This window comes from Lonchura striata, chromosome 12, assembly GCF_050655825.1.
Source record: "Lonchura striata isolate lonStrDom1 chromosome 12, ASM5065582v1, whole genome shotgun sequence".
In the NCBI taxonomy this organism is placed as follows: Eukaryota; Metazoa; Chordata; class Aves; order Passeriformes; family Estrildidae; genus Lonchura; species Lonchura striata.
In genome coordinates this window covers 5773578-5838138 of record NC_140714.1, presented here as the reverse complement: position 1 = coordinate 5838138, position 64561 = coordinate 5773578, and the positions used below count along the sequence as shown (strand labels likewise).

Genomic DNA, 64561 nt, shown 5'->3' with positions numbered 1-64561 from the left:
TGGAAAATACCTCAGCAGTGTTCTGCAGACAGGACCACATTGCATTTGTCCTCCAAAAACCCACGTGCTCAGCCAGGCATCCATGGGAGACCCTCTCAGATGCACATGTGGACACAGGATCCCAGAATGGGTCAGGCTGGAAGGGACCACAGTGGGTTGCTGGATCCAACCTCTCGGCTCAAGCAGAGCTGTCCCAGAGCACAGGGCACAGGATTGCACCCAGACAGTGCTGGAATATCTTCAGAGAAATTGCTCCATCACTCAGGGTCTACTGGCTGCTCCAGCTGCTCCCCTGGGGTGCTGGGTTTGTCCCAGGAGTGGCTCTGTCCAATGGCAGATTCCCATTTGGAGAGATGGAGAAAATGTCCTGGCCACGGCTCAGCCTCCCCAGCAGCGATGTTTTCCTTCTCATGGCTTTGAGCTTGCAAACTCCTCTGTCCTCCAGCAGGCTTTAATGTTTCACTTTATTGTATGGAAATGTTTGTGTTGCTCTGTGAAACATTGATGATTCTCTTATTTTTTTTTTTTTTTGTTAAACGTAGACAAAGCAACCCTGTTTTCCATGAGCTCATTCCACGAAACACGAGACTTATTTCAAATGTTTTCCCCCCAAGACTTAGACTGTAGCAGATGCTTGCTTGGAAAATTTAAGCCTTGATAGTGGAATTTTGGCAACAGCAACTGAAAAACCGGTGTCTTGTCACTGAAAGCATCTGACAACCATAACCATTGAAAAGTGCAACATAAAATAAATGCAGGGAAATCATTTAGTGTGCAGGAGAGGCTATGAAGATGAATGAATGGGGAAGGATATCTTCAGGCATGTGTTTTTCTCCTTGACTTTGGACTGTGTACAGTCTCCCACTGGCCAGTGGGGCTGGGCACCACTGGGACAAGCCCAGCTGCAACCAAGCCATGCTCTTGTTGTTCAGGGAAGGGTTAGCAGAGCTCTCAGTGACGCACAGCCCCGACCTTGGCTTGGCCAGCATCCCGTGGGCTCCATCTCTGCCGGGGCAGCAGCCCTCGCCTCTCCTCTTCTTCCTTCCAAACAGCATTTCCCACAGAACCAGCCAGGCTGCAGATGTGGAGTTGTCCATGAGCAGGGGCTGCAGCAAGGGCAGGCTGGGCACTGGCAGAGGCTGACCCCAGCCAGGGGACACCTTTGGGGTGTGGTCTGACACTGACCTGCCCTATTGAAACACATCTAGGAGAGATGCTCAGACTTCCCAGGGTCCTCTGGACCAGCACCAGGACCTCAAGGGAGACTGGCTGGACCTAATTTAAGTTTGTTTTTTTTTTTTTTCTATTACCCCAGCTTCACTGATGGCTTCCTTTGCTCGTCTCCCTGTTTTCTTTTTCTCCCCTTTCCTCATTGGTAAGAGTGTGGCTCCTTCCCAGGACATGTCTGCCTGGCTGGGAAGACTTGAAGTTCCATTACTAAGGTCCATCATGCGTTTGTCAGGTCCAGTACACAATTCTCGCCTTGTATACCCAAAGTGCTAAATTGCACTTATTATACTGGACATTAAGAGAAAATTGCCAAACCAGTTGATGGATAATTGTGTTTCTTCTATTTTCCCATTTTATCTCCTGTAGAAAAGATCTGTTTGGTGAAAGGACCTCTGCATTTTTATCCCACTGTGATGGAGCTATGCTCTCATTACTCATTCAGTTTTTATCTTTTATGGCAATGAATTTAGGGGTTTTTTTTGGCCATGAACTCATTTATTCTGTCTTTGCCCTGATTTGCTCACATTTTCTTTTCCTTTACTTCCTGAAAGAACATGTTTTCCTACAAAAAAAATTCATGCATTTATCTTTAAGGCATTGTTTGTAAACCTCCAGCAGGCCTTTGTACTTAATCCAAAGGAGAAATCCCCAGGATCTCCAGGAGATGTTTGCAATCTGACCACAAAACAGGATTCTGTATCTGGTGGGTGTTAGGACCCTTCTGTGGGTCAGACCTGCCCTTAGCCCTGCCTTGTATTTGGGACTATGGAGCAGATGCTGAGAGAAAAAGCCTAAGGACAAAGCAAAAAGGTCCTGATACCACCCTCAGCATTATTCTGATGCACAGCAATCGATGACTTGGGGACTTCCCACAGCAGAGGTTGCCTGTTGGTATTTAATGTCCATGTCTCTAATCCCAGTTAAACACTGTGTTTAGTAACATTTGTCTGTGTGGTGGCTCACAAAGCCTTCTGTAAGTGGCTTTTTTATTTTCGTTAGCAAAATACTTTTGGGTTCCATAAAACTTTTCCCTTAAAAAAACAAACAGAACAAATCTTGGTAATCTATCAAATTTAGGGCTGTAAAAATCACAGCCATTCCCAAGCCAACCTCATTGTCTTGGGCTCAGCTCAGACTCTCCGAGAGTTTTGCTGCAGGAGTTTTCCTGCAGGGATCTCTGGGGGAACCATGCATGCCCCAAAAATGTGACTTCTCCATGCAGGAGTGATTCCACATGTGCAAAAGCTCCATGGAGTGGAGTCATTTCCGCAGCGCTTTGCTGGAATTTTTCCAAGAAAACAGATTTTTCCAGGTGATCTTTGTACTGCCTTGAGTTGAAGGTGCTTTTTTTTTTGCAATATTGTGGGTGTTCCTCGGGTGACCGTGCTGTTCATGACCCTGCCCAGGGACTGATCTCCTCCAGGGTTTGTCTGTGGCACCCTCGCTGCATCCTGACGATCCCAACTTCTTGTGCTGAAGAGAGGAGGACAGTGTTGGGCACTCTGCCCCTCCTGGTGTCTCCAGGGATATTCTTAGAGGAAAACAAAACCTTTTTCTGGGTTTGCCCCAGGTTGCTCTTTATAGCATTATTTTCCAGACTGGGATTATTTTCTCCTTGATGCATCAAGTGGCTTTCCTCTCCCAAGCAAAATCATAGGATTATTTAGGTTGGAAAACACCTCCAAGATTGAGTCCAACCATTAGTCTAACACTTCCTTCTGGTTTTGCCTCTTCCCCCTGCATCTTTTTTTTGCCCTTCAAGCAGTTTAGTTTCCAGGGTGAATTTTTGGAGTGTCTTCTCTGCTGTTTTAATTTATTGACAGATAACATCAGATAAGCCTGACCTTTACCACAGCCAAAATCTCTGTACACGTCTTCTGCCTTCCCCTGTGGTTCTGCTCACTTGTCTCAGCTTTTCTCATGGCTGTTGGTCTCCAAATGAGTGACTCCTTGGGATTGTCCCATAGCTAGAAACCCAGCCCCAGCCTCAAAGGCTGCCCATGAACATCTGGGAATCAGGCAAGGATCAGGATGCAGTCCTACTCATCTGTCTGAGCCCCGTGGGATTTGAATGGCCTCTGCATCTGTCTGTCCATCCCAGCTCAAATGCAGTGTGCAGCCAAATCTCTGCTCAGAGCACTTGGGCAAGAGCCTCTTTGAGGAATTTGCCTGGGTGCCTTGGCAGTGGTGGTTGTTTTCCACCCCGAAGCAAGCCATCAGGGCAACAGATGATGTTTACTTCATGTGACATAATACTCAAGTCAAATATTATTTAGTAGCGCTTGCTTTCATGTCTTGACAACTCTGAAAGTGCCTCTGTATGACAAAAAGCTGTCAAGCAACATTCTGCAGATTTGTCTTGTTTTGTGTGTGGAGAGAATATTTGTCTTTTCTTTGGCCAAGTCAGACCAATCCCAGCAGAGCCACATCAGGTCAGACTGAAGACATTTGCCTTCAGTTTTACTGGTGCAAGTTTATCACGTCCCTCAAAAGAGATTGGAAAGGGCTCTGGTGGGTTTCAAACTGGATCTAAGGTCTCCTAGTTTCTTGGTGAAGTGGGAGGGGTGTCAGGAAGAAACCTCAGATTATGACCAAAAATGTGTCAGTGCTTCCCAGCTGTGTTCAGATGTTTGGGCTGAGGTTCCTGCTCCTCCTGATATCCTTCCCTGGGCACCACTGCCCTGGTGCCAGGTCAGGACTGCAAAAATATCTGGTGCAGATGAGCACTAAGAGACACCATCACTTTCTTGCAGCAGTGGCTGGTTTATTAACCTCTGGTAAACCAAATTTTCACAATGAAACAACACATTTTAAGGACATGACTTGGCATCTTGCAATATCACAAGATGACTGAATTTACAGAGCCTTTTCCCCTAAAGGTTTGTGGATCCAACAAACCAAACACCCTGGCAATGTGGTAGCTGTGATGTAATGGATGTACTATTTAATTTTTATGGTGTGCTTAAACATATTTTACTGTCATGTTCACTGCAGCAAGCAAACATTATCTGTCTTAATGAAGATGTTTCTCTGGAGATGATATTCCAGGTGGCTGAGGCTGCCAGAGAGAAGTGTGTTCTTCACCCACAGATTTTCTCAATCAACAAGGTTCCTATGAACAAGGAGGAAATATACAAAAGATTTTGTTAAAATTTTTGTTGATAAGGGAAAATATTACTGTTAGCATGCCTTCTAGCAGCACCCAGAGGACCTGGCTGAGCTCAGGCTCTCTGCTCTGTGCCAAATGTTCTCCAAATCTCTGTGAGAAAGGCAATGCCCCATTTGCTGTTTGGTGTTTAGCAGAGGAGTCAGTGCATCTGAATTTATTTGGAGAGGTTGGTGTTAGCCCTCTGTTTTGAGGCTGCAGGGGTAAAGCACATCAAGGATAACTGGGGGATACTGGGATTGAGGGTTGTGTTTAGGATGTTTACAGGCTGTGCTAAGTGTTGGAAAGTAAAGTTGTATTGGTCCTAATTTAGCAGTGAAGGCTTGATAACTCCTGTGTAAAGAGCAAAGCTTTTTCCCTTCCCCACAACTGGCTGTGATGCTGCTGGGAGAAGTCCAAAATGCTGTTGATGGTTGAATGCCACAAAAATGTCATGAATATTCATTGGGATTTTCACATTAATTTGCCTGTGATCACACCCTTTGCATCCACTTTTCACTGATACCAAATCCATCAGGTTTTACTGGCAGCAGCAGGCAAGCATAGAAACCAGGGTGTCATTGCTATAAGTATTTGTAGAAACTGGGCTTTACTTTCCCATGCAGGGAAAAAGAGAAAAAAAAATAATCAGGAAATATTCAAGATATTGCTGAATAACAACTGCCAGGAAAATTGGCCTCTCAGAGTTGAAGTTGACTTTGTGATGTCTTCTGGAGTGCCAAGTACAAAAAGGGTAACAGCCACCAAGTAATAGCTCAGTCTTTGCCAAGCAGCATCCCTGTGCTTGTTAGGGTAGGGTGTCTCTGTCTTTTAATTGCCCACATAAAGCTTTCCCTTGGACACCTTAAGCATAACCCTCTGTGCAACTTGTCAGAATCCAAAATATCCAGAAGCGTTGCAAGCTGTAATTCAGTTTTAAAGTTGCAAAAAAATATCTGCTTGCTCTGGAGTCTCATCAAGCCCTCTCTGTTTTCCTCAGTGCTAACTGTGTGTGGCAGTTCAGGAAAATAAACTCCAGGCCATTAAAGTAGCCTTTGCTAAAAATATTGGACTGACAGAACCCATTTTATTACAATAAAGTCACTCTTACAGCCGATGCAGATCTGAAGTCACTAATGCTGGTGTGTTTGGAAGAAAGATGTTTGCTCTGCTTTATGGGTTTTATTGTTTTAAGATGATTGATGTTGCAAAAGGCTTTATCATGCTGTCAGCAATAAATGGGGAAAGGACACAGCACATCCAGAACCATGGAGCTGGTAGCTCAGTCTGGGTCTCCTGACTTGCAGCTGGGTTTCTCCTCTGCTTGGCTACCCCAATCTTCTCCAAATGCTGGACTCTTGTCAAAGCTCTGCTGTCAAAGCTCAGCAGCGAGCCAAAAGCCCACAGGAAGGACAGGGATGTCTATCAGCAGCTCTGCTGGGCTCTGCTCAGAGAGCTTCAAACCTTGGGGGATTTTCAAAAGGAGCATTTTCAAATCCAGATAGTGTCCCAGGCTCCGTTCAGGGCTTCTGCAGACCCCTTGGAGCTGATTTGACTTCACATTCTGATTGGAGACAGGCACACAGTTTAATCCAGAAAAGATGGAGACAGAAGGTTTTTAAAACAGAGTTTATAGAGCTCCCTACTGCTTTAATGCCGGGAGGGGAATTTTAAGGGGACAGAAGGTTGGGCGTCTCTTCCTGCTCTTCCCTCCCATCCTCCACAGCAGGGTGGGAGATGGGCTGTGCACACAGTAGGGGCAGTGCCTGGTGTGCCATTCCCTGGAGCCTGGTGTGCCCTTTCCCTCTAGTCTGGTGTGCCATTCCCTGGAGCCTGGTGTGCCATTCCCTGGAGCCTGGTGTGCAGGACCATCTGTGGCACACAGACCCCAGTGACCAGCCAGCAATGAGGGGCACCTCTTGCTTTGCTTCTCCCTGCCTGCTTTTATAGGGCAGCATTTTTCTGCCACTTTGGCAGCAAGACAAGCTTTGTCTGAACAGGCAGGAGGCAGCCTTTGTTGGCAGCTCTCTGTCTCCTTTCTTGTTTCCCCTGGTGCTTTGGCTCTTTCTCCCCTCTCTGTTTATTCCCTCAGGAGCCCAGACACCAGCAGAGCTGTTGAGACTCCAGCAAGGGTGCAACAGTCACAAACATGCCATTACATTTCTCTCAGCAGAGATAGAAACAGAGCAGATGCTGCATGCAGGGAGCTGCCCTGGGTTTGGGGACACTGGTGCACGTGCAGAGTCAGACCAATGCTGGCACCATTTGACCCACAGCTCAGCTCATTTCGATGCCACCAACAGTGGAGATCACTGTGTCAGCTTCTCACAATGCCAACCAGGACAGGCCAGGCTGGTGGGATGAAGCTCAGGAACAAACTGCAGTCCTCTTCTCTGTTGGAAAACTGCAGGGCTACTGTGGGAGCAAATCTGCCCTGAAAAGGAACATTTGTAAAGTGCCTTTAAATTCCTTGCTGTCTCTTTCTGCCTTTCCTGTCAGGGATCCAGATTTTAGATGCTGAAAGGAGAACAGGGGGTCTGGATACTCACAGATTTGACTAATTCAAGCAGGGTTTTGACTCCTCTCCCAGATAACTGGAAGCTGGAGGTGCAGTGGCATATTTCTGCCTCCTTCCTGTCGTAGCAGGAGATGAGGATGTTTGCTTCCTCACTACTCACCTGTAGACCTTGAGACCGTTCTTTGGATGACACAAGATGCCCCAAGAGCAAGAACTCTTTGTTGGCTTATGCCAGTCTAGGAGCTGCCTGTCCCACCTTCTTTTTGAGCTTTTGATATATTTATTTTTCTCCTTAAATGGAAGGGGGATGCTGGTGGGCTGAGTTCTGCCTTCAGAAACCTTCTCTCCTACAAGCCTGGGACAAACAATGACAGCTAAATCCCTTTGGTTTTTCAAAATGAGTTTTTTTGGCTTTGAAAGAGATTTTATGCACTTTTTTTATTTTCTTTTTTGTGATGGCAGGAGACAGGATTTAGAGTTTTTTTTCTGGTTCTTCATCCTTGAAGACTGTAACTTAAGCATTAGTTTTACCCAGGAAGCTTGGTGTTCCCTGTTAAAAAGAAGCACAAAATCAGTACTGACAAGAGGCTTCTCATTTGGCATCACCTGAGGGAATAGAACTGATGTGATTGTTAGATATATCCCCTCCAAGGCACTGACACCATGGGGCCAGCAGCCCTCACAGAGCTCTTGGACACAATGATCTCAAGGGTCTTTTCCAACCCTACTGATAATGATAATGAAGGATGCAGAGGAATTACACGTGTTTCTCAGGGAATAATACCTGTTGGTTTGTTTGGGATTTTTTTGAACCTCTATCCCTGTCTTCCATGGGAAAAAGCAAGATGCTTCTGTACTCAAACCAACAAATTTTTGGTCCTCTTGGTGGCACCCCAGCAGGACAGATCAGAACCTAAGCCTCCCTGCCAGGCATGCTGGAGCTCACACCCAGCCCTGGTGGCTCTGCCATCCATGGATGCATCACAGGGATGATTTTGAACCTTGGCTTCATAAAGACCTCATAAATCAGGAAAGCTGGACAGGACAGAACGCCCATCCAACCAATATGATTAATGCAACGTTCTCCCCTTTACTGGTGAGAAGATGGCAGTTTTTATACACTTCTATATAGTTTACAGTTTACAAAGGCAAGCTAACATTGTTTATCTTTGCCTTAAGGTGGTCAGACTTTTCACACTGCAGCTCTACTCTAATTCATGCTCGGATAGCTGATTACTTTGTAGTTAACATAATTTCTAACTGCATCAAAGGCTTCCAGGCCCCACCAAGGCCGCTTATCAGGTCCTAGTCTGAGTGGGTAGCTCAGTTCTCACTCCAGACATAATCATGCCCTCTCTCTCTCTCAGAAATTCTGTAACAGCTTCATCTGATGGAGCTGCCTGGCTCAGACTCCTCTGTGCTCATCCATGGGGAGTATTTGGGGCTGAGTCGATGTCCCACCCCATGAAGGATGGGTGAGAGCAAGGAGGGCCAGCTCCCCTTCCCCGTGGCCCAGCGCCTGCGGGCACGGCCAGTGGGGAGTCTGTCCTCCCCACAAACCACCTCTGAGCGTTCCCTGCGCTGGTCTGGGCTGGAGGCTTTGAAGAGCAGGACCACACAGGCAGCCCGGCCATCCGAGGGACTCTGCTAATGATCCGTGTCTGCCCGGCTGTCTGCCTACTGCTTGGCAGGAGCCACCCCTCAGCAAGGTGGGCTCAAGCACACAGCCCAAGCAGGACATGGCAAGGGCAAGCGACTTGTGCTGTAAATTCCCCTATAAATAGCTGAGGAATTACCTTTCTCTTTCTCTCAGGAAGATGTGCTTGGCTAAACAGGGAGCAGCACCGAGGGCTTGCTTTGTTTGTTGACACAGTTGGTCTCCATGCAGTCCGCAGGCTCTGCCAGGTTGGAAACCCCAGCAATATTTTGGTGACATGGAGTTACTAAGCTACTGTCAAACCTCCCTGGGAGAGCGAGCAGAACACCTCCCTGGGCACAGCACGCTTGCTTAACCCACCTCTTGTAGTTCTGAACCTGTTTTTCTTTTATGGCAGCACAGTGCAGTGGCTTTGTCTGGTCCTCCCTAGCTTCAGAGGCTGTTGGAATCAAGGTGCTCTTCCCTTCCTCCTGAAGATGCCAAGCTATAATGTTCCTCCCTAAAATGCCCATGTTGGAAGGTGGGACTGGGAGCTGGAGAAGGCTTTTCTTTAGGAAAACTCATCCCAGCCCAGTCCAGCTCCCAACCTGGCTGTGGTCATCCCACTGGGGGGGCTTTGCATAAGTCAAGAGAGCCGGGCTTGGCTGAGGGATGTTTTGTTTGTTCTCCTCTCCATGCTTTGACTTGGAGCCTTGGCAATGCCTGCAAAAATGCCTTGGGGTTAGAAAAGTCTGAAAATATGTTTGTTTCAAATATTTGGCTGTTTTTTTTCTAGGCAAGGTTCCCAGCACAGGTGTGAACTTTTTTGGGCACCAGTCGTAATACAAACAGTGAAGGAAGTGCTCCCAGATGCTCCCTGGATTACATAACATTCCAGCTCACTTTGGGCTTTTTTTTTTTACTTGGGGCCTTTGGCAATGTTTGTTTTATTCCTTATTTATACATCTATTACTTAAAAACACTCTTCATTCCCACCCTGCCCCAGTCCTAAGCCACATTTGGGGAGGCAGGAGAGGCTGTGGTCCCTTGGTGGCTTTGTGCCCCTTCCCTGGGGCTCTCTCCCCCAGAGCTCTTTGGCTGAGTCTGGCCCTTGCAGAACTACCCATTCAAAAAGGAAACATTTCTTTTTCAGCTCTGCAAAAAGGGTGAAATTCAATGAATTCCCATGCCGGTGTTTTGCCTGAATCAGTGGTGGGTGTATGGGATGGATTTCTCTTTAAAAATAAGGCAAAATGTACCTGGTTTGCTTTGTTTGTTTCCCTTCCTCCTCCCAGTTTGATGTAACAATTGAAGAGCTTGTTGAAATATGACTTTAAAAGTCAGACAAGCTTTTTCTTGACACGGAAGGGGTCCATGATGCTCCTGTCAAAACACAGCTCAAGTGAAGGGATGTGGCACTCCAAGTTAACTTCCTGTTTCTTTAGAAAATAGTAATGTAAAAAAAAAAATCCAATATGAGTTTTGGCAGCAGAGCAAATGGACACAAACAAGCAGAAAATGAGAAGGTTTGTAATACTTAAATAATCAAGTCTGCTGGAATTGCTGCAGGAAAAGAATCCAAAGAGGGTCGAGGGTTTCAGGGGAGCTTGTGATGCATTTGGAAAGTGCCTTTGTGGAACACAGACTGGTGATATAGGGATATTTAAGGTGCTCGAGGAGCAGGAGCTCTTGCTTCTTTTGTCTCATTAATTAATGAGAACATTTCCATATTTCAATAAAGAGCAGCAGGGAGCCCCAAGTTTTTCCCAACCATAATTAGTGCTGCCATCTCCATTTCCTCTGTTGCTCCCTCAGCTCACAGTGGTAGAAGCAGCTGAGCAGACAGCACGGCCCAAGGAAATTGGGAACCTCCTTTCCCCTGCAGCTCCATTTACCCAGGAACCACTTCAGCCAAGCCAAGGTCTCATGAGCAGCTTCACTGCCTGGAGGAAAATTTTACTGGTTCAGGAGAAGTGATCCCGGACCTTAGGGTAGGAATTAAGTCTGGGCATTCTCCTGGGGTGGGGTGGGGGGGGGGGGGTTGGCTACATGAGGTTATAATTTTTGCCATAGAAATTAGTGAGGTTAAAGAAATCAGCAAAGCCAATCAAGCTACCTAAAAATTTTTAAATGGGAGAGGATAAAATTCAAAAGCTCCATATTTTCTCAAAATGTCAATATGTATTTCCCCTTATTTTTGCATCAATGAGGCCTCAGACAAGAGCCTGTGGGCAGAACTCTCCCTTTAAAAGAGTTGTATAAAAAAAGGTATATTTTCCTGGCAACATTTTCCTCCTCATTTTGCCCCAATTCATTTAGTTCAGTCTGAAAGACTGGAAGAAACCCCAAACCCTCAAAACATCCCGATGTCCTCTGAGCCCCACACCTCTAGCTGTTGGCTTTGTCTGCCTCTCTTGCTTTTCAAATGAGACCTATTTTTTAATGGCACTCATGGGCTAGAGAGGGTATGGTGGGTGGGGAGAGGGAGCTGCTAATCTGCTGGAAAGGAGATTTCCTGGAACATCTCTAATGCAATCAACTCGCCAGCACAATGCAAGGCAGGGACTGCAGTGGGAACAACACACTTCAATGGAAAAGTCGGGGGGAGAAATGCAAAATATCCCTGCTGTGGCAGCTCCCTTTGGCCTCACCCTGCTCTGCTAAGAGGCTGCGTGGCCCAGGGTCAGGTTCAAGGTGCTCCAGGCTCCTTTCAGTCCTCAAAGGTGGGCCATGCTTCACTCTCTGCAGTGGGGCATGGGTTTGGCTGTGCTTTCCAGTGTCTTGCTTTGATCCACCCTCAAGGCTGCTGGGAATACCCAACCATTTTACAGATTTCAGGAACTGAGGCAGCACCAGAAAAAGTGGGGAAAGCCAGGCCACAGTTTTCAACCCCTCCTCTCAATGCCTTCTGCTGCTCTTTGGAGATGAACCATAGGACTCTTTTCCTTCTCAAAGGGTTTTGAGATCTTACTAAATGCTCCTTTGAAAAAGAACCATTTATAGCTCTTAGCATCATTTCCTTGTTGAAGCGTGACCCAGAAGTTGTAAGTACTCACATTCTCTATCTGTACTTCATTTCAACTTCAATAATAATTCCTGCTTTTAATTTGATGCTGATTGATCGTGAAACTGCGTGGAAGCCACATGGCACAGTGTGCACAGTTTTACGCCATTCCCATTTTCTAGCAATCATGTAAAATTATTTATGTAGCTACAAACATGCTTAAGGGACAAAGAGTGGCATTTGTTTTGATTATCTTATTAATGCTTTATTAAATCAAGAGAAATCACAGTGAATGGGGGACAGACCAAATGTGTACAAACACGACTACCCAAATTCATGAGGGCCAGCAAGCAGGAAGGAAGGAGGGGCACCCGATAGGGCTCTACACATCTACTTTCCAAAAAAGTAGATATTATCTTTGCCAACAAGGCCTGAGAAACTCTTACTGAAGACAAAAGTCAATTTGCTTTGGCTTGCCCATTTCTGAATGCAGTGGGCACAGTTGGCAATGGTTTGGGCAGGTTGGTGCCCCATGGGCTGGAGAACATTTGGGGATGGGGTGGGCAAGGAGGAGCCCACAGGTGCTGCCCCATCAGCCTTCATCCAGCTGAAACTCAGAGCCTTCCTGACCCTGAGCCTGTGGCATTGTGCCAGATGGAGGTGCCAGGTGCCACCTGGGCTCTGCCTGTGCAGGGCTGCCCTGGGAGCTGCTGCCTGGTCCAGGCTGTGATTCCTGCCTGGCACAGAGCAGTGCTGCCAGCTGCCCCTGGCCTGGGGCACAGCTGCAGTTCCTGCTCTGGCAGTGCTGCACCCAAACCAGGCTGGAAGCTCACAAGGGGCACGGTGCCTTTTGGCCAGCTGCGCTCAAAATCAGGAATTCTGAGTTTCCTCAAAATCTGACAAAGGAGGGAGTCACCTCCTGCTGAAACAGATGGAAATAAATGACTGCTCCCATAGCAATGAGCTGGGGCTGCAACCCAGCCCCTCTGAAACAAAACCTGTCCTTTTTTCTCTCTGCACTATGAACGCAGAAGCCACAGGTGCTTAATATGCATGGCCCAGTTTAATCCTGTTCAAAGCGTAAAATAAAACGGCAAAAGAGGCAGTAAATCATGACAAATACCAATATTCATCGTAATCTCATTCCTGGCAGTGTCTGGAGCCTTTTACCATAGCCAGGCATCTCAGAAGAGCAATTCATATTTAAAAGATTAATTTCTTAAAGGTAAAATGTATATTCAAGACAAAAGGGGAGAAATCTGGGCTGGAAGCCTCATTCAGACTAGGGTCAAGGTATATAAATATGGTTTCAGTATGAGGTTTGCAAGGATGTTTTAGGGATATAGTGCTCAGTTCCTGTTTACTTCTAAAGCTGTTGATCACTCACATCCTGCAAGCAGCATTTTCCTTTTTGGATAAATGCTGCTCGATTTAGCTATTGAAACAAAGATAATTTTCTTCATGAAGGAGATTGAGTTGGTAAAAATGAGAATATATTCCTTTCTAATAACTGTAACACCAGTTAGTCAGTTTAAAATGCAGTAAACTTTAAATAACCCCACTATTAGTTTCATACTTTTTTCCAATAAGACCCCATACCTCCTTGCCAAGGATAATGATTAATCCAATAGTGAATTGGCAGTTGCAGGCATAAAGTGGGACAAGACAATTACAAGAGCCTGTCACTAGTAAAAGTGCTCCAATCTGCTACAGATATTAAAATTATCTCCTGCCCTACTGAGAAATTAATAGTTACTGACTGTTTTGCCCTGAGGAATGATTTTCTCAATGACACAGAATTTTTACCCAATCTCAAATATGAAATGGTGCACACACACACACACACACACACACACACACATATATATACATATTGCACATTTCTCATCATTACATCCACTGTTTTCTTCTAACATCTCAGATTTAAAAGAAAAAAATTAAAACAAAACACCAGCTTTGCCAGAAAAACCTTTTCAGTTGCACTTTGCCACCAGGGCAACTTTCAGCTGTGCAGCAGTAGGAAAGACTTTACCTGCAGGAGAAATTTATTACAGCCTTTCTAAGAGGCTTTTAAAGTCAAGAAAACTCCAGGAAGAGTAAGGAATTCTTAGTGGGATGAGCAGGATGCCCAGTGCACACCTGTGAGCACTGACTCGAGGCTATGGATGTCAGCTTAGGGGGCTTTATCTGCAACCAACAACTGCACTGGTATTGAAGCATTCCTTCATGCTGCTGTCAGCAGCCTGTTCTCCCTGGTCTTCTGTCACCAGGTCCAGCTTTTGCTGAAGGCAGCATTTGCCTGCCACTCTGTGCTTCATGCACAGGTGATTATTTACAATTCCAGGAGTGATTTCTCTCCTTGCAGAAGTGGGCAGGACACCTTCCCTGCCCCCTGCTATTTTTCCTTTAAGACAAAGCAAAAGCCCAAGCAGGGAATTCAGAGAATGTTTTTTCTTCCAACTAAGGAAATCTCAGGGGCTTCTTCTGAGCCTCTGGTGAGTGCCCTGGGCCTGGCTGCAATGTGCAGCGTTTCACACTGGCTCAGCCCTGTCACTGGAAAATGTGCCCCAACCTCTCAGGCAGCAGCTGGGGAGCAGCTGGGATGGGCCATGCTGGGCTGAGACTCAGAGCCAGAGCAAGATTTTCTATATTATATTATATTATTTTCTATATTATAAGTGGGGGATTTTTTTTTTTTTTTTGGATGCATATTGAAGGTGAACTTCCTGCTTGTGTGCTCCTTTTCCTGCAGGAAAACAACTCATGGGTAGAATTGTTGCTCCTACTCTCTGCACCCCTGAACAAAGAGGGTCTGGGCAGAAATCTAGCCCACAGTCAGTGTTGCAATGACACAAAGCATCACCCTGCCAGGTGTGATGGAAAAAACCCTTGTCATCCTGCTGGGCCGATGCTTTCCTGGTCCCCTGTCACTCAAAGTGCTCACTGGAAAAAAGCCATTTTTAGCCTGCATTTCCCACTGACATTTCCCTGCATTTCCCTCTGCTACAAGCTGGATGTTAGTTTGGTTTTCACATGCAGTGTTTAGGAATGGGTGTGTGATGTCTCCTGACTGTCACCACATCTCTGGCTCTCCCTGTGTGGCCCCGATGCTCCTCCTGCAGCTTTGTTCCTGGGGCAGCCTGAGTCACCCTGGGAGAGACACACAGAGACTCAGCCAAAATGGCCCAGAGCTGGTTCAGAACCTCTGACATGTCATATTTATTTATGGAAAAATAAATTTCTCCTCTTTCTGCAAGAAAATTCAGTGTTTCCACATGAAATTTAGATTGACTTTATGAGTACCTAAGCTGAAATCTCCCAACATAAACACAGTGAATTCTTCATATAAATCCACAGCAATTTATTTGACTTAAGCCACAGGAAAACTAGCAGAATTTAGCTTATATATAGATTTTTTTTACCATATCAGAGAGAGACAGAAATAGATTTTAATTATTTTTAAAAGAGAAATGGTTAATACCAGAATTGATTGAAGTATTTGCTTTCTGGTAGGAGCAAGGAGTCTTTTGAGGTCTCTTAGGCAAGCTTCAAAAACACCTAAAAGTTGCATGATCGAATTGTTTTCAATTATTCATTTGTTTTCAATATCTGAAGGTCATACAACAGGCTGTGATGGGGAATGCAGCTGTCATTAAAAATTTACTTACTTTTTGTACTCCAATTAAATTTACAGATAATAGCAGATAAAAACAACCATGTGATTGCTTTCCTGATGAGGGCACTGATTTATTGATACTGGACTTGGCTTCAGCGTGCTCACACCAGGGATGAGTTTGTCTGTGAGAGTTTGCTTCCATTTTAGGAAGAAAAAAATGGACAGCTATAAAAGCAGCAGGATGTGATGCTGTCCTTGGTGAGGATTCTCCAGGCAGCATGGCACACACCATGGCATGTCCCATGCCCTCTGAAGACATGGCCAGCCAGTGCTGGAATGTTAAATTAGGGATTCAGTCCCTTCTCATCCTTCTGCAGTCAGTGAAAGAGGAGGCACGTCTGGGTCTCTGATGGGAATGGAGGAGCTGCCTTCAGAGTCCAAACACTGAACATGGGGATTTTCCCACATTGAAAGGCAGATCTTCCCAAGAAATCACCCACCATTCAGTTTTCTAGACCTGGAGGTTGGTGTTTTAATAGTTCACTGAGTAGTCAGTAAGACAAAGTTATAGAAATTGTGCTTTTGGAAATCTAGCCGTGGAATTCTGGCATTTGCACAGAAGGAAGAGGAGATGCTGCAGTGAACTGATGCATCCTGCACATACCCAACAGACTGACTTACAGGCCAGTAGTACCCAGGAAAACTGCAGAAATAATTGGGATATGCAGCAATAATGCAACCTTTTGTCCTATGTGACCTAAACAAGAAATGAGACCCAGCCTTGTGGTCCAGCTTTTCCTACCTGAGCCAGGGCTGAATTTACAGAGGATGTGCTCAGCTACAGCCACCTGAGAGATTCTTTCACAGAAAACTGGACTGCTACACAAAGGCAAACTCTCTAGCAATGACTCATCTGATAAATCTGATTTATACTCAATATATGTGCATAGGTCTCTGGACAAATAGAGAGAAACCCAAATGCAAAAAACCCCAAAACAATAAAGATTGCATTTGGAAGCAACTGTAAAAGAAGAAAATGTCACAGTTTATGAAAAAAGATCAAGGGGAGGGAGCTTTGTCTAGAAATAAAACAAGGAATTCATTCTTGTGCCGATGTCTCCAGAGTCAGGATTTCCCAGAAAAACCAAGCAATTTTAAATGGAAGTGGATCAGACCAAAGATAGCTTCACTCTCATGCCTAAGGCTCTCTTCTTCTAAGTGGTTCTCCATCTCTTCTTGTGGTATAATTGGTTTTGTCTCTCTTAAAACAGTATTTCAGCTTACCAGTAATATTAGGGAGCGATTTGAAGCACTGGATCAAAGGGATCCTTTTACTGTGAGATTTCTTGTGTGCAGCAGTCTCCCCCCACCCACAGCCTCTGCTCTGAGAGGGAACTCAGCACCTGTGGGAGGTAAAGAAATCAGAAACAATAGGTAATTTGGTAAGTGTTCACTAAAAAGTGGTTGTCTAGTTTGGTTAAGAATTCCAGAACTGACGCAAATCTGCGTAGGATTGGTAACAGGACAGGCAAATGATGGCAGGATTTATACAGATAACAAGACCCCATTAATTCAGGAGGTTGGATCATTCTCACTGGCCTAAGCTTTCATCCCCTTTTTAAACTGCTACTGCAATGTGCTCTGTAGAAGCTTTGAATTTCATGAGACATCAAAGATGTTATCACCATGGTGCTCCCAGAAAGACTGATGGTACAGGCTCACTGTCATCACACTGTCATCCTCCCAAAGTGGCTGGATTGCAATAAATTACACTCTGGTCTGAGGAAAGGCTTCTATGGGCTCTTCTGAGGACAAACTCCTGCTGTAAGCCTGTAAAATGACTAAGATGGATGAGGAGGGCTTAGATTTGAACTCATCTTTAGGTCCTCCTCATGCCTGTAAGCCTGACTGATACAACTACGTGCAATGAGTGAGAACATTGGGTCTAAATTATAAAAACAGCTGCAGCAGAAGGTGGCTCTTAAATCTTCCCTGGATATCTGTGTACGTGTGCCTGCAGCAGTCAGCTCCATCTTCCTGCTCAGCATCCTTCCAGACAAAGCTTAGGGAACTATTTGCCTCAGATTTGAGTGGAATTTGATGAGTAATTTCAGCCAAGCTTTAGTGAATTTTGTAAGGATTTTAAGGGCCTGCTACTACATTTTTAAGCAAGAAACATCTTGTTATTTGCTATTTTTCATCAGTATGTGATGCACTGAGTGGAGCAATGGGCCATTTTGACTTTTTGGTATTTTTCATACATGGCAGTGCCCAAGTTAAATATACTCATCCCAAATTGTCATTATAGAATACCACAGTAAGTACTGTTGTAGCCATGAGGAAAACCTTCAGCTGGTAGGAATAAGGGTTAAAGAAATATGAGCACTGAACAAAGAAGAGATCCAGACCACAGCTGAGATGAAATCTGGGGTACTGTGGGTTTGGGATCTGTCCTTACCACGACAATTGGATGTCCTCATGGAGCTGAACAATGTCTGGGAAAGTCTATTGGGATTGTCTTTTCATTTCCATACGATTTTTTCTGCACCCTGTTTTCTGCATATCACTGCCTTGCAAACTCACAAAGTCCCTGTGCCCCACTGAACTCAGCTGACACAAAACCAGTGCAGCATCCTGAAGTTCAGTGCAAGATTTGCCTGGGAAGGAAAGTGCTCAACTTGGTTATTATACAGACATAAGCAAGAGAGGGTTAAGGATTCTCCCTCTGCAGATAGAATATTGCTATGGGCTTTCTGAAATGAAAATAACTTCTGGAATGCATTATTTCTCTTTTTTCTGCTGATAAGAATTGTAATACAGGGAATATTTTGTTATCCACAGAATGTTTAATTTCCCGTATAGACAGGATGTTGCATTTTTGCATTTTTTTCTTGGATATTCCCAGAAGCAGCCTGAGATCTAGATGCTTGCTAGTGTAAAAAAGAAAAAGAAAAGAAAAAAAAAAAAGCAGTTTTGTTTTTTCTCCACAGATTTTTTGTGAGGTGAAAAGTTAAAAACAGCCTTTAGGGAAAGGACAGTTGTAAAGAGGCCAGCCTACAAGCATAAGTGCTAGAAGCTAATTGAAAGGCACAATTACTTTTAAAATCCCCTTTATCTTACTGTAATGTTAACATTAGTATAATTTTTTTTCCCTTTCTGGGAGGCAATGTCATAGCAGGTTGATATTGGTGTGATTAGATAAATGTTACTCTTACATGTGCACCGCCTCAGAGGCTTGTGTGTGTACATTTTTAATGACTGAGGTCTCCTTCCTATTAGAAAATATCCTTTTACACCTTTAGCTAATGTAAAAGGGCACAGCAAAAGTATCCCATGCTGGGAAGTGCCGTTAAAAGTATTCAAAAAAGCTGGAATTTATCAAAATTTCAAAAAGCTGGAATGAGCATATCTAAATGGGGAGTGTAGTTGGTGCAAGGGAAAACCTTTTTGACAGAAAAATGGGAAAACCTTTTTCCCATTTCCATAGTAAAATGGAAAAACATTCTGCTGGACAAAAAATTCAGACTTGGTTTCAATTAGCGAACTGTAAAATTTCCCAGAATTTTTGGCTGGTGTCAGATTTCAATTTTTTGGCCTCAGTATTTTAAGTAGGTATGAATTTGTTCATGGAACAAATCTCCCTGAGTTCAGCAGCAGCAGCACATCTCCTGCAGATCCTTTCATGCATGGGAACAGTATCCAAAGGAACCAAATCCAAGCCACTTGTACACAGGTACAGGGCAGCACTAGGAGGTGAACACTGTTAAACCAAGCACCCAAATTTCTTCTTCCACATAATCCCTCCCTGTGCATCCAGAATAACTCTGTTCTCATGTGAAAGAGAACAGGAATCTATCTGGGAAGCTGATACTGAGTTTTCAAAATTTTTTTTTTTCCTGCTACTGCAGTTGTCCAGTTACTGTTTTAACAGGAAGGTGTTTAATCAACTCCAAAGGCACAGAAACGAGCTGGTGATTTCCAGAAGGAGAAAATGTCGGGCTGATTACAGTGTTTCTTTCTCAGGATGGAGTAGACAATGCAAAGCGTGTGATAACACGCTGGAGGCAGCAGCAGCAGCCCTGTGAATGAATGGCACATTTCCTATCACGGCTCTCGCAGTCCAGGCTGATAAGGAATGTCTGCTGCTGCAGAGCGTGTTTGTGCGAGATCCTTGGATACACCTTTGGAAAACCTCAGTCTCCTCCCAGGCCACAAGAACGTGAGGAGTTCATAGAAAGGGAGAAGTTCCCTCTGAATTTTTAGGCTTGTAAACTTGCCGGTCTATTTACTTTCATTTTTAATATTGGATAGCTGTGTTCTCCAGCTCAGACGATGGCAGGATGACAAGAAGAAAGAGGATATTTCCCTTAAGTTTTGACCCAGAGAAGTGAAATGTTTGGTCTCCAAGTGGGTACAATGTCTTTTTTGTGCTTTAAAATTTGATTGACACTGGCAAAAGGGACATATTATGCACACAGCATATGTAGCCCTTCATATCCTGTTAGATGTGTGACTTGAAGTTGTTAATCTCACGCATTTCCTATGCTCAGCACTGTGTGCCAAGATGATCAGAAATAGCCAGGGATTTGGGATGCCTCAGCTATTGGGTGTCCAGCTGAAGAAACTTCTAAAGGTCTTGGTTTTCAGAAAGCTTTGAATATCCATCCTCTGAAATTGGGCTTGTAAAATGTCTGGATCCCATCCTTGGAGGTCTTTTTGGAACAGACTCTTTCATTGTTGCAGGTTGTGTTTGGTGGAAGATCACTGGCATCCTCAGATGCTCTTCCAGAGTCATGCTCCATGAGGGGAGAGGGGCTGAGCTCCAAATATTACCTGGTGTACTGTGATGTACTGGAATTGTACTTGGCTGGAGTGTGAAAAGGGCAGAATTGCCCCTTGAGATAAAATCTGTGATCGTTAAATATAAAACAAGGAAAAAAGTACCTTCCTGAGATAGCCCAGCCTTATCTTCAATGGATTGTCAAAGCTGTGATTGACCTTCATGCTATGAGGTTTAGAGACAGAGGAGTGATGCCTCTGCTGTGCATTAAATTTGCAGACATCAAGTTTAATAGAAATGTTAAGTTTGTCTTTTTCTAGCTGGTGTTCTTCAACATCATCTCCTATCCTATCCTATCCTATCCTATCCTATCCTATCCTATCCTATCCTATCCTATCCTATCCTATCCTATCCTATCCTATCCTATCCTATCCTATCCCTGTCCTCTCTGCAGCCTCCCAGCAGCCTCTAGAAGTGCTGGTTTCATAGATGAACTCAAAGGTTAAAAACACCAGAGAACAAACAATAGGAGGAACAGAACCGGCGTGAACCAGCTTGTCTCAGCGGTACAAAGCTGAATAATACCTGGGTAAACACAGCAGAAATGGCTATTGACAAACCAGCCCCTCAAGAACAGTGACTGCTGAAATGCTGGGGCCTGCCAGAGTCCAGCAGTGCCAAATATGATGAGCCACATGTGTTTGAGAGTGAAGACGTGGGGAGAGATATCGATTACATCCCGGATGCTGCAGTGTCCCACAGTCACACCTCTGCTATCTGCAGTGCTGTGTGTATAGCACACAGTTACTCACACTTAATCTGGGGAACAAATATGTCAAGGGACAGCCAGTTTTCATCTCTCTGCTTCTAATGCTTCCTTCATTCTTTTAAAAAGACAATAATGCAAAATAATAACAATAAAATCTGCTCTTCAGGATGTTGGCAGGTTCAAAAGATAATCCTTCACACCTTTTGGCTTTAAATAAATCACCTTTTGTGTAGAGAAAAAGTCAGCCTAGCCTCTTTTTCTGCTTTGAGGAACCAACCCACTGCAGTACCTCCCAGATATGTAAATGCCCTGGCCACCCTGCAAACACATTTCTCAACTGGGCTGGGGGATAACACATTTCTTTCCACCTCAAGGACCAAGAGAATAAGGTTTGTTCATTCTGCATCACCTCAAGTAACCAAACCCTTAACGCTTTGCAAACCTTTTGTGAAGGCAGAGCAAGGATGCTTGTTCATGCCAGCAGCCACTGCTGGGTTTGCTTACAGAGTTGTGCAGTTTGCCTTCATGAGCTCATATAACATGGAAGCCTTGCATTTTTCCTTTCCATATTCTGTTTCCAGACTTTCCACTGTCCTCCTCCCCCTGAAAGCTGCCTTGCAGGTAGGGTTACTCACGGAAGTTAGGGGTGCTCATTACTTCAGGCTGGGGATGCACAGTTGGCAGCAATTGCTGCTGTGAATATTGAATGTGCAACATGAGTTGGGTCCTGAGCCCTGTGGAGAGCCTGGACTCCTCTCCCAGTTGGGGAAAAATCTGAAATGGAAAAATCTGGGGATTTTTCCCCACTGGGGGAAAAATCTGAAATGTTACAAGTCTCTGCAGGTATTTAAAAGAAGTGTGAACACTTCTTAAGGGACATCTTTAATGGTGAGCTTGTCTGTGTCAGGTTGGACTTGATGATCTCAAGGGTCTTTTCCAACCCCACTGATAATGATAATGAAAGATGCAGAGGAATTACATGCATTTATCAGGGAACAATACCTGTTGGTTTGTTTGGGATTTTTTTAAACCTCTATCCCTCTCTTCCATGGGAAAAAGCAAGATGCTTCTGTACTCAAACCAGCAAATTTTTGGTCCTGGGAAGATATGTTTCATGATGATGACAGTCACAGCTCTGAATAAGGGTCTTGGTAGGAGAAGCAGGAAAATGGGAGAAGGCTCTGTCTTAGTCCAGCTGGGGTTTCTGAAAGATGATTTCGTGACCACCCTTGTGCCAGAATCAGCCAAAAGAACAAGTCATGTTTATGCTTTATGCAGACCATATGCCACCAATTTTTTTCATTGAAACAGCCAAAATCCTGGCTAGATGGAAGTGTGTGGATAATGAATTTTACCATCACCAATGCTTCATGTCTACATGCCTTTGAAAGCAACTCCTCTAAAGATTTATTTAAACTTGCTCTTACTCCCTGCTTGAGTTTTGGCTCAGGTCTGCACTGAATTGCAATTGATTTTACTTTTAAACATAGTATCAGTTATTTTAAAAAACCCCCTTTGTCCTCCACCAAAATAAAAAAAAACAACTCTTCCTTGAAAAAATGAGATATTTATTCTCCTGCTCTTGTGCGAATTCGCGTCTGTTTCCTTCCAACTCCTCACTTCTGGCCAGCTGCAATTCACTTTCTCTGCTGGGATGGGGTGGAAGGGAGGCTCTTCAGTGGGACATTTTTAAGCAGTTGTTTGCAAGCCCACCGTTAAAAGCTCGTCTTCCTCCTGCTGCTGAGATTGTCCTGTGGAGCCGTGTCCCCTTTCAGGGCTCAGCCGTGGCTGCGTGGCTGCAAATCTCATCTTCTCGCCCGCCTGGGGGGTAAACCATTTGCCCTGTGACCTCCAACTGATCCAAAACCTCCATCAATCCTTCTGCAAAGTTTCACTGGAATCAGGGCTTCCAAATGACCCTTTGCATAGTTCCTAAAAGGAAAAGGAAAAAGACAATAACCCACTCAAAAAACCACCCCCAGCCCTGTGCTGTTTTCTGTTGTTTTAGCAGAAACCAAACATAAGTCATAAAAACACAGGCAAGAAAAATAGAGCACGCTGGCTGCCAGAAAAACAAATCGTAACAGAACATAGAGGGGCCTCTCACAGGGAGGAGGCAGGGAAGAAACACCTGTGATTTCCATTGAAAATCCCCTGATATCTGCATTCCCCCCATTCTGCTCCAATGAACGTTCTCCTTGCTCTATCTCTGACCCCGGAGCAAGGTCCTGATGCAGAGAGGTCCCTCCTTGCTGGGCTGCTCGGGCCAGTGAATCACAGCTGAGGAGCACAGAGAGTGCCTGCCAACTGTCCTCATGTCATTGCTATGGTTATCTCAAAGTGCTCTGCAGATGTTTGCCTGCTTAAAAACAAAAGGGGAGAAAGAAGGAGCAGAGAGAGAGGGAGATAAAAACAAAGCTTTAAATTTTTCCCTCCCAACAGTTACGCCACAACTGCTAAAAACCTTAGATGGAGGCAGAGCTGAAGTTGCTGATTTGGTTTTGGATGGTGATGGTCCCTCGAGGCTCTGGTGGAAGATACCCAGATGGCCCACGGGGACATGCTGAGCACAGCCAGTGACAAGTGAGCAGGGATGGTGTCCAGGACATGTGCAGAGCCCTTAGACAGGCTTGATTCTGCTTTGGCCCTTCCTGGAGAAGGGGAATATTCCCAGGAGCTGTGTTCAGCCCTGTGTCATCCTCTCCGTGACAGCTTATAGATCTCTTTGGATAGAATTTTCCTAAAACTTCTTTATTACAAGGTCAGCTTTGGGCATTGAAATCAGCCAGGCACAACTGAATTAGTCACTTCTGCTCACGCTGGGCACAAATCCTTCTAGAAACTGTCAAAAGTCAAGCTTTGGTTGTTAGAAAGTGTGGCAGTATCAGAACAGCTCCTCACTGGATAAAGAGCCAACACAGCTGCACTGCCTCCAGGACTCCTCCTAGGACTCTGTGCAGGGTAGACCTGGCCATGGGGTGATCACAGACTAGCTTTAGGGCACAAACATCCAGTTTTCACATAACCCCACCTGGGGATGGTGTTTGCAAACTCCATCTCTTCACTGCCTGTTACTGTCCCACTGTGTTCCTGACTACCTTCCCCAAATTCTCCTTAACCAACATGCACAGGGACAGTGGGACTTGGAGAAGAGATCCAAGACATTACAGAGACCTGAACATGGTGATTATACATTTTTTGTGGTTTAATAATTTTTCAGACTTGGTGCTTACAGGAGGCAGGGACATAACTGAGGTGCTGTGGGTGTGATTTGGATGAACAGGAGGACATCAAACAGGCTCTTAAGGATCTCCTTTTCTTTAGAACTTCTGTAGCACTTGCACTGCTATGTCCAAATGACACACAAGGATGTTTTAGGGGTATCCAGCTCTCCTGGAATCAACAGAAGAATTTTTCCATCAACTTACACGAGCCCTGGGTCATGCTAGAAATGAGTGTACATGCTCTCAGCAGCAGCAGCACCAGCCTGCTGGGCTCGGGTGTGTTACCACAGGACACAAACCACTGCATGGGGGAATGGCTGTCCCTAAACCACACTGAAAGAGAAACAGCCTGGGGAGAAAGTTCCCTCTGTTATTCCATGGGTGGTAGGTTCAAGCGCAGAGTGTTTTCAAGAATATTTTCTGAGGCTGGGGTGGCCAAATGTTGTTTCAAAATAGTGTAATTTCCTTTGCAAAATGGGGTGAAGAATCCTTATCAGGGAAGCAGAGCCCAACTCAGATCTGAATAGAAAATAGTCTTGCTATAAAAAGCATCATTGCCTCTCTGAAACATAAGCCCAGGCACATAAAGAGCTCAATTCAGCAATACATGTGACCTGGGGTCTCCAAGTTGTTTGCCTTGCTGTAGGACAGGAAAAGAGCCACGGCTTGAAACAATTTGACAAGCCCTTTCTTCGGAGCTGCCTGACTTACCTTCAGCAGGGCAAAAGAGGGAGCTCAAGTTAAAGGAGACAACTGAGCTGTGCAATAGATCATGGAACCACGGGAACCTTCAGGCTGGAAAAGTCCTCTAAGAGCATCGAGTCCAAGCATTGCCCCAGCACTGCCACGATCACCACTGAACCATCTCCCCCAGTGCCACATCTCCACGTCTCTTAAATCCAGGAATGGTGACCACCACTTCCCTGGGCAGCCTGTTCCAATGCTTTCCAAAACAGCCCTTTCTGTGAAGGTTTTCCTACCTCCTCACCTAAACCACCCCAGTGCAATCTGAGGCCATTTCTTCTTGTCCTATTGAAGATAAAGCTCTTTTCCCAGAACAAGGAACATCCCAAGAGTTCTGGCATGTAAATCTCCCCTGATGTCATCAGATCTGCCTGAGCATCTCCACAGCAGAGTGGGGGTTCCATTGAAACAAGTGTTAAGACCAAAGGCTGTGTGAAAAAATTGCCTATTTTATTAGAAGAGCTTGATTTGGGGTAGTCTTCAAAGTTTATGAACTCATTGAAGATGCTCACTAAGTGTTGTTACTTCCTCCTTTCCTTCTCTTATCCTTCTCTCCCTATGTGAAAAAGACCAGCAAACACAAACAACCCAGATGACGGGAAGAAGTGGGCTTCAGGCAAGACGAGAAATCAGGAAACATTTTGGAAAGCACTTCAGTAAATATTGGCTGAAACTCCGAGGAAGTGGATTTCTTCACGTCTTGGAGTGGAGAATACACTCTGATGTAGTCTGTTACATGATTTCCCGTTTCTTGCAGACACCATATCCTTCTCCCATTTTAGGAGAGGAGGTTATGGAGCACATATTTGGAGCTGTGGATTTGCAAACAGGGACTGGGCATGTGCTGGGCTGCTCCTTCACCCCTGATGTTTGCACATCCCTTGTGCAGCCTCTGCCCATTCTCCCTCCTGGGCATTGCTCAGGCTCAGCTGTGACAAGGTGATGTGCTGGGGGACCTCTCCTAGGTGGCATTGGGGCCAGTACACTGTCCCACACCAGGACACTGTCCCATTTGCAAATCCCCTTCCAACTTCATTTTGGGGGTCTTCTCAGTGCTACAGTGTTTGGCATCTTCATATCCAAGACAGACTAAAAATAAACCTACAGACTTAAGAGGAGGAAGAAAAAAAACCAACTTGAATCAACACCAAAGACTGCATGATCTGGTAATAATTTTTGGAAGATGATGTTTAAAGGAGAGCTGTCTCTGTGGTCAGTGCAATGCTTGTGCTCCCAGGGCCAGTCTGGAGCTTGCAGAGGTTTGGTTCATCCAGGGCTCCCAGCCTGTGGCTCTGCACTCAGGCTAATGTTACCCATAGCTGGCCACTTGGGGTTGGTTCTCCATCTGAGGAGATCACTGCCCAAAGAGGGATAAAGAGTTCCTTTCTTCTGGGTAACATCTGAAATCACAGCCTGAGCTCTGGTAACTGGATACTGGAGGCTTCAGTTCTGCCGATAAGGGGGATTGCTTCTTTTCCTTGTTGTTGTTAATCCTGGGACTGGAGATCAGTTGCAGTGCAGGTGTCTGATTTTCATTAAAATTGCAAATTGGACTGAATGCTTGATCAGATAACAAAGACATCATTGAAACCATGTGTCTTCCTTCAGCAGCAGAACAGGACAAGACAAAGAATTTCCCAGTGTGTGTCCACTTGTGCATATTTACTGCAGAGAGAGAGAGTCTTAATACTTTGGTCATGGGTGAATAAACAGCTTCTAAGAAATGCCAACTCTATCAAACTTGCTGCAGCTTTGGAACAGCTTTAGAGCTGAATAGAAGAACTACAGTATTAGCCCTTTGGGGAAAATACAGGCTGCCCTCAAAGGAAATCAATTAACTGCAGCATCTCTTTGGTCCCAATTAATCGGATCCTCCCTTTTTATCAAAGCTCTTAAGTGTTTTCTTAGCTTAATCATGAGCTTAAGTGCTTTGATGAACAAAGATGGACTTTCACACATGCTGCTGTCCTCTCCAGAATCAAGACCGTGTGTTTTTTACTATGGGAAAGAGAACAAGTTCAATAGAAAGGTTCAACCACTCGTTCTGCTTGGGAATCACATGCAACAAACTCATCTGGAGTAGGAAGGAGTGGGGGCTGATGGCATCTACACAACGTTTGGAAAGAAAGTTCCTCATGCAATGTCCCCCTGGCAGCTAAACAAAGTGATTTTGAAGTAAACAAACAGACAAACACTGTGTTTCCTACAACAACATTTCTTGACAAATGCCACTGTGTTTATGTCTTCATTATGTTGTTTCAGATCATTGTCCTCTCTTCTTCCCCTTTGTGGCAAATACCCTTGGACTTCCCTTAGCAATGATGAAGGGAGAAGCTAAGGAAAGGTTCATCCAAGCCAAATTATTAGCTAGCAGGTGTCTAAGATAATTCTTTAAACACTCCAGAAACCAGGATCAGTGAGAAAGGTGCTGAGCTGTGCCTACACATAGTCAAGCATTTGTTTAAAAGCTGTGAGACAGAGTTTCATCTGTGACCCATTTGGCTGGTGTTTGCAGAGCTTCTGAAGGGGTTGTATTGAAAATGGAATATGTTAAATGGGTACTTGGCATTAGAGGAACACTGAATGAGCTTCTCTTTGCTGTCAGTAGGGTTAGATACAGCCACAAGAGTTTAGGGGTGAAAGAAATTCTGTTCCTGGTGCAGGGGAGCTAATCTGGGCTAAAACCTTCTTATTTGGAGGTTCTTTACCAAGTCTGCCCTACTCCATGGTAATGTTGCAGGAGGAATTCCTCAAGGAGATTAGACAGATAAGGGAAAGTAATTCTTGACTTTTACACTGAGACAGTAATGAGGAGCTCCTCATGCTCTGCATGCACAGGGAGCAACTCAGCTTTGGAAACATAACCTGCTGTCCTGTCTCCAGCAAGTTCCATCTCATTTTTGGGGCAGTTTGCTTTGCTCTGGGTGAAGGACACGATGCAGACAACATTGTTCTGGCCATGGGGACAGCCATGCAGGGACACCTGGCTGTGCTGTGCCCAGGCAGCTGTGCCTCAGGACACTCTGGGTGCTGGTAAAATGGGCAAATTCAGATAAACTGCAACCCTGAGAAACAGCAGAACTCCCTACCCCCAAATGCTATGAAAAGCATATGAAGGCTGTGAAACAAATTGTTTTCTGAAGAGTGGGCATTATTTAAATTTTACAGAAACATGCAAGGAATTCTTTTGGGACTAGGACACACAATACAGACATACAAATGAATTGCTCTGAAGCTTCCCATGCAATGAGCACTCAGTATTTACTGTTCACTTTCATCTCTGGGTAAATGGGACATAATTTGAAAATATTTTCATTCCTCTCAGAGCATCACTTGGGATATCTGTAGAATCACTCAGCATCACGATTCCAAGAAATCTGACAGGGTTGTGTTCTGAAGTTTGCTTTGGATAGAAAAGGACTCAAAAGGCCGTAGATTATCCCAGGACATATCAAAACATGCATAAAAAATTTCCTTGTTCTTGAACTTGTGCTAGAAGTCAGCCCCATTCAGTCAGTTCTGTTCAAGTTTAAACTCAAGGGACTTTCTCTCTGCTTGCCAGTGTGGCAGTGCCTTGAAGGGAGGTGGAAACTGCTCACTGGACTCTGCCCTGTCCTGTCAGAGGAGAAGCAAGTGCTGGAACAGGCAGGGAAAGCATTTGGGCTACAAAGCGTGAGAAAGGGCTGGCCCGAAATAGGGCTGTGTCGAGTTACAGCATTAATTAGTGCAGAGGAGCAGCATTTCTAACCTTCTCCCATGGCAGTGGAAATGTGACAGGAAATTGCTGGGTGCGTGGCTGGCAGATGTGCCATGAGCCCAGCCCTGGGCTGTGCAGCAGCAGGTGGTTTTTAAGGACAGCAGCCATCCAGAAGCTTTGGGAAGCAGCTGCCGTTGTCACTATGGGGAAAATGCAGTTTGCTCCAGCTCTGCTTTGCTGTTGCCCCTAAAAGGATGAACATTGCAGGGAGCTGACATCCCCATCGTTGCCTTTTGCTTTAATTTAAAGGATTTCTAGTGCAGAAATCCCTTAAGTTAAAGCAAAACTCCTCCATGCGCAGAACATCACCAAAGGACACTGTTGTTTCCCCTGCTGTCACCTCCTTACTCCCTCTTGTACCAGCAACAACTTGTGCTGAGCCGTGAGGTGAAGGTGATGCAGGGTGGGACTCTGGCATGGACACAGTGGTACAACTCCTGTTGTACCAAGCTGGTGTCAGAGGATGCAGCACAGAAATGGAGGTCACAGCTGATCACTCATGGAATTGCACCAGCAAACCCTGCCCACGTCTGTTTGAGAGATAAGCTCTGCCCATCCATCTGTTTCAGACCTGTTACTAGATGACCATTTCTAATCACAGCAGAATGATGGCAAGAAGCAGCTGAAATCATCACTGGGCAGGAGGTTACAAGCAACAAGATCAGCAGGAGACCATTGGCCAAAACTAGCTCATAAAGAGAAGTGGGCAACATCAGTGACCCTGAGACTGTGTGAGGTTTTATCAGTTTAAATAATCTTATCTGTTCTACACAAAAGCTGGAGTTTCATGGCCATCCTCAATGCTTTTGCCTGTGCTACAGTGGCAAGTTGCATTTCGGGGTGTCAGTAATGGAAAACAGATGTTTAAATGTGCACAACAAGAAGCAAAAAAGGAAATACTGCAAGCACAGTCTGACGTGGGCAGGATGGTATCTCTGAGCTGACAAAATAAGACCCATGTTCATGGAACACAGGATTAAATAAGCTGCTATTTTCTAATTGTTGTGCAAAGCTGCTTTTGTGACAATAAAATTTCAGTCCTTGTAATATATCCGCATCAGAAATTTATTTTAGCAGAGCCCGCTCCTAGTTCATGCAGGGATAAACTTTTGTCCAAGTGGTGCTGCAGGAAAGGGCTACACTGCCAAAAAGACAATGCAAGATTCATTATTTGCCCAGTACACTGCTGCCAGGCTATGAAAAATGCTTCTAAGTATTCTTTTAATTAAGAAGAGATACTTCCACTGAATAATGAGGAGACCTACTTTCAAATCAGAGAGATTCCAGTGTTTCAAAATTAGTTTCCATTCCAAGTTGGATTTCTAAAATGTCTATTCAGAAAGTTTTTTTAGTAGTGTCAAAATATTATGCCAGTCAAAATACGTGTCTCCTACAATATTTAGGCCTTCAGTGAACATTTGTAAATTATTACCATGAAAAAGAATCCAGTTGAATAATGTTTCTTTTCCTTTAAACATCAAAACAGCCTCCTGAAGTACATTACTTTCGACATGCTTCATTTTTGCATAGAAAACAAATTATTTTATTTTTTACACCAACAGTAGCAGTATCGGTGAGTTTCAGTTTTATTTCTCTTCATCAAAGGCATGTGACGCAAAACATGAAAATAAATTATTTCATAAAACTGCTTTTATGGCATGCATTTAAGCATGCAGAACTACAGTGAGATGGTTCAAAAAAATCAGAACTGCTCTATTTAAAATGATAAAGATCATCTTGTCCCTTTTCAGCATGTCTCCCTGTTATTCTTGGATGACGAATAAACAGTCTCAGAGTAAATGTTGCATTGAAATCCATTGAGAAAAAAATTAAACTTTTATATTATTTTCTGGGAAAAATGATGATTCTGCGAGCTGACATGAAGGGACAGATTTTCAACATTATTCACCCATTGAAAATAGCTCCTATTGTTCCCAAGTTCAAAAGCCTCTCTGGTTATTGCAACTTTGTCCTAAATGTGTAGCTGAACAGTTGGGCTGGGACTCCTAAAATTCAGTTGCACACACATCACTTCCCGTGCAGTTTCTGCCCAGCCCATGCAGGGATGCTGTTCCCACCTCCAGCGGTGCCATAGACACTGAGTTTGTACCTCCATTTCACAGGAGTGTGGGTTTGGCTGCAGCAGGAGCTCAGAGAGGTTACAAGAACTTCTTTTCCTCACTCAAAGCAGGACTTTGGCATTTTACCATGTTTCTGATGAGTGCATGAAAAGAAATGTGGCTGTTTTGTCAGATCAGCCAGTGGTAGATGTAATTGTTGCTTTGGGCTCACCAGGAGATGAAAGGTCTCCCTTAGGTTGAGGGATGTTCTGTGGTTTGGACACTTGCTCTTCCTACTGGGTCTTTTTGGGGAGTCCCTTTCCCTCATCTCATCATCTCATGTCATCTCATGATCTCATCTCATCTCATCTCATCTCATCTCATCTCATCTCATCTCAATCTCATCTCATCATCTCATCACATCTTCTGCTCCATGTGCGCATTGATCAGGCAACAGGGTTTCACCACAGGAATGTTGCTCTGGGATTTCAGCCCTTATTGAGACAGGACAAGCTGTGATCAGCTGAGAGGCTGTGCCCCCAAGCAGGAGCAGAACCCACTCCCTATCTGGAGGGCTGGAAGAGCCCCCAGCCTGCCCAGAAGGATCCGTGCAAGGCAGCGAGCGCTGCGGTTGTGGCCAGCGATCCTCAGGCCCCACTAAAATTTCACACATGATTTCTCAGTGGAACTGCAGCAAGATAAACAAGATTTGGTATGAATTTAAACATAACACTGGTTATATTATTTGGGAACAAAGCAGTTGCATAACCCCGTAGAAAACAGCACAGCTGTTCGTGCCGGACAGCGCGCCAAGAGCCGCGCTCTGCTCCCTGCCGGAGGTGCGCCTTGCTTGGGCTTCCTTGCCCTCTCCTGCATGGTGACACTTGCTCCCAGTGACAGGGTCTGAGGCAAATCCACCTCCAGCCCCTCCTGTCTGGCTTCAGGAGACACCAAACGAGTGGATCTCCCGTGCTGCAGAGCCCGGCTGTGCCCCATGCGCTCCCTCGGCCCGTGTCGGTGTGCACAGCATGACAATTGGATTTGCTGTGAGATTAGGGCACTGTAATCTCATTAAGGATGACAAGCTCCACTGGGCTGTTCTGCAGCGTGCTGTGTGTCCCCCTCGCTCACACACACACAGGCAGGGCTTTGGTGAGCAGAGGTAATGGTCCTGCCAGCTCTGCAGCACCCTGAGGAGAGGCTCTGGATGGAGCTGGGCATCAGCACAATCCCAGAGAGGTCTACCCGTGTGTGCTGGGATGCTTGAGAAGATCCAGCTCCCAGTGAGTTGTCCTCATAAGTGGCAGAAGCCTCTGAAGGTCACTGGGAGGGGTTATCCCCGCTCTGAGTGATGCTTATGGTCCAAGCAGACCCTGGGCTGCATTCACCAGAGCTCCTCTGCAATGTGACAGCCTGCATGGGAAGATGGGTGCCTGGGGACTGTGCCAGTCCTAGACAGACACTGTCAAACCTCTCCTGCTCAATTATCTCAAAGGAGACTTCCAACCATTAATGCCTGAGCCTCTGTGTGAAACACTTTCCAAAATATCCCATATTATATGATAATATAACATAACATTGTTTATAATGCAATATATTCCTGTTATTTTCTTTGCCTTTTCTATTTTTATGTGCTAAAATTAAAATAGAAAAGGCTAACAGCTAATTTGCATATGCAAAATAGAAGTTAACATGCTAATGATTGCCTGCAAATAGTGCAGGCACTAATTCTTAAAGGAAAATGCTTGAGAAGGAAAACCAGGACCTAAACCACATGGCAAACATTAAAGCAAACAACTGTCTCAGTGACAACAAAAAGAGAAAACTAATCCTGCAACTTTTCTGGGAGTTCAGTATTATTCACATTCCCTCCCTGGGCATTAGATGGAAATCCTTCTTTAGTGAAAAACTCTGAGCTGGGCTGTGCATGGCTGTGTGCTGCCAAGCCCATCCTATTTCCATGAGACCCACTAATCTTACCTTGGGTACAAGCCTTGCTCAGTCATTTCGGGACACGTCGTGGATGCCCCCACACAGAAAAGAGAAAAAGCAAACAGGACAGCTTCTGTGTGCTGATGCTCTGACTTCTTTCTTCTCAGAAAAGTTGCTCAAATACTTCCCTGGGTTGCAAAATATTTTGGAAGCTAAAGATAGTCCAGGCAGAAAAGCAGACATCTAACTGACACTGAGCAAATAAATATAAGTTATGAATAATTCTTAGTGAAAATAAAACCCTTGAGGAATGGAGCTTGTAACAAAAAACATGGCAGGAGGCTGGGATGATGGCAGACTCTGCTGATAACCATTGGCTCCATCCACAGGATCCAAGCTGGGGCTGGAGAGTGTCCACACTTTGTGTTAATGCTACCAACACCCATGCTGCAGCTGAAGGGAACTGCAGTACTCTCAGATGGTGTGAGCAGTGCTGGTGGCTTCCAGAGAGCAGCGAGCGTGCTCCGGGTCTGCAGGAGTATCTGAACATCACTGGACATGAAGGCTGTGGATGTAAATGCAGTATTACAGAAGGCTGAAAAGGACTGAGAAAGACACTAAAGGCTGAGGAGTGGTTTTGCAGAGTGGGCATCCTCTCGTCTGCTGTTTCAGTTGTGAGGTAGTTTGGTCTCATGGGCTGAAGCCTTATTCTTTCATGGGATCAGTGCTTGGTTCCCCATCATTAGGCTGATTTCCGTGGCTCAAGGGGGTCAAAAGCACTGGCTGTTGTTGGCAGGGATATTTTTGTGGTAGTGCCAAGATAAAAGCCCATTGCCACCCATGGTGCACCCAAGGCACTTTCCTCTCCTCGATGCTGGGGCAGTGCTGAGCCCAGCTGCTCCCCTGGGACAGGCTCTGCCCAGCACACACAGCCTCTGTCCCAGGGAGGAAGGGCTCCTTTCCACAAAGAACTGATGAAATGATGTAAAAGACTGGCAAAAACAACAGAGGAGAAAAATTCTCAACTACTTAACACTTCCGATAGCTGCTGTTGTTTTTATTCCCTGGGGGTGAACCAGGGCTGTTTTGCAGAGTGGGAGTAAATCCCATATTGAAATACCACAATGAATATAAGCTATTAGTAATGCCTCGATAGAAACACAAGATACAGCCACAGTGATCAAGAGGGATATGTCAGAGATGATTTCACTGCTCCAGAAGCTAATGAGTTTGTTAGAGGAAGACACTATTATTAGCTGCTGCAGATCTTTGCAGCCTGCCTATTCAATAAGCTGCTGCTCGTGGGGTTTGGTTTGCAGCATGGTTTATTGCAGAGCATGAGCCCACGAAGTTTCCATCCTGTGACAGCATCCTGCAAAGGCACATGGGTGTCCCTGGGGATGTCAGCTGTGATATGAGCCATGCTGCAGGCTCCCCAGGCCCCTTCATGCACCTGCTTAATCTCCTTGGGCTTCATCCTTCTGCACCCTTCACCTGGAGGTGCTGGGGGTGTGTTCAGCTACTGCCATGGGAAGATGTTGAGAAAAACCTACTGCACTGGTTGAATTCCTGGGGCAACCCTGGGCTGCTGTTGAACTGGGCTGTGGCTGCAGCTTCAATCCAGCCTTGCAGACCCCACAGATTCCTCACTTTACACTGGGGTAAGCTGTGAGTGAGTCCCAGGTCATACCAGTCATGCTGGTGGTTTGCAGGTCGGGGAAGTCCATATGGGCCAGTACAGACTTACATAGTAATAAAAGCTGGAGAAGAACTCTCAGATTATTGAGTGCAATCATTAACCTAACACTGCCAAGCCCACCACTAAATCATGTCCTTAAGTATGACATCTACCTGCTTTTTGAACACTTCAGGGATGGTCATTTCACCACTTCCCCAGGCAGCCTGTTCCAATGCCTGACCACCCTTTCAGTGAATAAATACCTCCTAATATCCAGTCTAAACCTCTCCTGATGCAACTTCAGGCTGTTTCTTCCTGTTCTGTCACTTGTCACCTGGAAGAAAAGATTGACCCTCACTGTCTACAACCTCATCCAGGGAGCTGTAGGGCATTGCCATGTGAGGGACAAGCTCAGCTGACGGGCGCCGCTGTCACTGCTCCTTCAGCAATCTCTGACCATGTTTGATTTCAGGGGATGTGTATAATGGCTCAATTCAACTTGAAAGCTCTTGGATGTGATCCTTCTCCTTGTCTGGACAAGGCAGGTTGGCTTTTCTTAATGCTGCTGGGCAGGGCAGGCAGGGAAACGAGATCAAAGTTCAGCCGAAACCCTTCAAAGCTAAGCAGCAGAGTAACCTCGGACTGGGCTCTTAACTAAAGCTGCACAGCCACCCTTTGAAGGTGCCTGGACCCAGAATAAACCTTGCTTTATGCATGGGAAACACCCAGAGCAAATGCTTTTATCACCCAGAGCAATCAGGGCTGGTTATTAGCCGAACACAGCATTAAGAGGACAAAAAATTTGGCCTGTTGATGCTGCTGAGAGAGGTTATGAGGTGCAATGAGTTTTCCACTCAGAGAAACAAGACTGGAGCGGGAACATGGGCAGCCACCTCCATGGGCAGCAGAGGTGAAATGGGATCTCCAGGGAAGGCTGAGCTCACAGCCCATCAGGAGTGGCTCAGTTACCCCCAGCATTGTCAGGGCATGCACATCCTGAGGCTGCTGCTGCTGCCTCACCTCTGCAAGCAGCTTTGAGAGCAAATCTGTGGTGCCCACACCAGCCTGGCAGCCTCCCTTTGTGCATTAATATGGCCAATACAGCAAAGTCTGAGCACCCCTGTGTGTAACAGAGGACACTTCCAGCCTTTCCCAGGTCAAATAGTTTGTGTGAAGCTGTTTGGCAGCAAAGGGAGCTGCAGCAGCTCTCAAGGTTATGGGAACAAGGAGAGGAGCCTGAGATGTTGGGGGGAAAATCGTGGACCTCTGGAGGCTCTTCTTGGCCCTGCTACAGACTTTCTGCATTACATTAGCTCCACTTTTTTCTTTTTTTTGGTGAAAAAATGATTTTCATTTGCTAATGATGGGGTCCTTCATCTTTTCTGGTCTGGGTTCTCTCTTGGTAGATGGAAAATGCTTCCTTTTCTCCAAGGGGCTCTCAGGATGCACGTCTGTTCTCACTGCTGAGGTGCTTGCAGATTGAGGTGATGAGAAACCTATAAAAACATATCCAGCTCTGTCAGAACTGGAAACGAAATGGGAAACAAATGTTCACCCCATATTAGAATAAGCGCAGAGGGATTGCTTGTTCTGTGGAAAAAAAAAAGAAAAAGAAAAAAAAAAAAGAAGAGTAATTCTGCACATTTTGGTCTCCATTTGGTGTGGAACTGCGCAGCTGTGAGTACTCCAGGGTGAAATGACAACCCATCCCCGAGGTCGCTCCTAGGAATACTGGGGCCTTCAGAAAGAAGACAGTTTTAAACAATTTGTTCCTAATTGAAAGAGGTCACATGAGACTGACTTTACAAAGTTTACATAACAAAGAGTAATTCTGTTAAGTAAAATGATTAATTCCTGTCATTGCACATCAAACGGCGCAGTTACAAAACAGCATTGTCTATGCTCCCATTGCATTGAAAGCCATTTTCCCTCCAGTGTCCCTTCCCAGAGCTCAACCTTTTGACAAAGCCTTAACTCTTTGGTGTTATTCAGCGCAGGAATTTGTGAATGGGAAGCGAGTAGGCTGCCATGGATGTGTGAGATATGTTATGGTGGTGTGGTGGCAAGCAAAAGACAACAGCTCTTTAGAGTGGGTCCAGCTCAGCCAGGGTCCCAGAGCAGTGAGAAATGCTGGCCAGGACAATGCCTTGGTTGTCACCCTTCCTCTGCACAATCAGGCATTGAGGGAGACCCACAGCCCAAAATGGCACATTTGGACTTGGAAATTTTTCCATGGTGTGCTGCACAGACGTGTCAAGGACCCAGAGCAGCAAACAGCTGAGTAATTTGGTGTTGGGATATCCTCACACCCATCACAGTGAATGCTTGGGGTGTACACAAGGGCCTGGGGTCGAAGAGAAGCTGGCTGTTCTGAGAAACTGAAAACCTTGCAAAGCCCCTGGGTGATCTGTATTGTAAACGCAGGCGAGCCCAATGGGAAGAAATGATGATGTCTGACTCAATTCAGAAGGCTGAATGATTTCTTTATTGTAACTATGCTAAAATACATTAATATACTATATAAAGGAAGATACTAAAACTACATACTACTTTCTCTAACTCGAGACCCTCTCTCCAGAGTCCAGCCCCAGTGGGTTGGACAATCCTCACCAGAATCCAACCAAGCACTCACTCCAGGTAAACAATTCTCCCAACACATTCCACATGAGAAAAACAAGGAGCAGAATTATAAATTGTTTTCTCTTTCATTTCTCTCTGTGCACCTCAATGAAAAATCCAGAGAGAGGGAGAAATGTGCTGCCACAGACGTGTGGGAATCTGATAGAAGGAGAGGCTTTAGTTTTGGAGCAGCACCCTGGTACTGCTGCAGGGACAGATCTGGGTTTGGAGGGGAGGCTGTGTGTCCATGTGGCCGCAGGGACCCCAGGTGCAGCACCCTGCCAGTGGTATCAGAGGTCCTTTGGTGTCCTCAGGACAAACCTGTGTCTCTGGGCTGGATGCCACCTCCCTGGTGCACTGGGCAGTCTTTGCCCCTGCAGGCTGGGATGCACTGGGGTGCACACCTTTGTTGGGTGACTTTGCTTGAGGCCTGCACTGGCATTCAAACTCACTGCTGGATTTTAATATGATGTCTCCACAGCCCATAAAGTTTAGGGGCACTTATTTTCTTTCCTGCTTGTCTCTCTGCTCACATTTTTAGCCCCAAGACAGTCTCTTGCTTGGTAAGAGCCACAGAGAAAGAAGGTGCTCATAAGGGTACAGAAGACACAAATTTGTGCTTAATCAGGCTATAGTTCTGCAGCTTCTGAAATGCCTTGTTTGTTAAAAAAATTTGGGATTTTTTTAGTATGCAAATTTATCTTTCCCCAGCCTGTGAAGTAGAAGTGACGTAGAAGAAGCTATTCTTGCTTCCTTATTCAAATAGAGCATTTATTTGCTCTGTTCATGTTTTTTATCATTACAATCCCTTTCTCCAACCTTCCCTTGGGTCTCTCCTTCCTTGCCTGCATTTCAGTTCAAAGCCCTGTTGGAGTTTTCCATTCTCTTCTAGGGCTGAGTCACTGACTTTTGTCAGCCTCCCACCATGGATGGCAAGGGAGAGGAGGAAGAGAAAGAAGAAACAGACAGAAATTGCTTCAACACCAGCCAAAAGCTGCATAAAAAGGCCCAAATGTTATGGCCTCTGCAATAAAATCAAACACAAGCTAGCCCTGCCAAATCTCCCTTCAAATGCTGGGAATCTGGAAGTGCTCAGTGCAGCTGAAGAGCAGATTTCTAACCTAAATGCCACTGGAGGGGTTGGGGCACATGTCCTGCTGTGCAGGTGGGACCGTGGTGCCCTCGTCCCCTTGCAGGCACAGCCAGGCTCAGCATCCCTGCCCTGCTCTGGGGACATTTGCTCTGCAGGGAGCTGGTGCCACCCATGGCTCATGCTGCACTTTGGTGGCCTGGCAGCTCACCTGTGGCACTGTGAGTTAATCCCTGGATGAACACATATTAGAGCAATGCAAAGAATTGCTGAGGGAAGAAAGTATTGCTGCATCCCAATGCCATCTTCAGCCCTGGCCGTGCACAGACCAAGCTTTGGACCCTGACTTCCAACCAGTGCCCAGGCTGCACAGACAAGCAAGGCAAATATATCCCCTGTACAAATCACCCCGTGCCTCTTCCCCGCCTCATTTTCATGGCAACAGATCTCACTTGCAACGAGTGAGAAACCTGCCAAGCCTAATTAATCTGTCTGCAATGATGACAAGTTTCCCCTTGTTGAAATCAGACTCCTTGCTCAGCATGGCACCCAGGGTGCCAGAGCCCTGCTGCTGCTGTGGGCAGCTCTGAACCCCCTGAGCACCTTGTGGGTGCAAGCAGGGCTCAGACTTTGGATATTCCAGAGCATCCAAAACTCATGTGGCCAGGCCTCTGCTTTCCCTACTCAGGTAGAAATGATGGAGCAAACAATTCTGTGTCTGCAGGGAGAAGTTCCATCTCTCCCAGGTCTTTGCCTGGAGAGGGAAATGTTGAGAATTGCTCCACAAGGATATTTGAGCTGGATTTTTTCCCTGTCTTTGATTATCTTCTGGAAAAGCCCATTTTTCTCCATGGACTATATGAGTACTAATCTTCTCCCCATCATGCTTCCTATATTAAACACCAACCCCTCTCTTCACCCACCACCTTTTAATGGTTTTCCAAGCCCAGAACAGACCTTGCATGGTTTGCTTTCAAGGCACTTGGGTCCCAGAGCTCCCAGAGTAGGTGAAGGTTCATTTCAATGTAAGTCAAATAAAATCTACTTCTGCCATAAAAGGCTATCACTGGCAAGTCTCAGGCATTTTCTGCACCTCTTGCCATAAACCTAAGCAGTTTTAACTGCATTTACTTATTTATTTGTGTCACCAGCTAATCTGTTCTTTTGGGAAAGCAGATTTTGTATTGTTTGTCATTTCAGAGACATTTTTTCCATCTCTTTTATGTGCTAAATCACAAGTTCTCTACTGTTGCAATCCGGTTTTCTCCATAAAAGTGTTTAATTATGATAGATTAGATTGGCCTTTCTGACAGATTAGATAGGTTTTTAGGTTTGGCCTTTGAAATTACAAGGGAGAGCAGGAGACAAGTAGTAAAAAACGTCCTCATAGTGAAAGGTTTGGCTTCTTATCTTCATAGATTAGCACCCTGCTTCTGCAAACAGCTTCCAGAAAGCTTAATGAGTCTGTGGGGACTGACTGTTATCAGAAATAGTTGCTCTCTGGGGACTTGAAGGGCAAGGAGCAGGCACTTTGATTTAATGAGTAAAAATATACTGTGCTGCCCACTGCAAGGACCATTAACCAAAGGAGGCCATGGGCTTCCCCACTGCCCTTCTCTCTGTCTCCATGTACACCACTCCAGCACATTTTGGGAAATCCCAGCACAGCCAGTGGAATGGGATGGGTAAAGCTGGTGATTTAAATTCTCAGTCCTGTCCATGGCAAGGCCTGGATCTGGGATAAGACATGAGTGGGCAAGCCAATGTGGTTCCCAGCTAATAAAAAGAAGTCTGAGGATATCCTGCCCACCTGCACCTCTCTCATGACCTGTATTCATGGCAGAGCAACATGGTCTCCCTCTGCCTGCCTCCAGGAGCTGGGCAGGGATTTTAGGAACAGGGAGATGAACAGATCCAAGTGCATCTTCTGCTTCAGCCATGCCTGTGATGGGCTGTGCCCCTCAGCTGTCACTAGTGTGACAAGAGACTGGGCTGCAGAAGGACAAAAGATGGAAAGCAAAATCCTCAATTGCAAAAGGGTTGGAAGGTCCTTAGAGAAAAAGTTTCTGCAGAGAACAAGTGTTTCCAAGAGGAGAAGGGATGGATGGATCAAGCTTGCAGAAGCCGTGGGTGAGGCAGCATCCAGAACACTCACAGACTTAGAGAGGCTGCACGATGGGGAGTGTGTCAGAGAAGCAGCTGAAGCAGCTTGTTTAGTCTGGCAGAGATGAAGGGTGAGAGGGTGGTCTCTATAAATGGTCTCTATAAATACACATTTACAAAGCAGGGCCCCATATTTATTTGTATTTTAATTGAATCAGTTTAAAAATGGGAAACCTGGTTTTGTTATTTTGCTTCTGGTTGCTTTTTTTTTTTTTTTTTTTTTTTTTTGCTGTTGTTGTTGTTGGGGAGGTGGTTTTGTTTTTCTTGCTGAAGTAAATACAGTAGGGTTCACAGTCATTTCCACATATCAGTATCCTGAAATTGCTCCATCCTATAGAAATTTTCAAGTGTTCCCATTTACTTTTATCTTCTTTTCCAGCAGGCTGAGTTCACAGGTGGCAGGAAGTGGTGGAGGGAGTGGAGGAGTGGCTCCTGCCAAGAATGACCTGTACCTCCAGGAGCTGTGTGGGAACACACAGGATCTCCAGGTGCAGCCCATGTACCTTGTGCTGTGTTTGCTCCGTGGTGTGTCCCAAAATCCCTGAGGCAGCCTCAGCCCAGCAGCCAAGGGGCTGGTTGTTTGGTCACTCACAAACTCAGGCATTTTCAGGCCAAAAGGAGAATGTTGTCTTCCTGTGTGGACTTCTCTGATCTCCAAATCTGCCCATGGCTTCCTCCAAGGAATAACTCATGGCAGGTTCATCACAGACTTTAACTAATGCAGAATATTCTCCTTTCAACAAATCAAAGCCCAAAAGAGATCCTGGACCTTGTCATAGTGTCTTTAAGGGACAGCCCTGTCCTGGAGGGGCTGCAGGACTCATCTGGATGTGTGGTGTGGTGCCCTGTGGAAGTGCCACAGCCCCAGGGATCTTCTACAGGGCTGAGCTGGGCACTGGGCTGCAAATCCCAGGGGGGAGCTCCACAGGGAAGTGCCAGCATGTGCAGAGGACTCCCAAAGCACAGGAGGTGGGTTTTCTGAGCGAGGATGTCAGCTCCCTGTCTTGGGAATGCCAGTGTCTCTTTTTCTTTTTTCTAACCAGAAGAAAGAAAAAATCATGGTGAAGTTCTTGCAGGTTTCTGAAGCTGCTCTGGGCCTGCAGCTCCCAGCCAAGGAATGCTCAGGGGGTGTCAAGGCAGCATCACTTCCCTCTGTGGGAAAAGGGAATATGCTCCCCTGCCCCAGAGAAGGCAGATTTGTCCCTCTCTACAGAAATATCTTCTGTTGTGGAGGTGGCTTCAGTGCTGCATTCCCTGATTCTGATTCCAGCAAAACAAACAGCTGGGTTGATTGCTGGTTGGTGGAAAAAAGTGTCTTAGGAGCATCACCAAGTCATTCTCCTCTGGAACAAACCCCCACACTCCTCAGGGCTGCAGGCTCAGTTTTGTACTGTCAGCACTTGGAGAAACCCTGTTCTGGCAAGGGAATCTGTGCCTTCCCCTCATGCTCCTGGATTAATTAGAAAAGTCTTCAAACATCACAAACACAATGATTTCCCTGTGATTTTTCAAATAAGCAATTTATTTTAGAAATAATGCCTCAGCCTCAGGGACCTGCTATCTATGCAAGTAGTTTTTATTAACTGCAGAGAGGAATCCTTTAGGGTGAAAACATCAGCTTTCAGAAGACTGTAATACACTGCTAATTTGTACTTATTTATTTATTTGACAAAAGCCATGAAAACTGAATGGCTTCCCAAGGATTATTTTAATCTCCTTGCCATTCTCTGGGTATTGTTTGTATTCTGGGGAGATCACTTGAAATTTCAGCACTGTCTTCTCATACAAAGGATATGCTATTAACATGCATATTCTTTGGCAGCATTTCCACATGCTTTTTGAACCAGGAAGGCATTTTTTATCTTGCTTTCATTTGAAAGGTGGAAAAGCTGTTTTTCCATTAGGGCAGATCATCAAGGGAAATAGTTCAGACTGGAAGAAATCAGTCACAGGAGTGTCAATTCAGCTGCACAGGGCCCCAGAGGAAAGACTGGAGGAGTTTGGCTCTGTCTGGACTCCATCTAACACAGCAGACTGTCCAGGCCTGATGGCTTTTTGGTGTGGACAGTGACATCCAGGGAGCCTGTGAGGATCTGTGGGGCAAGGTGAGGCTGGATGTGGCATGGAGAAAAAGGGACCAAAGCCCCAGCCATGCTGCTGAGCACTTTGAACCTGTGACATGTGCTGGGTGCAGAGCCTGGCTCCTTCTGGGCTCAGTGAGATGCTTTTGGCAACAGAAGGGGCTCAGGTCCCCCGTCACCTGGGCTGAGAGAAGCTCCCTGTAACCCAGGCCAGTCTGCAGAGCTCCACTCTGCTTGAAGGCTTTGGCTCACGTACTCTGGAGTAATCTGAATTAGCAGCTTTCTCCAGACATGAGTCTTTTTCTGCTGCAGCAGGAGGATGGGTTTTTTTTACCCATGTGGATGGATCCAGAAGGAAATTTCTGTCCACAGGAGGGGTTTGGAGCAGAGATGCAGCAGGGGGATTCCCCCCAGCATAGCTGGCCACCCCAGGAAGGGGCTCTGCGAGGCTCTGTCTTCCCTGTGCTCCTGGACACCCCCCAGCATGACTTTATCTTTTGGCCTAAACGAGTGTGCAGCTGTTTCACTGCCTGCTTTGGGCCTGGGACAAGCTTGCCTGCTCATGTCTCCCTTTGGCTTTCCCAGATCTGTTTGTTGGGAGTGATCTTGTACATCGCCTTGTGCTGCCAAGCTCATCTGCAGCCAGGAAAATGAATGGCCCCAGCTGGCTGCATGTTTTTCCCTAGAGAAAGGGCACAGGTGAGCAGGGAAGGTGCCAGCAAACAGCCAAAATTGGGTGTCCCGGGAGGTGGCTGGAGACATGTCCCCTTTTCTCACACGTGCAGGCAGTGCCCTCTAGTGCTGCTGCCTTTTGGACTAAGCTGGGAATGATAAATTGCAATTTGCACTTTAATTAAATGGCAAGAAAAACAAAGCTCTGGTCTCAGCTGACAGCACAGACAGATGGATATAAATCCCTAAGTTCTGTCAGCACCCCGGGCATGGGTGGCCATTGTTGCCCTTCCCCTGGAGGAGCTGCAGAGGTGGTGGCCGTGGTGGCCACTGGTGAGGAGAAACTGGGACACTGTGGAGAGGTGAGACACAGACACTGGCATTTCCCCCTGGAATCACAGAAAGTTCTGGAGTGGGAACCACAGGAAGAACACAGATAATGGGTGGTGGGTCTGCAGGGATGTCCTCTTCTGGTGGTGCCTCATGTCCCCACTCTGGTGGCAAGGAAACCTCCAAACTTGTGGCACACTCAGGCTGGGAAGCTGCTTTACAACCTGTCACACTCCGCTGCCTCCAGAGCAGCACGTTTCAACCAACAGGTGATGACAGTCACACTCCTGGTGAGACAGGTGCCATTGGCAAAAACGGAGAGAAAAGCTAAATCTGTTTTGAATTAGGAAAACTACAATGTTAGTTTAGGCTAGAGACTTCTTTTGTATCTTTCTTCCTTTTGTTTTTTCTACTAAGAAATGTTTTGTATTGTCTTGCAAGTGTTGAACATTTTATTGCTTCATTTTCATTCTTTGATCACAGTTTGTTTGTTGTTGGCTCCTGGCTCTAATCAGCTCTGCTTTCTGGAAGGGAAAAAGGGTTTTTATTTTCTTAATGCATGTATGTTTAATGAAAAAAGAAAGCCCAAAAACTCATCCTACCTCTGGCTTGAAGAAAATTTTCATTGGTACCCTTGGGAGGTGAAAAGCTTTTCTATTAAACACAATGAGAAAGGAAATTTGATCCATATGATTCCACACAGCCTCTTCCTTCTTATTTCTGGCAGCATTCTCAGAGGATGTCTTTTATCTTCACATCATCTTGGCTGACACCAGCTACAACCCATGTACTGCTCTCAACATACTTGAGCACAATCTTGCTGCTGAAAACACCTCCCATTTCTCAGCCAGGAAGGTGTCATTTATTACTTCTACCCCACTGGTCTCTGGGGACTGAGTGGGGAGCAGGTTTCTTCTGTCTTAGCTGATGTAAATACACACAATTAAAAATTGCTGACTGCCTCTTAGAGATGGAGGCCAGTGGGAATGGGCAGACCCTTGGCACATCCCTCAGGCAGAGTCAGGGCCAGCTGAGGTGCTGGAGCAGAGCTGTGCTCTGGAAAGTTTCTCCTGTTGGAGAATGGTTGCAGGAGAGGGGTCGTGGATCAATGGAACAGTTCTTCATTGATACCTCTGTCGAAGACCCCAGAATCAGAATCAGGCTGGGTCTGGCCTGGGAACAAAGCTTGGGAAACAGGCTCTGTGTCTAGGCCTGGGAAATAGAACAAGGTTGGAATGAGATATAAGGCTGAGCATATCCTTGGAGATTTGCTCGTACAAGAATAGGCTGTGTGACAAGATGTGCCCAGAGAAGATGGAATGTACCATGGCAACGTGACTAGAGATGAGAAACTTGGCTTAAGGAACCTGGCTATAGTTGTAAATGCACCTAGGCTAAACAGAACAAAGACCTTTGTAAATTGACCCAATGAGAGCTGTTGCTGACTTTGCTTGTAGCAAACCCTATATAAACTGACAGGATTTTTGAATAAATGAAGCTTGCTTATCAATCATACTGATTGCGCTTGTCTTCCCTCCACCTGCAGCTTCATCCTCCCAGGCCACAGCTCCACCTCATGGTCCCTCCACCCACATCCACAGAGTTCAGGGGTGCCAGCAGTGAGATGTCCCATCTCAGGCTGGAGGTGTGTTCTGAGAAGTGCCTTCATTTTTCTAATTGATGCAATCCCCAACAGTCAAGATTTTTGTCTTCAAACTGGCTAAATTGCCTTGCTGGAAGATCCTTTCTGAAAGTTAGAGGGTTGGATAACTCTTTGGTTGACAGGTAAATATCCTGGTCTCATACCAGAAGAACAGGAATCAGGGTGTCTCTGTTTTGTGGATTCCTGCTGAAATTGATACTCTGATATTGATTCCCTGTGCAGATGGTGCCTCATTAACAGAAGAGCTTTAATAGAGCCACATTCCCCTGCAGCCTCTTCCTTGGCCAGAAAGTAACTCTCTTTCCTTTTAGAGAGCTGAAGTTCTTAGTTAATACTCACTTTTCCTTAAATGATGTTCCACTGGTACAGTAAATGATCAATTTCTGTTCCTTGTAACCAAGGTCAGGTGTGAGAGAATAATAGTCTTCTACCCCAGCCTGGCACACCACATGGAAATGATTTATTGCTTTTCTAAAAGAGGATTCTTGACATTTTGAAAATGCAATGTAGTCCAACAGTAATTAAGCAAAAAGCAGGCTGCTGAACAATTGATTGCCACTGTCAGCAAAGCCTGATTAACTCAGATGCTTGAAGAACTGTTTCTGCCACCCATGAATTAAAGGTTAGTAATTAAATTTATGTGCCATGGCCGCTGTCTCTGGATGGCACTTCACTTATAAGCATCCCAATGAAGAATAATCAGATAGAAAAAACACAGGTTTGTTACCTCAAAGGCTTTTTATTGAGAGACAGTGAAAACTGGAAGAGGATTGTGCAGCTCTATCAGCCATTGGGTGACTTCTGGCCAGGAAAGGCACCTCTGGCAGGACTGATATCCTGGCAGGGTGATGGAGCCTTGTTGAAGCTGAGAAGCAGAAACTTCACTTGAACAAGAATTTTACTTTGAAAGGACAAACATTAGTAGTTGTCTCTTCCACTTGGAGCCTTCAGGGTGGGTTCCTGACCCACCAGCCTGAGGCACAAAGCTAAACTTGATACAGAAGCCACTGGTTGAGTTCTCCCACTGATGGGAGAGGCCAGACAGTGATAGCAGGAGCTCTTTTGCAGGAGCTGGTCACAGTCACAGCTGCTGCCAGGTTTTTGGGACCACCTGGTCAATGTGGCAAACATGATGGACAGCAACTGCCTTGAAAAATCACTGTAAATCCAAGGGACATCGTGATGTTCCAAAGCCTCAAGTTTCAGCTCCTTCCTTGTGCTGGCTGAGCAACATGAAAGACTTATGGGACTTTCCCATCCTTTAAAAAGACCTAAATTTATGGCTTAGATGTTTGAGGTTTCAGGTTCCCCTTTGGGCTGCCTCATCTGGGATGCACCAGCCCCAGGGAAGCCAAAAGGCAGGGCTTGTGCCCAACCACTGGGATGTGACAAACATTTCTGTGAAACAACACTTTGGGATTTGGGAAGCCATGGGTTTTCACTGGATTCATCAAAGCTTCATCATGCAGGTTTATTGTGTGTTTGTTGAGATGAAGGAGGTTTTGGGAGATGCCAGAAGTTCTGTTCCTGAGCAGAAGTTAGCAGATGTTATTTGATTACTTTGACAGTCTTAAGGCATTGTTTTTGCAGGTTTCTTCCCACCACTGGGCTGTCATTCTTCATGAAAGCAATGTGAATTTAATTGCAAGGCTACGTTGGACTCCTGCAGAAGCACTTTGTAGTCTCATTTTTACATCAGGATAAAAATGAAAAAAAAAATCAATGCATAATGATTTTTGCAATCTGCCATCCTCTTGGGTGGAACTCATTCAGAACAAACTAAGGAACAGTAAAAAACCCACTTCTTCTATGAAGACCCAACTCTGCTCATTACACACTGAAGATTTCTGCAGCTTTCCCCCCCTTTCCTGCCAGCCTTGACAGACACATTTAAAATCCTGCATTTTACTGACAGCAGCTCAAAAAACAGTGTGACAGAGCTCGTGCTGCACCTTCACTGTTATTTTCCCGCATGAACACATGTCTGCAAACCCTCCTGTGCATTCAGAGGGTGTTTCCACAACAGTTCCAGTGTTAGTCAGCAGGATCAGGATTAACTCCCTTGGGGGTGCAAACACAGCATCTAAATGTGCCCATTGCCACCAGGTTTGCTCTAGCACGAGTTACCACTCCTGCTTATTGCAGCCCAGATCCAAAGCAGCAGAAATCTCATGGGATTTTTGATGATTTTTGATAATTTTATTAGGATTGTGGGAATCTCATATTGCTGGCTTTCAGATTTTGGTCTTAGGCTCTTCCTAACTGACACCTGCACTGAATTTTTCTTTCTTCTGTATCCAAGCAAGGGGTTTTGGTCCATCTTATGGCAGATTCAGGACTCTCTGCCTGGTGGTATTGCTGATGGAGCTCCATGATGAGCACACACAGCTCTCATCTCACACCACAAGAACATAAAAATGTCACCACGGGGCAGACAGGGGTGGCCAGGGACATGTGGCCAAGGCAGCAACATTCACTCATGCAGCCTTAATGAGATAAATAGGCTGTGATTCACATTTCCATGGGTTTGTGCACATTCACACAGCTGTACTGAAAGGAGAAGAAAGAGTTATTTATGATGTGTTCTGAAATATAAATTATATCAAAGTCAAAGCTCAGGGTAATTGCTGCTGAAGTAGATCCAAAGGTTGGCATTATGATTAAATAGTGCTGCTGCCTTTAAGGGGAAATCTAGTTACAGACAAACAACATGGAGGTCAGCAACAAAATATAATTCAATTCCTAGCTATGAATTAATGAATGTGCTTTAGATTAATTTAAATCCACAAAGAGACTTTGTGTTGCAGAAATATTCATTAGGAAGTTTACCAGATTATTCCTCTGGCAAGGGTTCAGCTTTCAGCACTCCTCCAGGTGAACCCACTTCACACACAGCACAAGAAATGTGCCAGTTTTCCTCACCACATCCATCTGCTTTGGGCTTTGGTGCTCTCCCTCTGTTGCAGCTGGCCTGTACAATGCCTGTCACTGCTCAGCAGGCTCTGAACAGGACACTTGCAGGGAGCACCAGCAGGATGACAGGCTCAGGGTTGTTTGAGCTCTGTTTGATTTGGTAGCAATGAAGTAACAATGAAATGGAACCCAAAAACCCTGCTGGAGACACCCTCCAGGGAGCAGGTGATAACTTTCCAGCTTGGCTCTGGGATCGTGGCCTCTCTGCAGGAGAACACAGGTGTCAGAGGGGCTTAAGTGTGTCCTTGAATGGTTTCTGGTTTAATGAGGCTCTTCCACTATGAGGGTGTGTGCTGGAAGTCTTTTCTTTTTGGGGATATTTGGAGAGTTTTCTATGTTGTAATAGTCTCTGGCCACCTTCCTAAACATGCAAGGAAAAGAGCTGATATAGCCAAGGACTGTCCAGGGGAGGAAAATAAAATAAAATTTTTTCAGTGGTCACAGGAGGGGTTGAAGTGGGGACAAGTCACACCAGTGGGTTCACAGGCTTGCCAAGGGGTGCTGAGCCCCAGTCCTGCCTCCAGGAATGGTGCCAGGGTGGGAAGGGCTCCTCAATTGTGGGAATCCAGAGCTTCCCTCTGGCTGCCCTGGCAGGTCTGGGACCCTGGCAGGGGTCAAGAACCCCCCTGGACAGAGCCCCCAGAGACACTGTCTGTGATCTCTGGCCATGGAAAAGAGTTTTCAATCTTACAGGATGAATTACAAGCTCTGAGTGTTTGATATAAGTAATAATTAAGTGTGGCACGGGTGCAAAAGTAAAATTTTAGAATTCTAGATGAGGGGTCCAAAGGGGACAAGCTGGAGGAAATTGGGTGTGTCTTGTCCTTTTTCTCCTTCTTCATGCCCTCCATGTCTCACTGTGGTGTTGGCATTTTTCTGTTGGTTCAGGCTGGGGACACACTGTCCCACGTAGGTGACAGATATTGGCACGTTCTTGTAAATCCAGCCCAGGGAGTTTCTGGTATTTAATGTTTGTAACATCCCACTGAGGGCAGAGCCCCACACGCTGCCCTGCAGGACAGAGCTGGGCAGGGCAGCAGAACATGTGAGAGATAAACAGAATAAACAATCTGGAAACCAGCACAGACCAATTATGGCTTCTGCTTTGGCAGTGGGGCAGAAAGACAGAGACTTTCTACAATCTCAGAATCATCAACACCCCAGATTCCAACATGTCCTCACTTACAGCTTCTGTGGCTTTGGGCTGCAAATCAAACCATGAAGAGCACAGAGGGCATGGGGGAAGAGCAGACAGTACCTCCCTAGAGTGAAATATTTGGATATTGACCCCCAAAGCAGACAGCTCTGAGCTGCTGCTAACAGAGCTCAGCCCTGTGCCCATCCTGTGCAGGAACCTCCAGCAGAGGTGACTGCTGGCCACAGTAGCCACCACCCACTCCTTGTGGGTGACACTGGGAGCTTGTGACATTGCTCACTGTCCCCAGAGAGCTGCAGGCAAAGCTGTTCCAACTCCATCCACCTACTCAGACCAAACACTTGGCCACATGTCCTGAGCATAGCTGGGTGCATTGCCTCTTCAGTGCACTGCTGCTGCTTTTTCTGTGGGCTTATTTTGGTTTTTTTTTTTTGTTTTTTTTTTTTTTTGTTTTTTTTTTTTTTTTTTTTTTGCAGAACCCATTGTTCTGCCTGGCTTGATATGGTTTGCTCCAGAGAGCTGCCCTAGCCTCGGGTAGCCTCACTCTTCCCAGCCTTCTACTCCAGGGGGTTTTGCTCTCCTGCAACACCAAGAACTTGTCCCACAGAAGCCAGCAAGTAATAACTCATAAACCATTTTTGACTCCTTTCAGCTCACAATTAGGAGCTTGGGTGGAAAACATTTGCTGTGGACAAGCAGTAGCCATCAAACTTGTCCTTTGCCTTACAAGCACTGTGGTAATTTCTTGCCCAGAAGTTTCAGTCATTATTTATGGTAGAAAATCAGCTGCAGCAATTTAGGAACCTCAGCATGTGGTTTCCTTCACCCTTGTGCATACTTAGACCTCAAGGAGCAGGTGGAGAGTCTTCCACTCTCATAAAAGGTGATTTCCAGTGACCAAAGATTTGGTCCTGGGATTTCTGGAAGGCTCTCTCTTGGCTGAATATGGGCTTTTTTTTTTTTTTTTCCCCAAGCACCATTCACGCCATCCCTGGGGTCCCTGTGGAGATGCCACAGAATGAAAATCCCTGCCCTGGGCTAAAGAAGCAGGTGGACTAGGGCAAGAATCTCCTGCTATGGCAGCTCTGATTCAGAGAACAAGATTCATCTCTGGCATGAAATGGCAGAGCTCAAATGAAGTCAGATAATATCTGCTCGAAATGAGATGCTCTAATTTCCAAGCAGCAGGAAAAGCAGCTCAAGTTGCTCAGCTGAATCTTTCCTTTTGAGCACTAAGCAAGCAGCAGAAAGAAGGTGGTGAAGGCAAATCTGCTTGTGCTGCTCCTGGAGATCACAGCCCTGATCCCACCCTCTGAGATTTAATTCATTTTTATTCAGTCATGAGTCCCAACTTCCCTCTTTGTGGGTGCTGTAAATTGTCTGTGAGCTTTGCCAGTTTTCCTCTCCAGACCTAAATGCCACGGTAACATTTGAGCTGTGCACCTGCTCCCAGCAGAAGCATTTCAGGGCACTTCCGAAACACAAATTTAATATCCTGGCAGTCCCCAGGACAAGTGTGTGTGCCTGTTATCAGCATGTATCTACTATCTATTACCTAAATATGTTAAAGGGGCAACATGATATTGTAACCCTGTCCTTTAAAGGGCCTCATGATGGAAGTACAGACCCGTGTTGACAGTGCTGCAAATGCTTGATTCAAACTGAAGTTTATTAAAAAGCTACCAGAATTTTGAAGGACTTTTTTACTAAGTATAAGAAATCTTTAATTAAATCTCAAACTGCAGTGAGAGGAAACACCAAGAGTGTGAACATTTGAAATAAGCAGCACACCATAACAGGTTCAGGAAATAGATGTTTTGGGCTCATGGAGAGTTCTCAAAATCTATAAAATTAATTGAATAGGAACAAAAGCAGTGACTCCCAAGGAACAGATGGAGCAGAGAAAGCTTGGTTACTTGGCTGTTGCTGTAAAATTCCAGCTCAGTTTCTCTTCCCACTGCCACCCCTCTCTGGAGGGCAATCCCCTGGTGTCACCACATCTCCCTGGGTTGGTTGGACATTTGGGCTCCTGCAGCTCAATCAGCTGGGAGGTAGAGAGGGAAGCAGAGACACTGTCCCATGGAAGACATCCGTTTGAGAGGTCTCACCTGCCACCAAGTCATCCCCAAAATGCTGAGTGCTTTCCCTCCATGGGCACTTGGCACCGGGGGACCTGGGATGAGCTGCTCACCTCCACTGCTGGCAGCCCCAGACATGTGCCCATGTTCATGGGATGAAGTCTCACCTGCGGGTTTGCAGCCCCTGGGCTCTGTCTGTGGGTGTTCACTGACCTCTCCTGGCCAGACCCAGGCAACTCCCAACCTCAACCCCTTCCCTGGGAAAACATCCCTGCTGGGAAGCAGCCACCGGGCACAACTTCCAGTTAAAAGGCAACAAAAGAGGCAGAACCAACCCTCTGGGGACACCTTCTGAGGTGTCTTTAACAAACTAAAAGCATCTGTGATTGTGAGTTATTATTGCAGAAATAAACCACAGTAAAGGGACAAAGGAGACCTGGAAGCATCCAAAAATCCATTTCAGTCCTACAGTCCTCGCTGGGGAGAAATTAGGGGTAAAACTGAGGGCTGTAAAATGATGCCTGTGAGGAAACTGAGCAACCTGGGAAATATTAAATAAGTATTAGGAAGAAAGGAGAAAATCCAAGAGGTTATCACATGCATTTGAAAGGGCATCATTCCCTGAAGGAATCTGGTAAATCTCTTAACTGCACCATGTAGGGCCATCTGCAAAAACCTGTATGAAAAATGGTTGTGGTTATCGTGCAGTTGTAGTAAGAATTCAAATAAGCAGCAGTAATTTTCCTGACAGGATAAGCCAAACATCTCCCTATTCTTATAGCTGTCTACAAATTCCTCTTATTTATGTAACCATCTCAAAATACCTCATTCAACTGATATTTCTCAGCTGCATATTTCAGCACCTGCACCTCACAGCAGAGTTGAGCTGTAAGCTGGGAACTCACATTTGCTTTCAGGAAGGGGCAGCACTCACCCCTCTGCAGCTCCCTGGCAAAGCTCTGGGTCCAAACAGATCCACATCTCCCTTCTCAGCTTCTTTTTAAAATTTTTTTTTTAAATTTGTTTTTCCTGCTGGAAGACAAGGAGGATTAGCTAAACCTATATATAATTAATTTGTGTTTTTTGATTTTTTTTATATGCCTTCTGCTGCTGTGCTAAAAGTGGGCTTTCTTTGTGTGAGAAAGGCTTTGTTTGCCTGAAGCAGGCTTTTCCCACCCCTGCATAAATAGCACTTTGAAAAATTGCATCACAAAACCTGCAGCATTGGGATTTTAGAAGAAGAGCCTGAATGGCTGGAACTTCACATAGCTCTGCAGCTGGGAGAGCGTGGCTTTCATCTGACAGGCTGTTTAAGGATGGTTTGACCTCTCTCTTCCTTTACATGCTGGGAGTTAACTTCTCCTGTAAGTGTCCAGCATAAATTATTTTAATGCAAATTTTCTTGTCAAAACTACAAACAGACATTTGATCAAAGGTCAGCTCTCCTTTGTGTTCCTGTTTGATATAGAAATTTCTATTTCATCTTTGACTGTCATGGTCAGTTAAGGGAACTGTTGCCTGATGGGAAATTACTGATGCATTTCATGTCCTCTCTCCAACAAGGCTTTCCCCCCCCCTTTTCATATCTTATGGGTGTTTTAATTTGAATATGTTTTCATTTTTTAATGGAATAGTTAAATTAGCTTTGAAAAATGTCGTGGTATGATAGTGAAAATTGTCTGCTTTTTAAACTGAAGCTTAATTTACTGCTGTTTGATACCCTGGGAGCTGATCAAATAATTACTATTCCCTTACTGCTGGTTATTTCGTGCTTAACTTGTGGATCTTTTTTTTTTTTTTTTAATGGGACAGTGACTGAAGAACAGGAACTGCAGCAAAATGGAAGTTTTTGGAAAATTTTGTATGCATTTCTTGGGGTTCATTGGCTCTGCTGTATCCAGGAGATGCTGGGGAGCCTGGAACTCGCCCAGACCTGGGGGAACACAGTGCAGGGGTGAGAGCTCCTGGTCCCATCCTGCCCAGCTCTGGCATCTTGGACTCTGGGGAGGAGGTGCTGCAGGGAACTGGCCACACCAAGACTGGGGAGGATGCAGAAACTAGCTAGGGAATGATCCCAAAAATCACATTTCTATCCATACGGACTCTCCCAAGAGACATTTCCTTCTTTTCTCAAATAAATTCCATGGTTTAACCAGGCTATCCAGGCTGTTTGCCTTTCCAAGTCCTTTGACTAACAGTCCCTCTTTCCCCATTTTAGCTTTGTACCCAAGTCCCATGATGAAATTTAGCATCAGGGCACCTTTGGGAAATTTCACCTCAGGGCAGGGGAATTTCATTTTAGAGCTGTGGCTCTCAGGCTAAGTCTCCAGGGATGTAAAAGGCTTTGAGGTGCTGCACCTACATGATTTGCTTAAAACAGCACAGGAGATTTCTGCCAAAGCATGGAATTGAACACAGCTCCTCCTTTGACCAATACCCCAATCCCCATTTATCACCCTCCTACAGCTTCTTTGGAGATCCTCACAGTGTGTAAAGTCAAGTCCATATCTAAATCCTTGTGGGATTTACAATCTTGTAGGATTTACAGCAGCAAACCACTGCTGCTGTGTCCCTTTAAGTTTCTCTATGCAAGTGCAGAGACGTGTTTATGGGGCTGGCAAACCCTGGTGAGACTGGAGGACCAAAACCCAGGTCATGATTGATGTCCAGCTGTCCAAATCTAGAGCCATTTTGGGGGGCCTTGCCTGTTGATGAGTTCTGAAACCCATCTCCCTTGGGGTTCTTCCTGATGTTCACCATGACTGTTAATTAAGAAAAACACTGGAGCCATAAGCCCATCTAACGAGATGAGTGGCATAATTAGATACCACCCTCTGGGAAATGTGAGACACATTTTAGCCTTAAGAAAATGTTGCTTTCTTATGTGAAAATACTTAAGGCCAAGGCTTGAAGACCTTGGACTCATGACAGAGACACTGCCTCATCCTCCCCACAAGGCTCAGGTCTGAGCTCCCAAAGACCTGAAGTTCTTGCTCTGCTCTGTAGTTTTGCAAACCTCCCCCTTTCATGAGCATTTTGTGGTGGCTTTTACGGAGCAGGATGTCCAGAGCTGCTGATCTATGGATCACTCTGCCAGGTTGTGTCTCCAGCCAGCAAAAAAAAACCCAATTTCCCTTCTTTCTTGTGTCTCCTGCTGTAACCTTCAAGCACACAAACTGGTTCCTTTGAGATGGAGAGGGACACGAGGCAGCTTGGATGCACAGAACCCTCCCCTGCCAGGGAAATTTTTGTCCTTCCTGTGCCTGGGATCAAGTCACTTCTCATTTATCCAGCAGCAACATCTCCTGCGATGTCCCAGCTCTCCTCATGGGTGACAGTGACACCAGATGGCAGCAGTGGCCTTCGGATCCAGCTCTTGGTGAAGATGCTGGCAAATGTTCCTCTGCATCCCAGCTTTTTCGAGGACAGCTTCCCTCTGTACTTTCCTTCAGCTCAATCAGTTCCTGCATGGGCCCTCAAAATGAAACTGCACCGAGTATCTACATGCTGTAGTTATTTAGTGTGTCAACTTAGAAAGTCAGGAAAGAGAATTCCTATCTTCAGGTGTGCTTTAATTAATCACTTTGTGGCTTTGATGCTGCACTGACAAGTGAAAGCAAAGATCATTTTTGAAGGTAATGGGAATTTTGGGGTGCCTGGTTAAAGCAATTTCTAACTGACCATCTGAGGAGCTCCCAGTGTGGGTAAGTGAGGATTTGTGGCATCCTGCATCTTTGGCCCTTGGTCTCATGAGGCTTTGAAAGATGCTGGATGGCTCTGGTTTCATCATTTTAGAGCCTCCTGTCCACTGTGCCCTGGCACCAATCCTGCACTGCCACTCCTGCCTGCCAGGCCCACAGAGGGGTCAGCACTGAAACTGTGGCAAGGACCAAAAGCTGGGCCAGGACACACAGGCTGTGTCTTTTTAAGATGCCCTCACCTAACAAAGCTCCATTGCAGGAGTGGAATATGAGGTCCTGAATGCATTTTGTTTATGATGATGCCCAAATATTTATTGAATTTCTTTTAATTGATCTGGAGGCTATCAATTTACCTGTTAGCCACTCCAGAAATAATTACTGTACTGACTGCAAACAGGAAAAGAGAATCCCCAGCTTGGATGACTGCTCTGTGTGTTGGGGCAGAGAGTTGCAGCAAAGAGAAAGAACAGAGCCAAATCCCACTGACCGAGGGATCACTTTTAGTGATGGACAAAAATGAAGAAAGCCCAGTAAGAGCCATGTTCGTGCCTCAGATTTTGGAATGGGACCACAATCAACTAAAGTGGTGCTAAGTAATTCACACTGGCACACTTTAAAACAGTTTTAAGCAGCTCAGCATTGAGAATTGTTTGGTTCAACAGAGGAGCTAGACTTCTTTAGGCTAAACAAGAGGAATACTGATATAGCCCAGGAATCCTGCTGGGTTTTTCCTCCTAGATACTAAATTACTACATTTTAACTTCTCTGCTACTCTTACGACCTGGTTTGCAAACAGAAACAAACCATTACAGCTTAATTTATGCAGGGCAGTGACCCTGCAACTAGCAGGATAGGAGACCTGGGCTCAGTATTCTCTTTACTTGTGCCCAGGAGCTTGAGAAAATTCAAATTTTAAAGAAAAACCTCTGGAGACAGGAAAACATCAGAAAATCCACTGATCCTGGATTGCAGGCTTAGTTTCTTTTATCTGTCTTCACTACCCCTGAGCAAACCACTGGGCTGGTCTCCAGATGTGCCCATGGGATGAGCCTGGAGGGGCCAGGAGAGGCTGGGATGGATTCCTCTCAAGGGGCTGTATCAGAGTATGGAACATGAAACCCCTTCAGACAGGACTGGCAGTGTCTCCTACACATTGAAAACCTGATTTAACTCACTAGATACCTCTTATTGCCTCGAGCAGAGATCCCTTCCAGCACCAGGCAGAGTGGACTGGACCCTACTCTGGAGTTAGCAGCTCTTAAACCAGCTCTGTAACCTGAGAACAACTGCTGGCACATGAAGAAAACTGTGGGTGTTCACGAGTGAAAGAGGACTTTGCACTGGCTTTAGATACAACAGTGTTGTGGCTTTGCAACTTGGGATGCTGAGAAGGTGCTGCAGCATATTGCCTTGTAATAACATGAAGCAAAAGCTCAGCAGAAAGTCTGTGAACCAGATAAGATTGATTAAACAATTTCTAAGCAACGGGGTTGCACATAAAAATTTTATTAAAACCTCAAGTGCTAAATTTATTTCCTGGGTCTGTCACCGCTATTTTTTTTTTCAGTAGTGATAATTACTACATTAGAAATTAAATGAACCTCATATACTACATCTTTCAGACCTCCTAGGAGAGTTGTGAAAGTGATTTAGGGAAGTGAATTTGCTATTGTGCCTAATCAAGTTACAGTAATTGTCACCTATAATTTTAACTTGACTGCTATGTGTTTAACAGGAAGCTTTACCTTTGGATTTTTTGTAACCGAGCTTCTCTGGGACTGTTTTTCTACTTCCCATCCTCTTCCAAAAGCCACTGGCTTTGGGTTTTGGAAGACAAATCATTGCATACAGCTGTTCAGTCAACAGCATTGCTGTTTGCAACCACATTGTCTTCCTCATCAACCTGATGTGTTGCAGCATCAGATGATGTTCCTTGTGACACCAAGTTGTCTCCCTTGAGAGTCTGATCACAGCTGTGTAGTTATGAGTGGCAATAAAGGATCTTTCTGGGCTGAGGGGCTCCTTAACAAGACTGCAAGTATGACTGGCCTGGTGTTTGGTCAGAGATACAGTCACAGATTTGACCCTGCTTTGTGCTTTGGAGATGCTGGGTCATGTGCAGCCCTCTTTAGAACAGCTCATTAGTAAATTGTTTATTCTGATTCCCCCAGCCAGACCTCAACTTGTTTCCTTAATGAGCTCTGTGGGGCAGCAGGCCAAAGGGTTTGCAGATCTGCAGGTGGGTCACAAAGTAAGATACAATGGAGACAAAGGTGTTCCAGTGCTTCTCAGCAAGAACCCAAGCTGCTGGGCTGGGAGCTGGGCCAAGAGTAGGCTTGTGGAGGCTGTTATTGCCTCCTCCCAAACATGTGCAGCAAGTGTATTGCACAGGTTCCCTCCTGTGCTTTGAGGTCTGGGCAATGGCTCTGGTCATTCATCTCTAAAACCAGATTGCTTTCTCCTCCTGCCCTTTTCTTGCTAAAGAGATGTACCTGTGTACAGATATAGAGATGTGACTGCAGTCTGCAGCAGAACAAGGTTTCTTGTGGGCTCAGGGAAGATGGCAATGATCATGAACATGGAAACTCTAAATCTGAGTCATGACAGCAGATGGAAGAATGGGGCTGCTTCTGACCATACTCATTCAACACAGCGGAATACTCACCCTCCTGACGTCCCACAACATATAAAACTTGTTCCATTTTGGCTGAGATCAAGCCCTTCATTTTTAGAGAGTCTTTTATGGAGCATTAAAGACCCTGAAAAGCTATATTATGTTGATGCAATTAAAGGAGGTTACTCGAAACTATTTTATCACTGTAACACTCATAGAAATTATTGTGCTTGTGTGGCTTTGTGCTGGCACTCTGGAGCAATGTGTATGGAATAGCAGTAACCTTGTTCCTGAATAATTCATGTTGTTTGTCAGCCACTTCTTAAGCCTTTCTGCTTAACCACAGAAGATTAGCATTTTTGTTGCCTTTTTTTTAATCAAAGGTTTGGGGTGGGGGGAAGGGAGAGTGTCAGTTTTCTTTTTAACTTACTTTAAATACTTCCCCAGGCTTTCAGTAGGTACCATAATAATTCAAACTGGGATATTTTGGTCTTAGAAGTATTTTAGCTGGTTCTTAGGCCTGCTACATTATACAACTTTCTGGTAAATCATGAATAAGCTGAAAGGCTAGAGAGCTTTTTTTTTTTCCTAATTTCTCAAGGGTCCTTTTACTACCTAATTTGTTTTCATCCTATGTTATTTACTGACTAACTCTAATCAACATTTCTGGTATTGTTCCAGTCCACAAGTGTGGGAAGGTTTGGCAGGTAATGTGTGGCAGTGCAGGGAGGCTGAAAGATCCTGGCCTTGAAATGAATATTGCTGGTTGGAAATTGGACTGCATTCATTACATGCTGCTGTTCTCCTGAGCTTTTTCTTCGATTAAAGATGCTCCACTGCTGTAAAACAGCAAAGCTCTGTTAGGTTCTGAAGTGATGCTGAGCTGCACAGTTGCAGTTCAGAAATACTCAGCCTCAAAATCAACAGAATGGAGGTGAAAGTCAAGGGTCTGTCTCAGAGCAAAGTGAGGGGGAAATGCCAGCCTGGGCAAATATAGAGTTGGGGTGTGTTTTCTTTGCTTCCACCTTAGGGTCATGCAAAATAATCTTTGTTCTTTTGGTTTCGGCTTTTTTTATTTGTTTGTGTAAATTAAAAGTGAAAATTTGAATTAGTGATGCCATTAAGCATCCATCCTGTATTCCTCATGGAAAAAGCCCAGCAGAGGTAACTCAGCGGGTTTGCCATACACTGGCTGCTGGGATGATGATAGCAGGCAGCCCCCACTGTCCTGGCCTCTTGTCTGGGAGCTGCTCCTGACCCAGAAGTCACTAAAGTGGTGACACATTCCCTTTGTCTGCGGATCTGCACCAGCCCTTTGTGTCTGAACAAACTAAAATCACTGGCATGCAGCAGCCAAGTCCTGCTGGCAGGAGTGTGTCACTGAAGGGGAGAGCGTTTGGGCTGTCATGCTGACACATTTCACAGAGAAATGCTGATATGTGCAGCTCTGGGCAGATTTGGTGAAGCAGAGCTTGGAGTGAGATCACTGCTACAGGACACAAATGCCCTGTCTCTGCAAGGCATCTCTGCTCTCTGCTGCTCTGTGTGTTCCCTTTATTTTCTATGCTCTTTCTTTCACTCTGAATTTTCATCTGACACACCAGGTAAGGCCTGGCAGGGGATGAGGTGGCAGAAATCAGGACATGGCCCCAGCTGTTGATTGTGGACTGCTGTGGTGTGACATTCACGCCTTCCTCTGGCACTCAGAGTTGGCTCATCTCCTTTTTGCCATTGCTAATTCTTTTGTTTCCCTCTCTGTGCTGTAACATTTAAGAAAGAAAACCAGGATGCTCTTGAAACATCAAATGGTTTTTGGAAGAGACTCCTGTGTTAAATCCAAACTTTGCAATACGAACTTTCCAGTCAAGGTAATTTTCCAGAATGCTGGCACTGAGTTTCTCCTCCTTCCATCACCCTTCCCGTGGAGCTGCATGCTGCTCTGCTGTGTGGCTGCCAGGAGCAGTGCCCAGCTCCCACCTGAGCTGCAGCAGCTCTGCCTTTCACACGCTGCTGCGCTGGGCTCGCTGGGGACTTTCTCTGCTCCTCTTGCACTGTTATTCCACTATTCAAACCTCCCTGCTGAGGAGCTGTCCTCAAGTCACGTCAGGTAAGCTTAGCTATGCATTGAATCCCAGGAGCGGAACTAATCCCACATTTCAGCTGGAGAGGAGAACAATGAGGCAGGAGCTGAGCCTGGCCACTGCCTCCAAGGTAAAGGGTTTAATATATTAGTTGAAAGGGATGCTTTACACTTAAGAATGTGTGTTGTATCTAATTCTAGGTCTATCTCTGTTTAGCTGAATGACAGGCCTATATATTTCATGATACAATACATAATGTATTGCATATATGCCCAAATTATGCATATTACGTTTAATGTGTGTATGCTTTGGTCCATTACTCCTGACATAAAAGCTGCAATGCCAAGATCAATAGTCTGCATATAAGTTCAGGAGGACATAGAGGACTATTCCCATTAGCATACAGGAGCCCTCCTCAATAAGTGCATCCTTTTGCTTTCCCAACTGTTGATATTTCAGTCACTGAAAGAACTAAGTTCTGTCCCAAGTTTTATTTCCACTACTCTGTGAAGAAGTGCCTCGCTTATAGTGAATTTTCTCCCAGCATTTCCTTTGCCTCCAAGGGAAAGTGGAGAGAAATGAGTTTAAAATTTTTAATGATAAAAAGATGAACCTTTATTCATATCTGAATTTATAAAATCCTTATTTATAAAGATTTAAATCTTATAGCTGAGTGGCTATGATGGCTGCTAAAAATGGTACTTTATTGTCTTACCAGGTCCCCAAAGTGCAATTGCCATCTTTGGCAAATAAAGGAAAATTGTAATTTCCCCTGATTTGAAAGAGTAAAAAGAGTGGTGAATAAGAGGAGAGATCTGCCCTGAGCTCTTGCCTGCACAGTGCATGCTTGAAATGCGAACAGTCTCTGCAGAAGGAAGTGGCAATAAAATTACTTTTCATTTTAGCACTTGTACTATTGCTACTATTAGAAAAAGAACCAAACTCAGAGCTTTTCATGCCTGTGACAAGGAAGCATGACAAATCTGAAAATGAGTCAAGACATTCTTTCCTTTTTCCCTGCCCTTCAATTCCTGGGCTCCTCATGTGGTGGACCAATTTTCCCTTCCTGTTTGTTTGGGGCAGCAGGAGAGAAAGGTCATTCCCTGCAGGGGAGGAGCCCTTGCCAAGCCAGGTGTGGGCAGGGAAGGCTGAGCCTGCTGAGACCTGAAGATTTCACAAGGAGCCCATGGGAACACAGGGCTGGCCCAGCCAGACCAGTTTGTTCCCTGGCTGATCAGCAGGTTTAGTCCTGGAGGCACAAGCAGGCTTTAAAAAAAGGCAGATGTGCAGTGATGGATGCTCCAGGGTGAGTGTTTTCCTGATCCCTAGTGTGACTGTCCTGGATTTTCTGTGGGAATTGTATATCCTGTGCTTGCCTGGCATGTGACTTGGACAAATGAATGAATAAGAATCCTGATTTTCAATTCCGGTGTGGTCTTCAGTGTTTGCTCTTAAACTTGTGTAGCAGACCAAAGTAATTAAGTTTAAATATGAATGGATGTTACAGAATGATAATACAGATAGATATCTATATATGAATTTCTACTTTTATTTATATGTCAGTTTATCAAAACACCCTAGGGATGTGCAGTAGTCAAGGTAGTGGTTTTTGGTGCAATTTTTAAAATGTTGGAGTTGAAATCTTGGACAGCCTTCTCCTTGCCACCCAACAGCAAAAGGTGAATGCTCTGTCAGGTCTCAATATAATATATAAACCATTTCATCCTAACTATTTTTATTTGGAAAGCTCTTCTTTATTCTACTAGGTTAAGGAGCAGGCATGTTGTCTCAGCGCAGTTAAATCCCACAGCTTATTACCATGAAATACATAAGCTCAGAGGATATGAAAGTGTTCCATCCAAGAGGATATGAAAGTGGGCTGCCCTGAGAGAGTTCAAGGCCTCCTGTGTGTGGAACACAGTTCCAGGCTTTAAAGCTGTGCTGTGTCAGGACTTCCAAGAAGGCACTTTTCCAAATGGCCTTTCAAACTGGCAATTATCTCCCATCAGTGATTGAGACAGAGCTGTAGTGGAGAAATAAAAACACGGAGAAGAATTCAGTTTGGAATATGAATTCCTCTCCTTCAGAGGTGCAGTGGCAGGGTGTGTGGGGAAGTGCAGCCAGGTACACTGTGACAAGCCCAGGGACCCAAGAGCAGCTTAGTCACTGAGGCTTTAGGAGCCCAAACTGGGTGGCAGGTCTGGCATCACCACAGCCCTACTGCTGCTGGAATCTCCTACAGCTGAGTGACAGCAGCTGGACACAGCCTTATCTGGGAAAAGAATGAGTGAGCAAAACCCATGTGGCCTTATTTGTGGCTGCTTGGGGTCAAATGATTGAAAAGCCCACTATTCATCTTGCTGCTTTAGATTTCAGAATCTGTCATCTTCCTTTTTGTATATTCTATTGCAGTATTTGCACATAATTTCTAGGAATCCAGCCACTGTCTGCCTTCCAGTTATCTTATTCATTCTGGACCTCTGCTCAGTGTCCCTCCCTTCAATAATAAAGATACTGACAACAAGGATAAAGTAAAAATTGCCAATAAACAGAAATATGTAAACGGAAGTTTTACAGTCAAATATTCCAAATTTACTACAATCATAGTCGATAGAATATAAATTACACAGTTGAATTTGGATGGGGCAAGTAAATAAGGGAAGCTGTTGAGGTATCTGTAACACACCCATTATTTCACTATTTTAAAAAATAAACTAATGCCTTATATTAAAACTATTCCCTTATGGAAATTGACAAATGGGATTTTCTTCTATTATCAAAATGGCTACATTATCCATGACCTTCTCTAGAATGTTAAGATTGTTTCTAGTTGTTGCCTTTCTGCATTCTGAATAAACACCACACTGCTCCATCTTTTCATATAGTACTGACTCAAAACAGCCATTAAAAGTTAGAGGTCTGAAATGGTTTTTTTTAAGCTATAGGACTTCTGAGATTTAAAAGGAACTCCAGTGTATTAAGCTTACAGTTTTCTTTAGGCTGAAAGGATGAAGGGGAATGCTACATTCCTTCCTATTGCAGCTCTGGGGATTCTATGTTTTATATTCAAATTCTTCAAAATGAAAAAAAAAAAAAAAATTACTGAAGAGAGGAAGAACTCAAAAACATACCAGCTCTGAGTGATGACTTCAGAACAGCCCAGGGGTACAGGATGGTGTTGAGTAATTCAAGTTTACTTTCTGCTAAAAGATCCCTCTGGCTTCACTGGCTCCTACAATTAGGGAGGAAAACTAGTTTGCTCCTGCCTTTCTTGGCTTGTTCCAGGCAGAAATGGCACTTTATTTTTTCTCACCTATCACTATCCATCAGTGTTCAGGAACTGGCTGCACCTTTCCCACAGTTGATCAATTTGCATCCACAGCAGTGCATTGAAGTCCCAGTTCTCTGTTGTCACTGGCCAGGCCAGCAGTGACATATTTCTGTGGGGGCTGCTATGGGTTTGTCCATGCAAGCTGCAGAGTTTCAGTAACACACATGCAGGCAGAAGCAAAAATGGATGGTGGAAAGAAGGAGCAGCAAGATGTCATTGCTCTCCTCTGTTCTTAGCTCTGCCATCATTGCAAGGCTCTGTTTGATCTGGGCTGTCTGGAAGTTGAGAGGACATAGCCAGAAGGGCTTGGAGATGAGATTGAACCCCTTGTTCAAACCCTGGAGACAAGGACAGAAATACACCTTTTTCTGCTCTGGATGGGGCATTATTGGACATCGGTGTGTGGTTTGTTTTACAGTGTCCAGGAAGACCAGAGTGACCAGGGGTCATGTTTGTGGGCAAGACGGATTTAGAGATTCCAGGTCTGATATGCAGTGTTTGTTCCAAAGAGCTGGGAGCTGGTTATTTTTAAAGTGCTTTTTGCTTAGAAATTAAATTTGCTTAAATTTTTAAGTGCTTTGTGCTTAAAAATGCTGCTTTTAAACACCATTTTTAGGAATAAGAAATAAGAAGCATGAAACACCAACAAAAATACTTTGCTTGCAAAGAAGCTGAAGGTAATACAGTCTCAGAGGATGCTCTGGTAGAACCACATTTTCTGCTGGCAACCTGAGCTCTGATGCTCACCTCTAACACAGCCATGAGAATGGTCCTGGTGTCTGAAGGAAGGATCATCATAAAACTGATGATTAGAGACTTGACAATTTGGAACAAGGCTGTGTCCTTTCAGATGGCTTTACCTGCTGAAAAATGAGGTTTTCAGGGGGACCAAACTCACTGAATCTCTTTTTCGTGTTCCCTGTGTTGCACAGAGCGGTGAGATCCAGCTGAGTACTGAGTTCTTGTCTTGGTGCAGGTACCCCAGCCTTCTCTTTGAGGCTCCTGGTAACCACACACTACTCTTGCCAAACTTTATTTTGACAGTGGCAGAATGGCTGTTTTGCTCTGCACTGACTGCTCCAGAATACATCACTGTCACTTCACCTAAATGGCACCAGTCACCCCGGTTTGTAGCAGCTGCTGGGACTTGCTGACCGCAGCAGAGCCTGTCATTGTGAGATTAAGGAGGGATTAGCTCTGCAATTCCAGTCAGCCTTCAGAGAAAGGTTAAAGACTTTGGGAGGAGGAAGTACGTGTGCGTGCGTGCACATGTGTCTTCCAAAACAACAGATGGTTTCAATAAAGTCACTCCTGCTGCTAGGAAGTGGCACTTCTTGACATTAGCAGAGCCATATCTCATCAGGATTCTTGTTTCTACCAGCCTGGCTCAGCATGGCCAAAGCCAGTGTCTGGCATGGGGTAATCAGGGCAGCACTCCGGTATCTGCCCCATTAATTGCCCCCTGCCAGCCTGCCTCTCTCCTGATGGAACACCCACTGTGCTCAGTGTGGCGGGATCGATCGCCTTTGAAGGACAACTTTCCCTCATGATCTGCAATTCCCCCTACTTAAACTGCAGCCAGAACTGCCTTTTTACGGATTCTGCAAGAAATGTGTGATTTCTTGGAACCGCTAAACAAAAACCTCTCTGCTCCAATCAATGGATCGATGTATTAAATTATTGTGCAGCTAAATTAATGTGCCCCTCGGTGGCAGAATTGCAGAAAATGAGCAGTGTTTTATGCATTAAAGACAACCTAGTAAAAGATTGTTTTTCAAGGTTAGATTGTTCCACAGTGAATATCAAGATTTTTCCAATTAAAATATGAGGGGTTTTCGGAGCTGCATCAGCTCTATTGCTTCTCACAGTGTCACAGTGCAAATTAACAGGCACAAATAACTGAAAAACTGGAAATA

At 45.2% G+C, this 64561-nt stretch overlaps 1 long non-coding RNA gene across 2 annotated transcripts; it reads right to left on the bottom strand.

Moving 5' to 3' along the window:
- Positions 1-3905: 3905 nt before the first annotated feature.
- LOC146766236 (uncharacterized) lies at positions 3906-33324 on the bottom strand. Of its 2 annotated transcripts, none has more exons than XR_014958108.1 (3): positions 32464-33324; positions 8690-22630; positions 3906-7443 (listed from the first exon to the last, which is right to left on the bottom strand). It is a non-coding gene; the product is annotated as an uncharacterized LOC146766236 (long non-coding RNA). The 2 variants fall into 2 exon arrangements; XR_014958109.1 differs by having other exon boundaries at positions 3906-16552; positions 21701-22630.
- Positions 33325-64561: the final 31237 nt, after the last annotated feature.